This window comes from Pleurodeles waltl, chromosome 2_2, assembly GCF_031143425.1.
Source record: "Pleurodeles waltl isolate 20211129_DDA chromosome 2_2, aPleWal1.hap1.20221129, whole genome shotgun sequence".
NCBI classification, from domain to species: Eukaryota; Metazoa; Chordata; class Amphibia; order Caudata; family Salamandridae; genus Pleurodeles; species Pleurodeles waltl.
The window spans coordinates 348,460,103-348,532,191 of NC_090439.1; positions in this window are offsets into that span (position 1 = coordinate 348,460,103).

Sequence of the window (72,089 nt, forward strand, 5' to 3'; positions counted from 1 at the left end):
TTAGCATAAAAAAAGGATGCTAATTCAGTGCAAACCGAGTATAAATATGGGCCTTAGGCCCATATTTATACTTTTTGACGCTAAACTGCGCTAACGCAGTTTAGCGTCAAAAAATTTAGCGCCGTCTAACGCCATTCTGAAGCGCCATGCGGGCGCCGTATTTATGGAATGGCGTTAGCCGGCGCAAGCAGACCGGCGCTGCCTGGTTTGCGTGGAAAAAAGCCACGTACACCAGACAGCGCCGGCGTAGGGGGAAAATGGCGTATGGGCGTCTTAAAATGGGGCAAGTCAGGTTACGTCGAAAAAATCGTCGTAACCCGACTTGCGCCATTTTTTTTCGACGCCCATCCCCCATCAACATGACTCCTATCATTGTAAAGATAGGAGTCATGCCCCCTTGCCCAATGGCCATGCCCAGGGGACTTCTGTCCCCTGGGCATGGTCATTGGGCATAGTGGCATGTAGGGGGGCACAAATCAGGCCCCCCTATGCCACAAAAAAAAAAAAAAAAAAAACTTACCTGAACTTACCTTAATGTCCATGGGATGGGTCCCTCCGTCCTTGGGTGTCCTCCTGGGGTGGCCAAGGGTGGCAGGGGGGGTCCCTGGGGGCAGGGGAGGGCACTCTGGGCTCTTGTCCCACTTGAGCCCACTTGTCCCTTAACGCCATGCCTGACCCAGGCGTTAAAAAGCGGCGCAAATGCGCCGTTTTTGGCCACGCCCACTCCCGGGCGTCATTTTTGCCCGGGAGTATAAATACCACGTAAAGGCCTGGGAGTCATTTTTTAAGACGGGAACGCCTCCCTTGCATATCATTAACGCAAGGAAGGGGTTCACGCTAAAAAATGACGCACACTCCGGGCACTTTGGCGCCCGAAGCGTCTAACGCCATAGTATAAATATGGCGTTAGTTGGCGTTAGTTTAGCGTCGAATTTGCGTCGAAAAAAACGACGCAAATTCGGCGCTTAATGTCTGATTTCCCTCTGATGGGAGAGTCAGGCAGAAGCGGTTACGCTTTGGTGCGTTTGTGGCTTGTTTTATATCCATTTTCAGCCATGTTTTTTCTGGATGAAGATGATTAGTGGTAAGTACCAAGCTGTCACAAAAGTGGACCTAAATCACAGGAGCCAACCCTCAGAGGAAATATATCTGAGTTGGAGTCTGTATTTAGGGGCCACACTTATCTGTTCGAAGTTCAGGGAGACTTTGACAAGACGTCTGGAGCAGTCTCAAAAGTTTAGAGATTCCAAATAAGTTAGACGCTAAGAGGAATGCGAGTAAAGTTCTGTATGTAGCAGGCAGCTAGACAGAGCTAGGATGTTGCAATGAAGCCCAAAGTGACGACTAGCGATGTCTTTTTGTGCCACTAGTGTACCTGGAGCCTCCACAAGAACACATAAGCCAAGGAGTGGAAATGGTTTTGCAGCTCATTTAAGGAGTCAATCACAGCAATGCCACAAATATGGATCAGATGCCTATTTTTGGTGCAATTGTAATATTTAGCAGACAAGAGTCCACTTGGGAAAGCAAAGAAAAGCTTGGTCCCTGCTGTTTTTTAGCAAATCATTATTCCTTCTCTATTGGTTTTTTAAATGCCTCGTGGCAGGCCACCATCACAAGGTCAGACGGAGTGTGAAGATGCTCCATGGGTTTATAAGAAACTGCAAGGCTTCAAGAGTGCCTTTGTTTGCACTGCCAGCATAAAGACTCTAGTAGTTAGAGCATGGATGCACAATTGCCAAAGAACAGACCTTACTTGCCAGTGAGAGTGCAATCATATTCTTAGCTGATTGCCTGACATGACTTAAGTATATCATACATTTTTTTTCTTGTTTGGAGGGATTATTATTTTGGGGGCCCCCACTAACTTAGTGCGAGGATCCAGAGATGATGTAGACCGAGAGAGCACATGGTTGTGAATGTTTTGAAGGTGGTCCCATTGTCCTAGGACTACCACAGGCTGAGTTATGCCCAAATGTTTTGTAAAAGTAGTGCCCTGCAAAGCATTATAGGGCGAGTTTCCTGAGTGCAGTGAATATTGTAGTATCAGCTCTCCACTGTGCTGGAAGAGCTGCTTTGATGATTTCTCTGTTTTTAACATAACACAGTTACCAATTATATATTTTTTTAAAGCTATGGAGCACAAAGGGGAAAGCCTAAAGCAAAATTGAAATGACTCAGATCAGGTGACAGTGTGAACAATGTGACGTGCGCTCCAATACCGAAGATCGAGTTTGCGCTGTTCACTGCGAGCTCCAAGGCTGCTGTGGAGCATGAAGGAGAGACAAAAGAAAACAATGTGATGAACGCTACAATTCCGCAGATCGAGTTTGCGCTGTTCACGCTGTGAGCACCATTGGTGATGTGGAGCACGAAGGGGAGAGACAAAAGGAAAAAGTAGTTCTCCCACGCTGAAGTATATTGTCAATCATGCAATTATGCATGAAACTGGGTCAGTCTGCAAGACATAAAAAACCTGACTCACGGCGGGTCAAACGTAAAGCATTTACCAATGACATCAAATTTCTTTTGAAAGGCAGGCCGAGGAATGAATTAAACTGATGGGCGTAAGGGGGTTGTGGTCAAACCCCTCAAATATATTACAACAGGTCTATACTCGACCTAAAAATGACTGATACATAGTTAATGTTAAGAAAAATAAGCGTACATCAAAATTATAAAGGATGGCACACTAACGAAAATGAGACGCTTAAAGAAAGTAATTATGGGCCATATTTATAATTTTTGACGCAAAACTGCGCTAACGCAGTTTAGCGCCAAAAAAATTAGCGCCGGCTAACGCCATTCTGAAGCGCCATGCGGGCGCCGTATTTATTGAATGGCGTTAGCCGGCGTTAGCCGACCGGCGCTGCCTGGTGTGCGTGAAAAAAACCCACGTACACCAGGCAGCGCCGGCGTAGGGAAAAATGGCGTTTGGGCGTCCAAAAATGGGGCAAGTCAGGCTGAGGCAAAAAAAACGTCTTAACCTGATTTGCGCCATTTTATTTTGGCGCCCAGACGCCATTAACATGACTCCTGTCTTAGCAAAGACAGGAGTCATGCCCCCTTGCCCAATGGCCATGCCCAGGGGACTTCTGTCCCCTGGGCATGGTCATTGGGCATAGTGGCATGTAGGGGGGCACAAATCAGGCCCCCCTATGCCCCAAAAAATAAAAAATAAATACTTACCACAACTTACCTTTTCTTCCCTGGGGTGGGTCCCTCCATCCTTGGGTGTCCTCCTGGGGTGGGCAAGGGTGGCAGGGGGTGTCCCTCGGGCATGGGAGGGCACCTCTGGGCTCATTCTGAGCCCACAGGTCCCTTAACGCCTGCCCTGACCCAGGCGCTAAAATCCGGCGCAAATGCGGGTTTTTTAGTCCCGCCCACTCCAGGGCGTCATTTTTGCCCTGGAGTATAAATCCGACGCAATAGCATCGGAGTCATTTTTTAAGACGGGAACGCCTACCTTGCATATCATTAACGCAAGGAAGGTGTTCACGCAAAAAAATGACGCTAACTCCATGCACTTTGGCGCTAGACGCGTCTAACGCCAAAGTATAAATATGGAGTTGGTTTTGCTACGAATTTGTGTCGAAAAAAACGACGCAAATTCGGCGCAAACGGAGTATAAATATGCCCCCATATGTTTGTAATTACGACAGCTTTTGGCTGATTTGAGTAGTACTGGGCTGTGAAAACCAGCTTTGGTTTGGTAACCTTCTTGCTAATACAAACAGGAGTTTCTGGATGCAGGGTGCCAGTGCAGCAGACAGGCTAGCAATGTGAAATCATTTTTAGTAAATAGCAACATTGTTGTTTGCGGGACATGGAATCATTCTTATGCACTAAGGCCCAAATTTAAGAAGGACCTAGCTCCACCTAGCACCACATTAGCATAATTTTTTTACGCTAATATGGCGTTAGGTTGGCAAAAACGCAGCACCAAATTTACAAAGTGGTGCAATGCACGCATTGTGCCACTTTGTAAACCCTTGCGCCACATTATGCCTGCGCCATGCATAATGTATGCAAGGGGAGCGTTCCACCGTTAGGAGGCCCAGAAGAATGGTACAGTGGAATCTATGAGATTCTACTACACCAGTGGTTCCCTAACGTTTTTGGCCTGCATGCTCACTTGACTTATTGGTAATTGGCCGTGGCTCCCAGTTATGTCACTTTGGGCCATATTTATACTTTTTGACGCAAAACTGCGCTAACGCAGTTTTGCGTCAAAAAAATTAGCGCCAGCTAACGCCATTCTGAAGCGCCATGCAGGCGCCGTATTTAATCAATGACGTTAGCCAGCGGCGCTGCCTGGTGTGCGTAGAAAAAAACGACGTACACCAGGCAGCGCCGGCGTAGGGGGATATGGAGCTTTGGCGCCAAAAAATGGGGCAAGTCAGGCTGAGGCAAATTTTCGCCTCAACCCGATTTGCGCCATTTTTTCCGACTCCCAAACCCCATAGAAATGACTCCTGTCTTAGCAAAGACAGGAGTCATGCCCCCTTGCCCAATGGCCATGCCCAGGGGACTTCTGTCCCCTGGGCATGGTCATTGGGCATAGTGGCATGTAGGGGGGCACAAATCAGGCCCCCCTATGCCACAAAAAAATATATATATATATACTTACCGGAACTTACCTTAATGTCCCTGGGATGGGTCCCTCCAGCCTTGGGTGTCCTCCTGGGGTGGGCAAGGGTGACAGGGGGTGTCCCTGGGGCATGGGAGGGCACCTCTGGGCTCCTTCCGAGCCCACAGGTCCCTTAACGCCTGCCTTGTCCAGGCGCTAAAAAACGGCACAAAAGCGGCCGTACGTCATTTTTTTGACCCGCCCACTCCCGGGCGTGAAATTTGCCCGGGAGTGTAAATACGGCGCACATGCCTCGGAGTCAATTTTTTAGACGGGAACGCCTACCTTGCATATCATTATCGCAAAGTAGGTGTCCACGCAAAAAAATGACGCAAACTCCATGGACTTTGGCGCTAGACGCGTCTAACGCCAAAGTATAAATATGGAGTTAGTTTTGCGTCGGAATTGCGTAAAAAAAAACGACGCAATTCCGGCGCAAACAGAGTTTAAATATGCCCCTTTATCTTTTTTTTACAGGTGAGGGGATGTAAGCCAGGCCTCTGGAGCTCTTCCATTTTTCTCCCTGAAAACAAAAGGTATGATGCTGATAAAGGGCTTCTGCTACAGATGTGTCTTCCATAACTCCCCCACATGGCATTCCTACATGGGTTACTTGGGTCCACAATTGCACATTAGAAAAACCTGACAAGTTTGATTTATTTGCACTGTGATTCTTTAATTTTCAGACTACCGTACAGCTTCGTTCTAAACGTAACGTCTTTAGAATAGAGCAGTATGGTTGTATGAAAGAGAAAGAATCGCAATGCAAATAAATCAAACTTATTAGATTTTTGCAGTGTTACAATGTAAATTGTAAAATCCATAATGTTTGGTTTGTTTCCACTGCAAGTCTTTCTCTTTCATACTACCTTGCGGCTTCGTGTTCTGTACGGTAGTTTGAAAGATAAATACTCGGAGCAGAAGCAGTGCTTAATTTGAGACCGTGATTTCCGGTGAAGTGCTCCAGCACTTATTTTTGAGGGCCTGCACTTAGTGTCAGATTTATACTTTTTGAAGCAAAACTGCGTTAACGCAGTTTTGCCTCAAAAATGTTAGCATTGGCTAGCGTTTTTTCTTAACACCATCCGTGCGTCAAATTTATACTTTGACGCTGGGTGGCGCTAAGAATAGGTTAGAGTTATTTTTCCTGACTCTAACCATTGTACCTTGTTGTAAGGCAAAATGATGTTAAGACAGAAAAAATGACTCTAATCCGGTTTGCGAAAAACGTTGCAAAACCGATATGCGTAATTTTTCACCACAATAGCATCAAAAAGCGACACAAACGGAGCAAACAGTGCTAAGGAGCCCCAAAATGGATCCCAGAAGCCAGGAGAGAGCCCAGGGAGACCCCACACAACCAGGAACCCGCCAGGAGGACACAGACAAGACCCAGGGGAGAGACAAGAAGAAGACGAAGTGTCACTTCAGTGCAGAGGAGCATGAAATTCTGGTGAGAGAGGTGACGGAGCACCAGTATCAACTCTTCATCACCTCTAAATTGGCAATTGTGTGGCAGACGTCAGGAGAACTGTCACTGAGGGCAAGAAACGCTGGCATGACTGCAAGCACAGGTCAAAGGAGAAAATGGCAAGGAATAGGAAGGCAGAACTGCAGACCGGAGGTCTGAGTCCAGCACAGCAAGTGGAACTGGACCAGATGTAGGAGATGGTTGTAGCTGTCATCCTGGAGGAAATCGTCACTGGTATGGCAGGACAGGACAGCACAGACTACCAGGAAACAACAAATATACAGGGTAAGTTGCATGGGGGAACAAAATGTCAAAATGTCAAGTGCAAGAAGGGGGAGGCACATACCTACTACACAATGCATGTCAGCCCCGAAAATCAGGCAGTGGACAGGGCAAAGGGGCACGGCACAGGACTCCCTGCACTGCCTATGCCAGGTACATGGGCTGTGCAGGGTCATTCAGGGGCACAGCACAGCACAACACAACACCAACAACCTTTGCATGGGAGTACACCGTCAAGGCTGCTGGAAATGCTGAAGCAGACCAGGAGGGTAGGGTACAACATAAAACTGGTCTGGTGTCAAAGGACAGCTGGTATTGTCAGAATGTATACTAGAGGACAATGCCCAGTCTCAGGACATTGGCTCAAGCAGCATTTACCGTTGACAACAGTTGCCACTACTACCTGTGCTGTGTGTGCTGGTCAATGAGGAAATGGCAGTTAGGTGCCCATGGCACAAACACACTCAAAATGAGGGTTCAGTATGACTGTAGGAGGCTGGACTGGCTTGTAGTGAGTACCAAGGGGTACTTGCACCTTGCACCAGGCCCAGTTATCCCTTATTAGTGTATAGGGTGTCTAGCAGCTTAGGCTGGTAGATAATGGTAGCTTAGCAAAGCAGCTCAGGCTGAACTAGGAGACAAGTGAAGCTCCTACAGTACCATTAGTGTCATATGCACAATATCATAAGAAAACACAATACACAGATATACTAAAAATAAAGGTACTTTATTTTTATGACAATATGCCAAAAGTATCTCAGTGAGTACCCTCAGTATGAGGATAGCAAATACACACAAGATATATGTACACAATACCAAAATATGCAGTAATAGTATTAGAAAACAGTGCAAACAATGTATAGTTACAATAGGATGCAATGGGGACACATAGGGATAGGGGCAACACAAACCATATACTCCAAAAGTGGAATGGGAACCACGAATGGCCCCCACAACCTATGTGACCTTGTAGAGGGTCGCTGGGACTATTAGAAAATAGTAAGGGTTAGAAAAATAGCCCACCCCAAGACCCTGAAAAGTGAGTGCAAAGTGCACTAAAGTTCCCCAAAGGACATAGAAGTCGTGATAGGGGAATTCTGCAGGAAAGACACAAACCAGCAATGCAACAATGATGGATTTCCAGTCGAGGGTACCTGTGGAACAAGGGGACCAAGTCCAAAAGTCACAAGCAAGTCGGAGATGGGCAGATGCCCAAGAAATGCCAGCTGTGGATGCAAAGAAGCTGCTACTGGACAGTAGAAGCTGAAGGTTCTGCAGGAACGACAAGGGCTAGAAACTTCCCCTTTGGAGGATGGATCCCCCACGCCGTGGAGAGTCGTGCAGAAGTATTTTCCTGAAGAAAGACCGCTAACAAGCCTTGCTAGCTGCAAATTGTGCGGTTAGGGTTTTTGGATGCTGCTGTGGCCCAGGAGGGACCAGGATGTCGCCAATTGCGTCTGGAGACAGAGGGGGCATCGAGCAAGACAAGGAGCCCTCTCAGAAGCAGGCAGCACCTGCAGAAGTGCCAGAACAGGCACTACGAAGTGGAGTGAAACGGTGCTCACCCGAAGTTGCACAAAGGAGTCCCACGCCGCCAGAGGACAACTTAGGAGGTCGTGCAATGCAGGTTAGAGTGCCGTGGACCCAGGCTGGACTGTGCACAAAGGATTTCTGCCGGAAGTGCACGGAGGCCGGAGTAGCTGCAAAAGTCGCGGTTCCCAGCAATGCAGTCTGGCGTGGGGAGGCAAGGACTTACCTCCACCAAACATGGACTGAAGAGTCACTGGACTGTGGGAGTCACTTGGACAGAGTTGCTGGATTCAAGGGACCTCGCTCGTCATGCTGAGAGGAGACCCAGGGTACCGGTGATGCAGTTCTTTGGTGCCTGTGGTTGCAGGGGGACGATTCCGTCGACCCACGGGAGATTTCTTCTGAGCTTCTAGTGCAGAGAGGAGGCAGACTACCCCCACAGCATGCACCACCAGGAAAGCAGTCGAGAAGGCGGCTGGATCAGCGTTACAGAGTTGCAGTAGTCGTCTTTGCTACTTTGTTGCAGTTTTGCAGGCTTCCAGCGCGGTCAGCAGTCGATTCCTTGGCAGAAGGTGAAGAGAGAGATGCAGAGGAACTCGGATGAGCTCTTGCATTCGTTATCTAAGGAATCCCCAAAGACAGAGACCCTAAATACCCAGAAAAGAGGGTTTGGCTACTTAGGAGAGAGGATAGGCTAGCAACACCTGAAGGAGCCTATCAGATGGAGTCTCTGACGTCACCTGCTGGCACTGGCCACTCAGAGCAGTCCAGTGTGCCAGCAGCACCTCTGTTTCCAAGATGGCAGAGGTCTGGAGCACACTGGAGGAGCTCTGGGCACCTCCCAGGGGAGGTGCAGGTCAGGGGAGAGGTCACTCCCCTTTCCTTTGTCCAGTTTCGCGCCAGAGCAGGGCTGAGGGATCCATGAACCGGTGTAGACTGGCTTATGCAGAAATGGGCACCATGTGTGCCCATGAAAGCATATCCAGAGGCTGGGGGAGGCTACTCCTCCCCTGCCTTCACACCATTTTCCAAAGGGAGAGGGTGTAACACCCTCTCTCAGAGGAAGTCCTTTGTTCTGCCATCCTGGGCCTAGCCTGGCTGGACCCCAGGAGGGCAGAAACCTGTCTGAGGGGTTGGCAGCAGCAGCAGCTGCAGTGAAACCCCGGGAAAGGCAGTTTGGCAGTACCCAGGTCTGAGCTACAGACCTGTGGGATCATGGGATTGTGCCAACTATGCCAGGATGGCATAGAGGGGGCAATTCCATGATCATAGACATGTTACATGGCCATATTCGGAGTTACCATTGTGAAGCTACATATAGGTAGTGACCTATATGTAGTGCACGCTTGTAATGGTGTCCCCGCACTCACAAAGTCCGGGGAATTGGCCCTGAACAATGTGGGGGCACCTTGGCTAGTGCCAGGGTGCCCACACACTAAGTAACTTAGCACCCAACCTTTACCAGGTAAAGGTTAGACATATAGGTGACTTATAAGTTACTTAAGTGCAGTGTAAAATGGCTGTGAAATAACGTGGACGTTATTTCACTCAGGCTGCAGTGGCAGGCCTGTGTAAGAATTGTCAGAGCTCCCTATGGGTGGCAAAAGAAATCCTGCAGCCCATAGGGATCTCCTGGAACCCCAATACCCTGGGTACCTCAGTACCATATACTAGGGAATTATAAGGGTGTTCCAGAATGCCAATGTAAATTGGTAAAATTGGTCACTAGCCTGTTAGTGACAATTTGTACAGAGAGAGCATAACCACTGAGGTTCTGGTTAGCAGAGCCTCAGTGAGACAGTTAGGCATCACACAGGGAACACATACATATAGGTCACAAACTTATGAGCACTGGGGTCCTGGCTAGCAGGGTCCCAGTGACACATAACAAACATACTGGAAACATAGGGTTTTCACTATGAGCACTGGGCCCTGGCTGGCAGGATCCCAGTGAGACAGTGAAAACACCCTGACATACACTCACAAACAGGCCTAAAGTGGGGGTAACAAGGCTAGAAAGAGACTACTTTCTCACACAACCCCCCCCCCCAAACGAAGGACAATAAGGCTAACCTTGGCCAGTTGAGACTTTATTGTCTAAGTGGTGATAAGTAGAGAGTAGCTCTGCAATAGACTGGTTACTCCCCTTATCATCCACTATATGGTTACTTCCCTGTGGGGATGTAAACCACCCTGTTTGAAGTTTTTTAGCTAAGCAACAATGTGAAGATGTATTTTCAGAGTTTCTATCAGTAAGTTTTAGTTTAGAGCAGTGGGAATTGTCCACTGAACCTATTTGTAGTGATGGAAATGCCATACAGGGATGCTGTCTCAGAAAAGCCATAGCTGGGCAAAAACCTTGTCCATATGGCTGGAAGAGAGAACAGGGATGCTGTTGTTTCTCTTGAGTTGGAGCAGGGCAGGGATGCTGTCCTATGAGCTCCACACTAGGGCAGGGATGCTGTCCTAAGTGTTGTGAGGCAGTGCAGGGTTTCTGCACTAAAGTTTCTCTGGGAGGGTTGGAGGGATGCTCCATGTTAACTAAAATGGTGCTCTTTTTCTCACCAATGTTAGTTATCCCACAGAGAGGTACTTCTACCTCAGGGAGTACAGCTTTGCCAGCTGATGCTTCCCTTGGAACAGGTGCCACCCCAAGAGAGGTTTCTCCCACCACAGGAATGGTATCCTGAATGGCAGGGTGGTTAGGGGATACTGTGATACCCTTATTACCTGTTGATGGAGAGGGATCCTGAGTTTTCAGGCCTTCTCTCCTTTGCTTTTTCATTTCAGTAGAAATGAGAGGGAACAATTCCTCTGGGATGCCCAGCATGGCTGCATGGGCATAAAACTCTACATCAGCCCAACCTGAGGCATCTAGGTCATTACCTAAGAGACAGTCTACAGGTAAGCTAGGTGATACCACCACCTGCTTAGGGCCAGTAACTCCACCCCAACTAAACTGAATTATAGCTAAGGGAAGGAACTTAGTGGAGTTATGGACATCAATAATTTTATACTGTTGTCCAATGATGTGTTGTTCAGGAGCCACTAGGTTTTCAGTCACCAAGGTGATACTGGCACCTGTGTCCCTGTAGGCCAAGGCCTCAACACCATTTATTGAAACTGTCTGCCTGTACTTATCCATTGTAAGGGGACAAGCAGCCAGTGTGGCAAGGCCAATGCCACTAGGTGTGATAGAAACTGTCTTGGGACTGACTACCCCAGTTTCTATTATGGACCCATAAGTGAACCCAACTACACCCTTAACTTGACTGTTGCCAGCAGTCCCACCACTAGTACCACTACTGCTAGGGGCACTAGAGCTTGATGTATTAGTGGTGGTAGGCTCAGGGGGTTTACCTGGACAGGACTTATCCCCTGGCCTATGGCCTCTGTTTTTACACACAAAGCACCAAGGCTTTTTAATGTGTGCAGGTTGAGGAGAAGAGGAAGAATTTGTTTTATCCCCACCCTCTGAAGAGTGTTTAAGATTTGAAGTGGGATCTTTGGTTTTACCCTTATCTCCATGCTTATCTTGAGATTTTTCACCATCTTTCTTCTTGCCATCCTTGTCACCACCTGTATGAACTTTTCTGTTCACTCTTGTTCTGACCCATTTGTCTGCCTTCTTTCCCAATTCTTGGGGAGAGGTCAGATCTGAGTCCACTAGATACCGGTGCAACAAATCAGACACACAATTATTAAGTATATGCTCTCTCAGGATCAAGTTATACAGGCTTTCATAATCAGTAACTTTACTGCCATGTAACCACCCCTCCAAGGCCTTCACTGAATGGTCAATGAAATCAACCCAGTCTTGTGAAGACTCCTTTTTGGTCTCTCTGAACTTCATCCTGTACTGTTCAGTGGTTAAGCCATAACCATCCAGGAGTGCATTCTTAAGAACTTTGAAATTATTGCCATCACTTTCTTTCACAGTAAGGAGCCTATCCCTACCCTTTCCACTAAATGATAGCCATAGGATAGCAGCCCACTGCCTTTGAGGGACATCCTGTACAACACAGGCCCTCTCAAGTGCAGCAAACCACTTGTTAATGTCATCCCCCTACTTATAAGGGGGAACTATCTTGTGCAGATTCCTAGAATCATGCTCTTTTGCAGGATGACTATTGGGAATACTGCTGCTGCCACCATGGGTTTCTAAACCCAATTTCTGTCTTTCCCTTTCTACTTCTAAGGACTGCCTATCCAAATCCAGCTGTTGCTTCTTGAGCTTCAGTCTGGTTTGTTCCACTCTCAATCTATTGAGCTCCCTTTCTAACAATCTGTCATCAGGGTGGGTGGGTGGGACATTCCTTGAAACAGAAGTATGGTGAGAATGTACAGAAGGAGAACCATCCCTTACAGAGGGCATCCTAACAGCTTGGTTAACAGAAACATCACTTCTACTATGATGTGAAGCAACACTCTTGCCCTGATGTGAGACAACACTATCAGTATGGTGTGACTCTACCTCAGTACCAACTATGCTAGGCTGTCTTGTAATGGGCAGGCTAGGAAGTTTCCTTCCTGAATCTTTTTATAGGGGAGTCCCTGGATCTGATTGGGAACCATTAGCTACTTTTTCAATAGATGGGGCACCTCTGGCCTTATCCTGTTCTATAAGCATGTTAACCAACAGTTCTCTGGGGGGATTCTTACCTACACTTAAACCTCTTTCTATGCAGAGACTCCTTGCTCCTTTCCAGCTAAGGTGATCATAAGCAAGTTTGGACAGATCAACAGTTTGGCCTGTGCCAGACATTTTAGAAAGTGTTTTAGTGACAGAAAAAGGAACAGAAGTTTGTCAGAACTTTTAGAAAGACAGGAAAAAAAACTTTTAAAACTTTTTAAGAACTTTTTGAAAGTTTAGAAGTACTTTTCAGCACTTTAGAAAAGAAGTGAGAAAAGAAATGCAAAACTTTTTGGTTAGGTGTACATACACTGAACTTGTTTTGTATATTTTTCTCTTATGAAAAGTACAATGACAAAAGTGGTAAGTAGTTACAGAGCACTTATCCCACCACTGCACAACCAATGTAGGAGGCTGGACTGGCTTGTAGTGAGTACCAAGGGGTACTTGCACCTTGCACCAGGCCCAGTTATCCCTTATTAGTGTATAGGGTGTCTAGCAGCTTAGGCTGATAGATAATGGTAGCTTAGCAGAGCAGCTCAGGCTGAACTAGGAGACGAGTGAAGCTCCTACAGTACCATTAGTGTCATATGCACAATATCATAAGAAAACACAATACACAGATATACTAAAAATAAAGGTACTTTATTTTTATGACAATATGCCAAAAGTATCTCAGTGAGTACCCTCAGTATGAGGATAGCAAATATACACAAGATATATGTACACAATACCAAAATATGCAGTAATAGAATTAGAAAACAGTGCAAACAATGTATAGTTACAATAGGATGCAATGGGGACACATAGGGATAGGGGCAACACAAACCATATACTCCAAAAGTGGAATGCGAACCACGAATGGACCCCAAACCTATGTGACCTTGTAGAGGGTCACTGGGACTATTAGAAAATAGTAAGGGTTAGAAAAATAGCCCACCCCAAGACCCTGAAAAGTGAGTGCAAAGTGCACTAAAGTTCCCCAAAGGACATAGAAGTCGTGATAGGGGAATTCTGCAGGAAAGACACAAACCAGCAATGCAACAACGATGGATTTCCAGTCGAGGGTACCTGTGGAACAAGGGGACCAAGTCCAAAAGTCACAAGCAAGTCAGAGATGGGCAGATGCCCAAGAAATGCCAGCTGTAGATGCAAAGAAGCTGCTACTGGACAGTAGAAGCTGAAGTTTCTGCAGGAACGACAAGGGCTAGAAACTTCCCCTTTGGAGGATGGATCCCCCACACCGCGGAGAGTTGTGCAAAAGTGATTTCCTGAAGAAAGACCACCAACAAGCCTTGCTAGCTGCAAATCATGCAGTTAGGGTTTTTGGATGCTGCTGTGGCTCAAGAGGGACCAGGATGTCGCCAATTGCGTCAGGGGACAGAGGAGGCATCGAGCAAGACAAAGAGCCCTCTCAGAAGCAGGCAGCACCCGCAGAAGTGCCAGAACAGGCACTACAAAGTGGAGTGAAATGGTGCTCACCCGAAGTTGCACAAAGGAGTCCCACGCCGCCGGAGGACAACTTAGGAGGTCGTGCAATGCAGGTTAGAGTGCCGTGGACCCAGGCTGGACTGTGCACAAAGGATTTCTGCCGGAAGTGCACGGAGGCCGGAGTAGCTGCAAAAGTCGCGGTTCCCAGCAATGCAGTCTGGCGTGGGGAGGCAAGGACTTACCTCCACCAAACTTGGACTGAAGAGTCACTGGACTGTGGGAGTCACTTGGACAGAGTTGCTGGATTCAAGGGACCTCGCTCGTCATGCTGAGAGGAGACCCAGGGTACCGGTGATGCAGTTCTTTGGTGCCTGCGGTTGCAGGGGGACGATTCCGTCGACCCACTGGAGATTTCTTCGGAGCTTCTAGTGCAGAGAGGAGGCAGACTACCCCCACAGCATGCACCACCAGGAAAGCAGTCGAGAAGGCGGCTGGATCAGCGTTACAGAGTTGCAGTAGTCGTCTTTGCTACTTTGTTGCAGTTTTGCAGGCTTCCAGCGCGGTCAGCAGTCGATTCCTTGGCAGAAGGTGAAGAGAGAGATGCAGAGGAACTCGGATGAGCTCTTGCATTCGTTATCTAAGGAATCCCCAAAGACAGAGACCCTAAATAGCCAGAAAAGAGGGTTTGGCTACTTAGGAGAGAGGATAGGCTAGCAACACCTGAAGGAGCCTATCAGAAGGAGTCTCTGACATCACCTGCTGGCACTGGCCACTCAGAGCAGTCCAGTGTGCCAGCAGCACCTCTGTTTCCAAGATGGCAGAGGTCTGGAGCACACTGGAGGAGCTCTGGGCACCTCCCAGGGGAGGTGCAGGTCAGGGGAGTGGTCACTCCCCTTTCCTTTGTCCAGTTTCGCGCCAGAGCAGGGCTGAGGGGTCCCTGAACCTGTGTAGACTGGCTTATGCAGAAATGGGCACCATGTGTGCCCATGAAAGCATTTCCAGAGGCTGGGGGAGGCTACTCCTCCCCTGCCTTCACACCATTTTCCAAAGGGAGAGGGTGTAACACCCTCTCTCAGAGGAAGTCCTTTGTTCTGCCATCCTGGGCCAAGCCTGGCTGGACCCCAGGAGGGCAGAAACCTGTCTGAGGGGTTGGCAGCAGCAGCAGCTGCAGTGAAACCCCGGGAAAGGCAGTTTGGCAGTACCCAGGTCTGAGCTACAGACCTGTGGGATCATGGGATTGTGCCAACTATGCCAGGATGGCATAGAGGGGGCAATTCCATGATCATAGACATGTTACATGGCCATATTCGGAGTTACCATTGTGAAGCTACATATAGGTAGTGACCTATATGTAGTGCACGCGTGTAATGGTGTCCCCGCACTCACAAAGTCCGGGGAATTGGCCCTGAACAATGTGGGGGCACCTTGGCTAGTGCCAGGGTGCCCACACACTAAGTAACTTAGCACCCAACCTTTACCAGGTAAAGGTTAGACATATAGGTGACTTATAAGTTACTTAAGTGCAGTGTAAAATGGCTGTGAAATAACGTGGATGTTATTTCACTCAGGCTGCAGTGGCAGGCCTGTGTAAGAATTGTCAGAGCTCCCTATGGGTGGCAAAAGAAATGCTGCAGCCCATAGGGATCTCCTGGAACCCCAATACCCTGAGTACCTCAGTACCATATACTAGGGAATTATAAGGTTGTTCCAGTATGCCAATGTAAATTGGTAAAATTGGTCACTAGCCTGTTAGTGACAATTTGTACAGAGAGAGCATAACCACTGAGGTTCTGGTTAGCAGAGCCTCAGTGAGACAGTTAGGCATCACACAGGGAACACATACATATAGGTCACAAACTTATGTGCGCTGGGGTCCTGGCTAGCAGGGTCCCAGTGACACATAACAAACATACTGGAAACATAGGGTTTTCACTATGAGCACTGGGCCCTGGCTGGCAGGATCCCAGTGAGACAGTGAAAACACCCTGACATACACTCACAAACAAGCCTAAAGTGGGGGTAACAAGGCTAGAAAGAGGCTACTTTCTCACAATGACTACGTGATCAATCCCCATCAATCCCTATCCAAGCGCAACTCTTGTCAAATGCTCATGTACACTGACTCAATAACCATCAGGCACTGTCACAAACATAATGATGTACACAGCCGTAATCTCCTACCTATGCTGCCCATTCCTGGGTTTACCCTGTGCCTGTGTCACAATAGCTGCAATGCCACCATGCCACATCTCAGGTGTCATAGTTCTAAAACTTCATTGAGGGGTAGGACATATGTGTGTAGGTAGGCAAACACACCCGCATAGTCACAAGAGGAAATGGAACTCTGCCAGGCCCATCAGTGCAATGCAATATAGCATACATACGCAAACATCAACATGAGAAACTACCAATGGTGACACCTATATCATTTCATGGAAATGCAATACATGGTATGGTGCTAGGGCTCAGCACCGCATAGGTGTATGTGAAAAACTATAGACTGGGACAGGGCCATATTGTTATGTGGTGCATGCGGCATCAGCAGACCAACAATCATTTCAAGGCCTCAGGATGCTAATGGAAGCAGAGAGCAGGTTGATGAGGACTAGAAGGTGGCAAGCCACAATTTCGACAGAACCCCCACCTAGAAGATGTGACACAGACAATTCCCCAAACTGCCCACACTACATGTGACATGCAGGTGGGGCATAGGGCTTAGAGACTGCAAACATTAATGACAGAAACAATGCATGGGGACCAAGATAACAAAGTACCACCAAAAGGAAGTCAGTGACATCACATTACAACTGGAACAACATAGACACACTAATTGTACAATATTTCATTACAGAGGACAATGGCTCTCCTGTGGGTCTGTCTGTCTTGGACTACCCTGATGACCTGGATGACCAGCTGACAAACATCCACCAGGAAACCCTCCAAGATATCCTGGGAACCCTTTAGACACCACCTCCATTCACAAGGAGGAGCACACATGTAGCAGCCTTCCCAGAGGACCCACTTCCACGCCAATAGTATGACCTGCCAGCTCAAACACAGCTGAAGACTCTGATGACACAGGGTCCACCTTTGAGAGGACAGTAGTGGAAGTACAGCGGGAGCTGACCAACAAGGGATGCAAACTATGGCAGCCAGCCTTGAGGGGATGCACATGTGCATGATGACATCCGCAGAACAGTCAGCAGCCATAAAAGTCACCCAATCCCTACTGCAAGGAGTCCAAACGTGTGTGAGGGACCTCACCACTGCTGAGGGAGTTGCCACAACACCTGCCCTCCCAATCTTGCAGCTGCATGCATGACAACAAGCTGGACTCCATGCACAGGGAACTGGCCTCCCTCAGGGCAGACATGGCTGCCTACCACAGGGATGTTACTGCCATACTCAATAATCAGCAGTTCCTCTTTGCTGCAGTGATGCCATCTGTAGTTCCACTTCTCCAACCACTGAAGTGTGTGTTGCCCCCTCAAACCCACCACCACCACCATCAAGGGCAGAGGAGATGACACACACATCAGAGGATGAAGATGTGGAACAGATCATATGAAGATGTGGAACAGATCCTCTTCATCCGTAGGAGTACCCGGTAGCACCAGCCCATGCCACATGAGCACTGATTTTCCGCTTGACAACATGCCAGTGTTGCTACAGTTGGTAAAACTGTAAACTTTGCACTTGTATAGCGCAATACTCACCCTTTTCCCTGTGAGGCACCCACTCCTGGACAGCCCCAGGGTGAAGCCAGGGATCCAAGCGCTGTGAGGGCCGTTGTGGAGATTAAGCAAGCTATTGCCCAGAGTTACAGAGTGGGACCCATTAATTAGACTAGGCACCGAGGTCTGTCAGGGAGGCCAGATCCTCGGGGTCTGCGCACGTTCCCCACATGTCCACCACCAGACAGCTCCTAGACTCTGATAGAATAATCACAGAGACTGAGAGAGTCCAAGCGGAGGAAAAGGGGATTACGATGGGAACAGCTGGGAAGGAGACCTGTAGGAAACAAAAGGTTAAAAACACACAATATCAAGATTATATCACATTAATCTTTACTAGACTATGATTCTAAGCATTGTCATACTGTAACCATGGATAACTTAAGCATGGACTAAAATAACTAGGCCTCAAGACGTCTGGTCACCTGGGAAGGAATCAAAAATGATTAATACAACTTCTCAACGAATTTCTTAATGAAAAATTACACATTGACTGGGAACATAAGAACCCTCTAGAATTATGTTTTCAAAAATCAAACATGGGGCCAGATGTAGGTACAAAAAAATTAGCGACTCGCAATTTGCGAGTATGTGCGACTCGCGAATTGCGTGTCGCTAATAGGAATGCAGGTACAATGTCCGTGTACAGTTTGCGACTCGCACCCGGAGTCGCAACGCAGATAGCGAGTCCGCTGTTTGCGAGGTCGCTTTTTGCGACCGCGCAAAAAACGAACTCGCAATTTGCGAGTGGGTGTCGCAAATTGCGAGTACCATGTAAATTGATTGCAGGTGCTGCAGAACACTCCAGAAACCACTCCAGAACACTCTGTAAACACTTCCTGGCACATGATGATGACATCACAGCCAGGAAGTTTACAAATACACCTGGGAGGAGGGAGGACCACACCCATTTTAAACTGCTGAACTGCAAACGGGAGGAACAGCAGCTACAATGGCTGAAACACCTAGAAAACGAAAACTAAAATTCTCTGAGAAGGAGCTGGAGGTGCTGACAGAAGAATGCTGTCAGCACTATGATGAACTATTCGGAAAGGCAGCCCTCAATGTGCCAGAAGCCATCAAAAAACAACTCTGGCAGGAGATCCAAGAAAAAGTGAACTCCCTGGGGGTGAGCCACAGGAGTGTGGAAGAGATTAAAAAAAACGGTGGTATGACCTCCGCTCCCGGACCAAGGAGAGGGTGGCAGAAAGGCTCCAGGAGATGAGAGGCACAGGAGAGGGACCATCATCCGTACCACCACCCACACCCCTGGAAGAAAGGGTGGAGGAGACCCTGGAGCAGGAGACAGTGTCAGGATTTGGAGATCTGGACACCTCTGAGCCCACTACATCAACCGGTGAGTACCATGTGATATGCCTGTACCCCTATCAATGCCATACCCCCACCCACCATGTACACAGAGGCATGCTCAACCAAGATAACTCCATTTCAGGGTAGCAAACACCAGAATGATGCATTATGGGAAATGTAGTCAAGTAGGCAGTTCATAGGCAAAGGTTTATTAGGAAGTGTGCAACAGATAGTAGACACTGACAGTCTGTTCCCCATGTCCCACAGGTCTCCCACAAGACACCACCACAAGCTACAGCAGCCAGCCCCATGAGGACAGCACAGGAGCTGCCACCACTCCCACCTGCACGACCAACACCATCCCTGTGATGTCCACACCTGCTGCAACTGTGTTTCAGGAGGCTGCGCCAGCAACAGGCAGGAGTGTCACAGTAGAGCACACAGGGCATCCACCACTGTGCAGGTGATGCAGGTACAGGAGAGCAGGGCTGCAGGCTGCGTGCGGCCGTCCATCTACCACCAACAGCAAGGCACAGCTGCTCCGTGGTCAGCGCCTGCAAAACAATATATTAGGGCGGATTAGTGGTGTGCTGCACCGCTTTGTCAGAAACAACGAGGCCAGCATGCAGCAGCTAAATTCCCGAATAGACGTGATTGCCACAAACACTGGGGACCTAGCCCTGTCCATGAGGGATCTGGTGGCAGGACTACTGGCACAGGGCGAGGGTGGGCGGCGCAGGGACCGTCAGCTGCTACAGAGGCTTGACAGGATGGCCACATCAATTGGCAGACTGGCTGTTAACACCACTGGCCTGTCGAGAAGGAGAGTTGGCCTCCAAGTAGAAATGGGCCATTTTGCAGGGGATGTGGCTAGAGGCCTGGGCCGGATCACACACGTGATTGACTTAATGGAGGCACGGCATCTGTCCAGGGGCACAGGGGACACACCCCAGGACAGCGAGGAGGGCTCTACAGTGAGCAGTGTCTCTGCCAGTGACACTAGGGTGCTCCGGAGTGGGAGTACCAGGCAGAGCACTGCAGAACCACCAGGGACCAGCCAGGCTGGCAGAGGCCGCCGTAGGACATAGACAAAACCCTGTCCCTAATGTTGGGGCACATGACAGCAATGTGCCCCTTGCATGGTTTGCATTGAGATGACCATGAACAGTTAGTATTTGTAAATAGTTGTATTTCTGCACATATTAAATTGTTTTTTTGTTCCACTTGACAAATGGAGTTTTTGGTCAGTAGGTGAGTATGGTTGAAGTTGACACGTACCTTCCAAAGTATTGGTTTGCGATGTGTTCCCGTCTCAGTCTGCCTTGATTAGCTATACTCCGATCCCCATGATGGCGATGTGGTTGCTCTTGCTCTTCATCCTCAGGATCTGAGTCTGCAGGGGTGAGAGGTAGTCCACGTCGGGTGGCAATATTGTGCAGGATGGCGCATGCAACAACAATTTTGAATGCTGTAATGGGGGTATACTGGAGGGCACCTCCACTGCGGTTGAGGCATCTGAATCTTGCTTTCAGTAATCCGAAGGTGCGTTCAATCAGGTTCCTGGTCCTCTTATGTGCACTGTTGTATCACCTCTCTGAATCATTGCTGGGTGTTAAGAACGGAGTCATTACCCATGGCCGTAGAGCATATGCACTGTCACCTGTTGGGCACAAACATTACACTGTTAGAAAGTCCTGGTTGGTGTGCACAGTGACCTGTGTGTATGTCTGCAAGGTGTATGCAGCTCTACCTAGGAGGTATCCGTCTCCAAACTCCCCACGTTCCAGGCGTTGGTGTATCCCACTGTGCCTAACAATGTAGGAGTCATGGGTACTGCCTGGAAATTTCACGACAATGTCAGTGATGACATAATGGGCGTCACAAGCAACCTGAATATTGAGTGAGTTTCTGTTGCAGAACAGATGTTCCAGGTTTGCAGGGGGGCATATTTGAATATGTGTCCCATCTACACATCCTATGACATGGGGAAAGTTGGCAATCCGGTAAAAGTCCAGCTTGGTGCTGTTAATTTCTGCCTCATTCCTCGGTAGGTATATGAAGTGAGACATGTGTGTGAGTATGGCATCTAGGAAGGCCTTGAGGAACCTTGACACTGCACTTTGAGATACCCCACCTGCCACAGCAATGACCCCCTGATAGCTCCCTGAGGCCAAGAGGTGCAGTGAGCATAGCACTTGCACATGCGTAGGGATGGCGCAGCCGCGCAGAGTCTGGTGTTCTAGCTGTGGTTTTAGTAATTCAATTAATTCTAGTATGGCTGCGCTGCTAAGGCGGTATTTATTGTATATCTCTTCCTCAGTTTGCTGGAAAAGAGTCTGCCTTGTTCTATAAATCTTCTCCTGTCTGTGGCTCCTCCTCCTCCTCTGCTGGGTTGAGTGGACTCTCCTCCTCACTGCTATCAGGTATATCTCTGCCATCTTGAGTAACCCAGATGCCTTCTGGGTCTCCTTTTATACTTTGGTAATGATTACCACCTGCTCAGAGTTAGTGGTGAATGGGACATGCAAACTGGGCTTTTTGCGACTAGTCGCAATTTGCGAGTTGCAATTGCATATGGTTTGCGACTCGCAAATTGCGACTTCCTATTTGCGGGTCGCAAAATGGGGTTGCAAATTTTGCGAGTCGGTAACGGCTCGCATCGCTTTTTGCGAGTAGGAAATGGGATTTTTGCATCCCATTTCCGATTTTGCACAGTCGCAAATAGCGATTCGGGCCATTTGCGACTCGCAAAACTTTGCTACATCTGGCCCATGGTCTTTTTGCATGAGGACAAGAAAATAATCTGAACGTTTTCTGGAACACAATAGGAGTTGTATTAAGGGACTTATGCACATATAATGTAACATCTAGAATTTTAACTCTTGGTTTTAAATGCAGAAACATGAATAGCGCACATTGCTGATTTCAACAAGAATATGCAAATGCCATGAAATGATCGCGCACACTGCAAGCGATCTGAAACATCAAGTTTTTATTTGCGGGAATGAATCAAGCGTCTTGCCGATTCAAATGCCACCTTGTAAATGCCAAGAAATGGTTATGCACAATGAGTATCAGGAGTTAAACACAAGGAATGAATCGCGCGTCTTGCCGATTCAAATGCCACCATGCAAATGCCATGAAATGGTTGCGCACAATGAGTATCAAGAGTTAAACACAAGGAATGAATCGCGCGTCTTGCCGATTCGAATGCCACCATGTAAATGCCATGAAATGGTTGCGCACAATGAACATCAAGAGTTAAACACGAGAAATGAATCCCATGTCCTGTTGATTCGAATGCCACCATGTAACTGCCAAGAAATGGTAGCGCACATTCACACGCACAAGGTAAATTCTCTCAACATGAAAATTAGGCCCAAGAACTCGAATGCCTCTGAAAACGGGATTGGGGTCCCAGCCCGACCTCCGTCTTACCGCCCTGATCAAGGATCACCAATACAAGGAAGGGCAAGGCCTGGAAGATCAAAGTAGGCCTCCAGGAGCTCAGGAAGTTGCTGCTGCTCTGCACCGGGACCTCTGAATAGTGAGCACGTGGAGCTGGGCTGGCTCCCTTATATAGAGTCTAGCCCAGCCCACAAACCACACCCAGTCATGCTGCAGAGAAAGCTTCTAGAAGGCCCTGGAAATGGACCACACCCTGACACACTCTGAAAACCTGCAGCAATACATTGCAAATGAACAATATTTATAAGCACCTTGAATATATGTCTTCCGTATTAAACTCTGCAATGCAAAAGGTTAAACAACAGCATATCGCATGAATTATGTTATCTCATAAGTGCTAGGTTTCTGCATTCCAGTCCCCGTAGAGCGCGCACTGCCCTGATGTTGACATAGTCCAAGGGAATTGAGCCCAAGGCCCGCCGAGATGGGAATTGAACCCTGGTCAGATCTCTGTATGAGGGTCTACCGCTCTTACCACTGTGCCACATTTCTCCACCTCTGTTGGTGACATGCACTCTTCACTGACACACTGTTAATCTTACCACTATGGACAGCAATTGTCTCTCACTACTCAATTGGCAATTCACGTTCCTCTGCACTGAATAACACTTCAACTCAGCATGTCAAAATTTATGTCCCTCAACCTTGCACTTGTGTTGCATCACAAAAGAATGCTTTACATTAATCGGGTCACAGACCTGAACTATCTAAATACTGCACTACAGCACTTTAAAATAAACAGCACCTACACACCCACTTTGTCTCTGTGTAATGTGACACATCTACTTTGCTGGAGATTTTTGATGCATGTAACAAGTGTCAATACCACAGTGCAGAAATAATGTGGGCAGATATCTACGCACAAGGGCCCTGATTTTTACTTTTTCTGTGCTGCATTTGCGTATTTTGTTAAGAAAAAGCAGCGCAAACTTACAAAATATCATGGAATATTGCAAGTTTGTGCTGCTTTTGTATCACAAAGTTAGGCAAATGCAGTGCAATAATAGTATCATTCGGGGCCAAGGTATCTACACAATACCAATGCTGGCCACATCCCCTACAAGCAAGTCATTGGGTATGTGACATATGCTTTAAAACATACATGCCTCACCCACAACATACAGCAGGAATGGCTGTGTAAGAGTGTTTGGCCAATAACGTCAGCTGGGAGTACAAGTAAAACACATAGGTGTGAAATGTGTATACTTGTCCTCATCGGAAATCGACACTACTCAGTTTAGCAGTGTTGACATGAACTTCAGGCTGCAGGCAAATGTCCCACAGTGCCCAACATTCCAACACAGGACCCAAACAATGACAGCCTTAAAAACACACCTACCTGTCCAATACATGGGAACCATAGTCACGTTGAGTGGTGGGTACAATGGATGGCAGATGCATTGAGATTTAGATTTGTTATAGCTGCCAGTGTGACAGCTCAGTTGGAAGTGGAAATTAACACGTTAAGAGAGGGATGTGGATGTGGATGTGGATGCAGGACGGAATACACAGGCCAACAGACAATTGGCACTGTACATTCATGCAAAGACCCTGAGCCCAAGCATATGAGACATGCAGTAAGGGAGTACCTAAATCATTAATAACTATGTACAAAACACAACTTAAAACTATGTAACACACCTATACTAACCTAAATTATACTAAATATACATTACCCACAACTAGCCCTAACTACTCTATGCTAAGCTTACTTACCACATTTAACAAAACACTCTAAACAATCACCCCCCACCCCCTTTATATGACGAGACACATGTAGGACAACATATACTAACCTAAACATATACAGTACTAACTAATACTAAACACACATATATATATATATATATATTTTTTTTTTATATATATGTATATATAAAAAAAAAAATTAATACACAAAAGCCCCAACAGAAAACAGACAACCCACAAACATGTAATAATATGAACCCCCCCAACCTACTTATCCTATCTAAACTACTACCCTACTCTAACCTATCATTAAAACTCCTTAACCCACTAAAAACCAGGAAGAGGAATGAGGAGGAAGGGGACTGAATTAGGGGTGAGAGGAAGCAAGAGTTCAGAGGTTTGCCCTCCTCAGTGACTTAATAACTTTGAGCTTCCGGGTATTTTTGTCCATGTCCCTCTGTATAATGTCAAGCTTTCTCAACACCTTTCTCATGTCCCTCTGGAGCTCGGAAATTGAGGCCATGTCTGTGAGAAAGTAGCCTCTTTCTAGCCTTGTTACCCCCACTTTTGACCTGTTTGTGAGTGTATGTCAGGGTGTTTTCACTGTCTCACTGGGATCCTGCTAGTCAGGGCCCAGTGCTCATAGTGAAAACCCTATGTTTTCAGTATGTTTGTCATGTGTCACTGGGACCCTGCTAGTCAGGACCCCAGTGCTCATAAGTTTGTGACCTATATGTATGGGTTCCCTGTGTGATGCCTAACTGTCTCACTGAGGCTCTGCTAACCAGAACCTCAGTGGTTATGCTCTCTGTGTGCAAATTGTCACTAACAGGTTAGTGACCAATTTCACCAATTAATATTGGCATACTGGAACACCCTTATAATTCCCTAGTATATGGTACTGAGGTACCCAGGGTATAGGGGTTCCAGGAGATCCCTATGGGCTGCAGCATTTCTTTTGCCACCCATAGGGAGCTCTGACAATTCTTACACAGGCCTGCCATTGCAGCCTGAGTGAAATAATGTCCACGTTATTTCACAGCCATTTACCACTGCACTTAAGTAACTTATAAGTCACCTATATGTCTAACCTTTACCTGGTAAAGGTTGGGTGCTAAGTTACTTAGTGTGTGGGCACCCTGGCACTAGCCAAGGTGCCCCCACATTGTTCAGGGCAAATTACCCGGACTTTGTGAGTGCGGGGACACCATTACACGCGTGCACTATACATATGTCACTACATATGTATAGCGTCACAATGGTAACATTCTGGCATTGGGGAGACAATTCCATGATCCCCCGAGTCTCTAGCACAGACCCGGGTACTGCCAAACTACCTTTCCTGGGGTTTCACTGCAGCTGCTGCTGCTGTCAACCCCTCAGACAGGTTTCTGCCCTCCTGGGGTCCAGCCAGGCTTGGCCCAGGAAGGCAGAACAAAGGACTTCCTCAGAGAGAGGGTGTTACACCCTCTCCCTTTGGAAAAAGGTGTCAGGGCTGGGGAGGAGTAGCCTCCCCCAGCCTCTGGAAATGCTTTGATGGGCACAGATGGTGCCCATCTCTGCATAAGCCAGTCTACACTGGTTCAGGCATCCCCCAGCCCTGCTCTGGCGCGAAACTGGACAAAGGAAAGGGCAGTGACCACTCCCCTGACCTGCACCTCCCCTGGGAGGTGCCCAGAGCTCCTCCAGTGTGCCTCAGACCTCTGCCATCTTGGAAACAGAGGTGCTGCTGGCACACTGGACTGCTCTGAGTGGCCAGTGCCAGCAGGTGACGTCAGAGACTCCTTCTGATAGGCTCTTACCTGTGTTGCTAGCCTATCCTCCTTCCTAAGTAGCCAAACCTCCTTTTCTGGCTATTTAGGGTCTCTGCTTTGGGGAATTTTTTAGATAACGAATGCAAGAGCTCATCAGAGTTCCTCTGCATCTCTCTCTTCACCTTCTGCCAAGGAATCGACCGCTGACTGCTCTGGATGCCTGCAAAACCGCAACAAAGTAGCAAAGACGACTATTGCAACCTTGTATCGCTGATCCGGCCGCCTTCTCAACTGTTTTCCTGGTGGTGCATGCTGTGGGGGCAGTCTGCCTCCTCTCTGCACTAGAAGCTCCGAAGAAATCTCCCGTGGGTCGACGGAATCTTCCCCCTGCAACCGCAGGCACCAAAAGACTGCATCACTGGTCCTCTGGGTCCCCTCTCAGCACGATGAGCGTGGTCCCTGGAAGTCAGCAACTCTGTCCAAGTGACTCCCACAGTCCAGTGACTCTTCAGTCCAAGTTTGGTGGAGGTAAGTCCTTGCCTCCCCACGCTAGACTGCATTGCTGGGTACCGTGTGATTTGCAGCTGCTCCGGCTCCTGTGCACTTTTCCAGGATTTCCTTTGTGCACAGCCACGTCTGGGTCCCCAACACTCTAACCTGCAGTGCACGACCTCCTGAGTTGTCCTCCGGCGTCGTGGGACCTTCTTTTATGACTTCGGTTGAGCTCCAGTTCACTCTTCTTCGTAGTGCCTTTTCTGGCACTTCTGTGGGGGCTGCTTGCTTCTGAGTGGGCTCTTTGTCTTCCTGGACGCCCCCTCTGTCTCCTCACGCAATTGACGACATCCTGGTCCCTCCTGGGCCACAGCAGCATCCAAAAACCCTAACTGTGACCCTTGCAGCTAGCAAGGCTTGTTTGCGGTCTTTCTGCATGGGAACACCTCTGCAAGCTTCTTCACGACGTGGGACATCCATCCTCCAGAGGGGAAGTTCCTAGTCCTCTTCGTTCTTGCAGAATCCACAGCTTCTACCATCCGGTGGCAGCTTCTTTGCACCCACAGCTGGCATTTCCTGGGCATCTGCCCACTCCCGACTTGAGTGTAACTCTTGGGCTTGATTCCCTTGTTCCACAGGTACTCTCGTCTGGAAATCCATCATTGATGCATTGCTGGTGTTGGTCTTCCTTGCAGAATTCCCCTATCACAACTTCTGTGCTCTCTGGGGAACTTAGGTGCACTTTGCACCCACTTTTCAGGGTCTTGGGGTGGGCTATTTTTCTAACCCTCGCTGTTTTCTTACAGTCCCAGCGATCCTCTACAAGCTCACATAGGTTTGGGGTCCATTCGTGGTTCGCATTCCACTTCTAGAGTATATGGTTTGTGTTGCCCCTATACCTATGTGCTCTCATTGCAATCTATTGTGACTGTACATTGCTTGCATTGCTTTCTATTGCTATTACTGCATAATTTTTGTATTGTGTACATACATCTTGTCTATATTTGCTATCCTCATACTGAGGGTACTCACTGAGATACTTTTGGCATATTGTCATAAAAATAAAGTACCTTTATTTTTAGTATATCTGTGTATTGTGTTTTCTTATGATATTGTACATATGACACTAGTGGTATAGTGGGAGCTTTGCATGTCTCCTAGTTCAGCCTAAGCTGCTCTGCTAAGCTACCCTTTTCTATCAGCCAAAGCTGCTAGACACCTCTTTTATGCTAATAAGGGATACCTGGACCTGGTGCACACTACAAAGCAAGCCAGCCTCCTACATTGGTTGGGCAGCGGTGGGATAAGTACGTGCAACTACTTACCACTTTGTCATTTTGTACTTTTCATAAGAGAAAAATATACAAAACAAGTTCAGTGTATGTACACCTAACCAAAAAGTTTTGCTTTTCTTCTCTTACTCCTTTGCTAAGTGCTGAAAAGTACCTCTAAAACTTTCAAAAAGTTTCTTAAAAGTTGAAAAAGTTTTTTTTTCTTCTGTTCTTTAAAAAGTTCTGAAACTTTTTCTTTCTTTTTCTGCCCCTTAAACCTGTTCTATCATGTCTGGTACAGGTCAAACTCTGGATCTGACCAGCACTGCTTATGACCACCTTAGCTGGAAAGGAGCAAGGAGTCTCTGCATTGAAAGAGGTTTAGGGGTAGGGAAGAATCCCTCTAGAGAATTGTTACTTAATATGCTCACTGAAAATGATAAGACCTTAGCTGGCACATCTGGTGAGAGATTAGCTGATGGTTCACACTCTGATTCTGGGGTAGCCCCAGTAAAAGGGTTAGAAGGGAACCTTCCCAACCTGCCCCTTAGCAGGCCACCTAGCAGGGCTGGTACTGATGTGAGTTCTCATCACAGTAGAGAGGTTACTCCTTTAGGCCAGGTTGTTAGAGTGCCATCTGTTAGGGACAGGTCTCCCTCTGTTCATTCACACCATTCTTCTGTGTCAAGGCATGCCCAACCCACCCACCCTGAATACAGAGTGTTAGAAAGGGAACTCAATAGATTGAGAGTGGAAGAGTCCAGGCTGAAGCTCAAGAAGCAACAGCTGGAGCTAGACAGGGAAGCATTTGACTTAGAAAAAGAAAGACAGAGGTTGGGGTTTGGACCCCATGGTGGCAGCAGCAGTAGTACAGATAGTAATCCTGTAAAAGAGCATGATTCCAGGAATCTGCACAAGATAGTTCCCCCTTACAAGGAGGGGGATGACATTAACAAGTGGTTTGCTGCACTTGAGAGGGCCTGTGTTGTACAGGGGGTCCCTCAAAGGCAGTGGGCTGCTATCCTATGGCTATCTTTCAGTGGAAAGGGTAGGGATAGGCTCCTTACTGTGAAGGAAAGTGATGCCAATAATTTTACAGTTTTAAAGAATGCACTCCTAGATGGTTATGGCTTAACCACTGATCAGTACAGGATCAAGTTCAGAGAAACCAAAAAGGAGTCTTCACAAGACTGGGTAGACTTTGTTGACCATTCATTGAAGTCCTTGGAGGGGTGGTTACATGGCAGTAAAGTTTCTGACTATGAAAGCCTGTATAACTTAATCCTGAGAGAGCATATTCTTAATAACTGTGTGTCTGATTTGTTGCACCAATATCTAGTGGACTCAGATCTGACCTCTCCCCAAGAATTGGGAAAGAAGGCAGACAAATGGGTCAGAACAAGAGTGAACAGAAAAGTTCATACAGGTGGTGACAAGGATGGCAAGAAGAAAGATGGTGAGAAATCTCAGGATAAGCATGGGGATAAGGGTAAAACCAAAGATCCTTCTTCAAATCCTAAACACTCTTCGGGGGTGGGGATAAAATAAATTCTTCCTCTTCTTCTCAACCCACACACATTAAAAAGCCTTGGTGCTTTGTGTGTAAAAACAGAGGCCATAGGCCAGGGAATAAGTCCTGTCCAGGTAAACCCCCTGAGCCTACTACCACTAATACATCACGCTCTAGTGCCCCTAGCAGTAGTGGTACTAGTGGTGGGACTGCTGGCAACAGTCAAGTTAAGGGTGTAGTTGGGTTCACTTATGGGTCCATCATTGAAACTGGGGTAGTCAGTCCCAAGACAGTTTCTGTCACACCTAGTGGCATTGGCCTTGCCACACTGGCTGCTTCTCCCCTTACAATGGATAAGTACAGGCAGACAGTTTCAATAAATGGTGTTGAGGCCCAGGCCTACAGGGACACAGGTGCCAGTATCACTTTGGTGACTGAAAACCTTGTGGCTCCTGAACAACACATCATTGGACAACAGTATAAGATTATTGATGTCCATAACTCCACTAAGTTTCGTCCCTTAGCTATAGTTCAGCTTAGTTGGGGTGGAGTTACTGGCCCTAAGCAGGTGGTAGTGTCACCTAGCTTACCTGTAGACTGTATCTTAGGTAATGACCTAGAGGCCTCAGGTTGGGCTGAAGTAGAGTTTTATACCCATGCAGCCATGCTGGGTATCCCTGAGGAATTGTTCCCTCTCATTTCTACTGAAATGAAAAAGCAAAGGAGAGAAGGCCTGAAAACTCAGGATCCCTCTCCAATAACAGGTAAAAAGGGTATCACTGTATCCCCTAACCACCCTGCCATTCAGGATACCATTCCTGTGGTGGAAGAAACCTCTCCTAGGGTGGCACCTGTTCCAAGGGAATCTTCAGCTGGCAAAGCTGTACTCCCTGAGGTGGAAGTACCTCTCTGTGTGATAACTAACATTGGTGAGAAAAAGAGCACCATTTTAGTTAACATGGAACATCCCTCCAACCCTCCCAGAGAAACTTTAGTGCAGAAACCCTGCACTGCCTCACAACACTTAGGACAGAATCCCTGCCCTAGTGTGGAGCTCATAGGACAGCATCCCTGCCCTGCTCCAACTAAAGACAAACAGCATCCCTGTTCTCTCTTTCTGCCATATGCACAAAGTTTTTGCCCAGCTATGGCTTACTGAGACAGCATCCCTGTCTGGCATTCTCATCAGTGGATAATTCCCACTGCTCTAAACTAAAACTTACTGATAGAAACTCTGAAAATATATCTTCACATTGTTGCTTAGCTAAAAAACTTCAAACAGGGTGGTTTACATCCCCACAGGGAAGTAACCATATAGTGGATGATAAAGGGAGTAACCAGTCTATTGCAGAGCTACTCTCTACTTATCACCACTTAGACAATAAAGTCTCAACTGGCCAAGGTTAGCCTTATTGTCCTTCGTTTGGGGGGGGGTTGTGTGAGAAAGTAGCCTTTTTCTAGCCTTGTTACCCCCACTTTTGGCCTGTTTGTGAGTGTATGTCAGGGTGTTTTCACTGGGATCCTGCTAGCCAGGGCCCAGTGCTCATAGTGAAAACCCTATTGTAAGGAAATGCCTCCTTGGCATGGTTGCCCCCTGACTTTTTGCCTTTGCTGATGCTATGTTTACAATTGAAAGTGTGCTGAGGCCTGCTAACCAGGCCCCAGCACCAGTGTTCTTTCCCTAACCTGTACTTTTGTATCCACAATTGGCAGACCCTGGCATCCAGATAAGTCCCTTGTAACTGGTACTTCTAGTACCAAGGGCCCTGATGCCAAGGAAGGTCTCTAAGGGCTGCAGCATGTCTTATGCCACCCTGGAGACCTCTCACTCAGCACAGACACACTGCTTGCCAGCTTGTGTGTGCTAGTGAGGACAAAACGAGTAAGTCGACATGGCACTCCCCTCAGGGTGCCATGCCAGCCTCTCACTGCCTATGCAGTATAGTAAGCCACCCCTCTAGCAGGCCTTACAGCCCTAAGGCAGGGTGCACTATACCATAGGTGAGGGTACCAGTGCATGAGCATGGTACCCCTACAGTGTCTAAACAAAACCTTAGACATTGTAAGTGCAGGGTAGCCATAAGAGTATATGGTCTGGGAGTCTGTCAAACACGAACTCCACAGCACCATAATGGCTACACTGAAAACTGGGAAGTTTGGTATCAAACTTCTCAGCACAATAAATGCACACTGATGCCAGTGTACATTTTATTGTAAAATACACCCCAGAGGGCACCTTAGAGGTGCCCCCTGAAACTTAACCGACTATCTGTGTAGGCTGACTAGTTTTAGCAGCCTGCCACAAACCGAGACATGTTGCTGGCCCCATGGGGAGAGTGCCTTTGTCACTCTGAGGCCAGTAACAAAGCCTGCACTGGGTGGAGATGCTAACACCTCCCCCAGGCAGGAATTGTCACACCTGGCGGTGAGCCTCAAAGCCTCACCTCCTTTGTGCCAACCCAGCAGGACACTCCAGCTAGTGGAGTTGCCCGCCCCCTCCGGCCAGGCCCCACTTTTGGCGGCAAGGCCGGAGAAAATAATGAGAAAAACAAGGAGGAGTCACTGGCCAGTCAGGACAGCCCCTAAGGTGTCCTGAGCTGAGGTGACTCTGACTTTTAGAGATCCTCCATCTTGCAGATGGAGGATTCCCCCAATAGGGTTAGGATTGTGACCCCCTCCCCTTGGGAGGAGGCACAAAGAGGGTGTACCCACCCTCAGGGCTAGTAGCCATTGGCTACTAACCCCCCAGACCTAAACACGCCCTTAAATTTAGTATTTAAGGGCTACCCTGAACCCTAGAAAATTAGATTCCTGCAACTACAAGAAGAAGGACTGCCTAGCTGAAACCCCTGCAGAGGAAGACCAGAAGACGACAACTGCCTTGGCTCCAGAAACTCACCGGCCTGTCTCCTGCCTTCCAAAGATCCTGCTCCAGCGACGCCTTCCAAAGGGACCGGCGACCTCGACATCCTCTGAGGACTGCCCCTGCTTCGAAAAGACAAGAAACTCCCGAGGACAGCGGACCTGCTCCAAGAAAAGCTGCAACTTTGTTTCCAGCAGCTTTTAAAGAACCCTGCAAGCTCCCCGCAAGAAGCGTGAGACTTGCAACACTGCACCCGGCGACCCCGACTCGGCTGGTGGAGATCCGACACCTCAGGAGGGACCCCAGGACTACTCTGATACTGTGAGTACCAAAACCTGTCCCCCCTGAGCCCCCACAGCGCCGCCTGCAGAGGGAATCCCGAGGCTTCCCCTGACCGCGACTCTTTGAACCTAAAGTCCCGACGCCTGGGAGAGACCCTGCACCCGCAGCCCCCAGGACCTGAAGGACCGGACTTTCACTGGAGAAGTGACCCCCAGGAGTCCCTCTCCCTTGCCCAAGAGGAGGTTTCCCCGAGGAATCCCCCCCTTGCCTGCCTGCAGCGCTGAAGAGATCCCGAGATCTCTCATAGACTAACATTGCGAACCCGACGCTTGTTTCTACACTGCACCCGGCCGCCCCTGCGCCGCTGAGGGTGAAATTTCTGTGTGGACTTGTGTCCCCCCCGGTGCCCTACAAAACCCCTCTGGTCTGCCCTCCGAAGACGCGGGTACTTACCTGCAAGCAGACCGGAACCGGGGCACCCCCTTCTCTCCATTCTAGCCTATGTGTTTTGGGCACCACTTTGAACTCTGCACCTGACCGGCCCTGAGCTGCTGGTGTGGTGACTTTGGGGTTGCTCTGAACCCCCAACGGTGGGCTACCTTGGACCAAGAACTGAGCCCTGTAAGTGTCTTACTTACCTGGTTAACCTAACAAATACTTACCTCCCCTAGGAACTGTGAAAATTGCACTGTGTCCACTTTTAAAACAGCTATTTGTAAATAACTTGAAAAGTATACATGCAATTTTGATGATTTGAAGTTCCTAAAGTACTTACCTGCAATACCTTTCGAATGAGATATTACATGTAGAATTTGAACCTGTGGTTCTTAAAATAAACTAAGAAAAGATATTTTTCTATACAAAAACCTATTGGCTGGATTTGTCTCTGAGTGTGTGTACCTCATTTATTGTCTATGTGTATGTACAACAAATGCTTAACACTACTCCTTGGATAAGCCTACTGCTCGACCACACTACCACAAAATAGAGCATTAGTATTATCTCTTTTTGCCACTATCTTACCTCTAAGGGGAACCCTTGGACTCTGTGCATGCTATTCCTTACTTTGAAATAGCACATACAGAGCCAACTTCCTACATTGGTGGATCAGCGGTGGGGTACAAGACTTTGCATTTGCTGGACTACTCAGCCAATACCTGATCACACGACAAATTCCAAAATTGTCATTAGAAATTCATTTTTGCAATTTGAAAATTTTCTAAATTCTTAAAAGTCCTGCTAGGGCCTTGTGTGTTAAGTCCCTGTTTAGCATTGTCTTTTAGAGTTTAAAAGTTTGTTAAAAGTTTGAAATTAGATTCTAGAAACAGTTTTAGATTCTTTAAAAAATCTTCCAACTCTTAGCAAAATAATGTCTGATACAGAGATGAATGTGGTGGAACTCGACACCACACCTTACCTCCATCTTAAGATGAGGGAGCTAAGGTCTCTCTGTAATATCAAAAAAAACCATTGGCTCCAGACCTACCAAAATTCAGCTCCAGGAGCTGTTGGCAGAGTTTGAAAAAGCCAACCCCTCTGATGATGACCTCACAGAGGAAGAAATTAGTGACTTGGAGGCCAATGTCCCTCCTCCAGTCCTAAATAGGGAGAACAGGACCCCTCAAGTCCTGTCTCCAACTTTGTTAGTCAGAAATAGTGAGTCCCTCACAGGAGGGTCCCACATTTCTGAAATCACTGAGGATGCTCTCAGTGAAGATGACCTCCTGTTAGCCAGGATGGCCAAAAGATTGGCTTTAGAGAGACAGCTCCTAGCCATAGAAAGGGAAAGACAAGAGATGGGCCTAGGACCCATCAATGGTGGCAGCAATATAAATAGGGTCAGAGATTCTCCTGACATGTTAAAAATCCCCAAAGGGATTGTGACAAAATATGAAGATGGTGATGACATCACCAAATGGTTCACAGCTTTTGAGAGGGCTTGTGTAACCAGAAAAGTGAACAGATCTCACTGGGGTGCTCTCCTTTGGGAAATGTTCACTGGAAAGTGTAGGGATAGACTCCTCACACTCTCTGGAAAGGATGCAGAATCTTATGACCTCATGAAGGGCACCCTGATTGAGGGCTTTGGATTCTCCACTGAGGAGTACAGGATTAGGTTCAGGGGGGCTCAAAAATCCTCGAGCCAGACCTGGGTTGACTTTGTTGACTACTCAGTGAAAACACTAGATGGATGGATTCAAGGCAGTGGTGTAAGTAATTATGATGGGCTGTACAATTTATTTGTGAAAGAACACCTATTGAGTAATTGTTTCAATGATAAACTGCATCAGCATCTGGTAGACCTAGGACCAATTTCTCCCCAAGAATTGGGAAAGAAGGCGGACCATTGGGTCAAGACAAGGGTGTCCAAGACTTCAACAGGGGGTGACCAAAAGAAAGGGGTCACAAAGACTCCCCAGGGGAAGGGTGATGAGACAACCAAAACTAAAAATAGTAAAGAGTCTTCTACAGGCCCCCAAAAACCTGCACAGGAGGGTGGGCCCAGAGCCTCTTCACAAAACAATGGGTACAAGGGTAAAAACTTTGATCCCAAAAAGGCCTGGTGTCATAGCTGTAAACAGCATGGACACCAAACTGGAGACAAGGCCTGTCCCAAGAAAGGTTCCACTCCAAACTCCCATCCAGGTAACACTGGTATGGCTAGTCTCCAAGTGGGATCAACAGTGTGCCCAGAGCAAATCAGGGTCCACACTGAAGCTATTCTAGTTTCTGAGGGTGGGGTGGATTTAGCCACACTAGCTGTCTGGCCGCCTAACATGCAAAAATACAGACAGCAACTCTTAATTAATGGGACTAGAATAGAGGGCCTGAGGGATACAGGTGCCAGTGTCACCATGGTGACAGAGAAACTGGTTTCCCCTGGCCAATACCTGACTGGAAAAACTTACACAGTCACCAACGCTGACAATCAGAGAAAAGTACATCCCATGGCAATGGTTACTTTAGAATGGGGAGGGGTCAATGGCCTGAAACAGGTGGTGGTCTCCTCAAATATCCCAGTGGACTGTCTGCTTGGAAATGACCTGGAGTCCTCAGCATGGGCTGAGGTAGAGCTAAAAACCCATGCAGCAATGCTGGGTATCCCTGAACTGGTGTGTGTGAAAACAAGAGCACAATGCAAGGCACAGGGTGAACAAGTAGAGCTGGAGTCTGGAAGAATGGCCCAGCCTACCAAGAGAACAGGAAAGTCAGTTGGGAAACCAACTACAACACAGCAAAAGAAAGGGAACCTCTCTTCTCAGGAAGAAGTTCTGCCCTCTGAGGGAACTGAGCCTTTGGAGCTTGAACCTTATCAGGTTGAGCTCTTAGGCCCAGGGGGACCCTCAAGGGAGGAGCTGTGTAAGGGACAAGAAACCTGTCCCTCTCTTGAAGGCCTTAGGCAGCAAGCTGCTGAAGAGTCCAAAGGCAAAAAAAATGGAACGCATAGGGTCTATTGGGAAGATGGACTCCTGTACACTGAGGCCAGAGACCCCAAACCTGGTGCCACTAGGAGAGTGGTAGTGCCTCAGCTGTTCAGGAAGTTCATCCTAACATTGGCCCATGACATTCCCCTTGCTGGACATTTGGGACAAACCAAGACGTGGGAGAGGTTAGTCAACCACTTCTACTGGCCCAATATGTCCAACATGGTTAAGGAGTTTTGCCTCTCCTGCCCCACCTGTCAAGCCAGTGGTAAGACAGGTGGGCATCCCAAGGCCCCCCTCATTCCACTTCCAGTGGTGGGGGTTCCCTTTGAAAGAGTGGGTGTGGACATAGTTGGTCCACTAGAACCTCCCACAGCCTCAGGAAATATGTATATCCTGGTAGTAGTGGATCATGCTACCAGGTATCCTGAAGCTATTCCCCTTAGGTCGACTACTGCCCCTGCAGTAGCCAAGGCCCTCATTGGTATCTTTACCAGAGTGGGTTTCCCTAAGGAGGTGGTGTCTGACAGAGGTACCAACTTCATGTCAGCATACCTAAAGCACATGTGGAATGAGTGTGGGGTGACTTATAAATTCACTACACCATACCATCCACAAACTAATGGCTTAGTTGAGAGATTCAACAAGACATTAAAGGGCATGATCATGGGGCTCCCAGAAAAACTCAAAAGGAGATGGGATGTCCTCTTGCCATGCCTGCTTTTCGCTTACAGAGAGGTGCCACAGAAGGGAGTAGGATTCTCACCCTTTGAACTTCTGTTTGGTCATCCTGTAAGGGGACCACTTGCCCTTGTTAAAGAAGGCTGGGAGAGACCTCTCCATGAGCCTAAACAGGACATAGTGGACTATGTACTTGGCCTTCGCTCTAGAATGGCAGAGTACATGGAAAAGGCAACCAAAAACCTTGAGGCCAGCCAACAGCTCCAGAAGTTTTGGTATGACCAAAAGGCTGCACTGGTTGAGTTCCAACCAGGGCAGAAAGTCTGGGTTCTGGAGCCTGTGGCTCCCAGGGCACTCCAGGACAAATGGAATGGCCCTTACCCAGTACTAGAAAGGAAGAGTCAGGTCACCTACCTGGTGGACCTGGGCACAAGCAGGAGCCCCAAGAGGGTGATCCATGTGAACCGCCTTAAGCTCTTCCATGACCGGGCTGATGTCAATCTGTTGATGGTAACAGATGAGGATCAGGAGGCAGAGAGTGAACCTCTCCCTGATCTTCTGTCATCAGACCCAAAAGATGGCACAGTAGATGGAGTGATCTACTCAGACACCCTCTCTGGCCAACAGCAAGCTGATTGTAGGAGAGTCCTACAACAGTTTCCTGAACTCTTCTCCTTAACCCCTGGTCAGACACACCTGTGTACCCATGATGTGGACACAGGAGACAGCATGCCTGTCAAGAACAAAATCTTTAGACAATCTGACCATGTTAAAGAAAGCATCAAGGTGGAAGTCCACAAGATGCTGGAATTGGGAGTAATTGAGTGCTCTGACAGCCCCTGGGCTAGCCCAGTGGTCTTAGTCCCCAAACCTCACACCAAAGATGGAAAGAAAGAGATGAGGTTTTGTGTGGACTACAGAGGGCTCAATTCTGTCACCAAGACAGATGCTCATCCAATTCCAAGAGCTGATGAGCTCATAGACAAATTAGGTGCTGCCAAATTCTTAAGTACCTTTGACTTGACAGCAGGGTACTGGCAAATAAAAATGGCACCTGGAGCAAAAGAGAAAACAGCATTCTCCACACCTGATGGGCATTATCAGTTTACTGTTATGCCCTTTGGTTTAAAGAATGCCCCTGCCACCTTCCAAAGGTTGGTGAATCAAGTCCTTGCTGGCTTGGAGTCCTTTAGCACAGCTTATCTTGATGATATTGCTGTCTTTAGCTCCACCTGGCAGGATCACCTGGTCCACCTGAAGAAGGTTTTGAAGGCTCTGCAATCTGCAGGCCTCTCTATCAAGGCATCCAAATGCCAGATAGGGCAGGGAACTGTGGTTTACTTGGGCCACCTTGTAGGTGGAGGCCAAGTTCAGCCACTCCAACCCAAGATCCAGACTATTCTGGACTGGGTAGCTCCAAAAACCCAGACTCAAGTCAGGGCATTCCTTGGCTTGACTGGGTATTACAGGAGGTTTGTGAAGGGATATGGATCCATTGTGACAGCCCTCACTGAACTCACCTCCAAGAAAATGCCCAAGAAAGTGAACTGGACTGTGGAATGCCAACAGGCCTTTGACACCCTGAAACAAGCAATGTGCTCAGCACCAGTTCTAAAAGCTCCAGATTATTCTAAGCAGTTCATTGTGCAGACTGATGCCTCTGAACATGGGATAGGGGCAGTTTTGTCCCAAACAAATGATGATGGCCTTGACCAGCCTGTTGCTTTCATTAGCAGGAGGTTACTCCCCAGGGAGCAGCGTTGGAGTGCCATTGAGAGGGAGGCCTTTGCTGTGGTTTGGTCCCTGAAGAAGCTGAGACCATACCTCTTTGGGACTCACTTCCTAGTTCAAACTGACCACAGACCTCTCAAATGGCTGATGCAAATGAAAGGTGAAAATCCTAAACTGTTGAGGTGGTCCATCTCCCTACAGGGAATGGACTTTATAGTGGAACACAGACCTGGGACTGCCCATGCCAATGCAGATGGCCTTTCCAGGTTCTTCCACTTAGAAAATGAAGACTCTCTTGGGAAAGGTTAGTCTCATCCTCTTTCGTTTGGGGGGGGGGTTGTGTAAGGAAATGCCTCCTTGGCATGGTTGCCCCCTGACTTTTTGCCTTTGCTGATGCTATGTTTACAATTGAAAGTGTGCTGAGGCCTGCTAACCAGGCCCCAGCACCAGTGTTCTTTCCCTAACCTGTACTTTTGTATCCACAATTGGCAGACCCTGGCATCCAGATAAGTCCCTTGTAACTGGTACTTCTAGTACCAAGGGCCCTGATGCCAAGGAAGGTCTCTAAGGGCTGCAGCATGTCTTATGCCACCCTGGAGACCTCTCACTCAGCACAGACACACTGCTTGCCAGCTTGTGTGTGCTAGTGAGGACAAAACGAGTAAGTCGACATGGCACTCCCCTCAGGGTGCCATGCCAGCCTCTCACTGCCTATGCAGTATAGGTAAGCCACCCCTCTAGCAGGCCTTACAGCCCTAAGGCAGGGTGCACTATACCATAGGTGAGGGTACCAGTGCATGAGCATGGTACCCCTACAGTGTCTAAACAAAACCTTAGACATTGTAAGTGCAGGGTAGCCATAAGAGTATATGGTCTGGGAGTCTGTCAAACACGAACTCCACAGCACCATAATGGCTACACTGAAAACTGGGAAGTTTGGTATCAAACTTCTCAGCACAATAAATGCACACTGATGCCAGTGTACATTTTATTGTAAAATACACCCCAGAGGGCACCTTAGAGGTGCCCCCTGAAACTTAACCGACTATCTGTGTAGGCTGACTAGTTTTAGCAGCCTGCCACAAACCGAGACATGTTGCTGGCCCCATGGGGAGAGTGCCTTTGTCACTCTGAGGCCAGTAACAAAGCCTGCACTGGGTGGAGATGCTAACACCTCCCCCAGGCAGGAATTGTCACACCTGGCGGTGAGCCTCAAAGGCTCACCTCCTTTGTGCCAACCCAGCAGGACACTCCAGCTAGTGGAGTTGCCCGCCCCCTCCGGCCAGGCCCCACTTTTGGCAGCAAGGCCGGAGAAAATAATGAGAAAAACAAGGAGGAGTCACTGGCCAGTCAGGACAGCCCCTAAGGTGTCCTGAGCTGAGGTGACTCTGACTTTTAGAGATCCTCCATCTTGCAGATGGAGGATTCCCCCAATAGGGTTAGGATTGTGACCCCCTCCCCTTGGGAGGAGGCACAAAGAGGGTGTACCCACCCTCAGGGCTAGTAGCCATTGGCTACTAACCCCCCAGACCTAAACACGCCCTTAAATTTAGTATTTAAGGGCTACCCTGAACCCTAGAAAATTAGATTCCTGCAACTACAAGAAGAAGGACTGCCTAGCTGAAACCCCTGCAGAGGAAGACCAGAAGACAACAACTGCCTTGGCTCCAGAAACTCACCGGCCTGTCTCCTGCCTTCCAAAGATCCTACTCCAGCGACGCCTTCCAAAGGGACCGGCGACCTCGACATCCTCTGAGGACTGCCCCTGCTTCGAAAAGACAAGAAACTCCCGAGGACAGCGGACCTGCTCCAAGAAAAGCTGCAACTTTGTTTCCAGCAGCTTTTAAAGAACCCTGCAAGCTCCCCGCAAGAAGCGTGAGACTTGCAACACTGCACCCGGCGACCCCGACTCGGCTGGTGGAGATCCGACACCTCAGGAGGGACCCCAGGACTACTCTGATACTGTGAGTACCAAAACCTGTCCCCCCTGAGCCCCCACAGCGCCGCCTGCAGAGGGAATCCCGAGGCTTCCCCTGACCGCGACTCTTTGAACCTAAAGTCCCGACGCCTGGGAGAGACCCTGCACCCGCAGCCCCCAGGACCTGAAGGACCGGACTTTCACTGGAGAAGTGACCCCCAGGAGTCCCTCTCCCTTGCCCAAGAGGAGGTTTCCCCGAGGAATCCCCCCCTTGCCTGCCTGCAGCGCTGAAGAGATCCCGAGATCTCTCATAGACTAACATTGCGAACCCGACGCTTGTTTCTACACTGCACCCGGCCGCCCCCGCGCCGCTGAGGGTGAAATTTCTGTGTGGACTTGTGTCCCCCCCGGTGCCCTACAAAACCCCCCTGGTCTGCCCTCCGAAGACGCGGGTACTTACCTGCAAGCAGACCGGAACCGGGGCACCCCCTTCTCTCCATTCTAGCCTATGTGTTTTGGGCACCACTTTGAACTCTGCACCTGACCGGCCCTGAGCTGCTGGTGTGGTGACTTTGGGGTTGCTCTGAACCCCCAACGGTGGGCTACCTTGGACCAAGAACTGAGCCCTGTAAGTGTCTTACTTACCTGGTTAACCTAACAAATACTTACCTCCCCTAGGAACTGTGAAAATTGCACTGTGTCCACTTTTAAAACAGCTATTTGTAAATAACTTGAAAAGTATACATGCAATTTTGATGATTTGAAGTTCCTAAAGTACTTACCTGCAATACCTTTCGAATGAGATATTACATGTAGAATTTGAACCTGTGGTTCTTAAAATAAACTAAGAAAAGATATTTTTCTATACAAAAACCTATTGGCTGGATTTGTCTCTGAGTGTGTGTACCTCATTTATTGTCTATGTGTATGTACAACAAATGCTTAACACTACTCCTTGGATAAGCCTACTGCTCGACCACACTACCACAAAATAGAGCATTAGTATTATCTCTTTTTGCCACTATCTTACCTCTAAGGGGAACCCTTGGACTCTGTGCATGCTATTCCTTACTTTGAAATAGCACATACAGAGCCAACTTCCTACACCTATGTTTTCAGTATGTTTGTTATGTGTCACTGGGACCCTGCTAGTCAGGACCCCAGTGCTCATAAGTTTGTGACCTATATGTATGTGTTCCCTGTGTGATGCCTAACTGTCTCACTGAGGCTCTGCTAACCAGAACCTCAGTGGTTATTCTCTCTCTGTACAAATTGTCACTAACAGGTTATCGACCAATTTCACCAATTCATATTGGCATACTGGAACACCCTTATAATTCCCTAGTATATGGTACTGAGGTACACAGGGTATTGGGGTTCCAGGAGATCCCTATGGGCTGCAGCATTTCTTTTGCCACCCGTAGGGAGCTCTGACAATTCTTCCACAGGCCTGCCATTGCAGCCTGAGTGAAATAACATCCACGTTATTTCACAGCCATTTACCACTGCACTTAAGTAACTTATAAGTCACCTATATGTCTAACCTCTACCTGGTAAAGGTTGGGTGCTAAGTTACTTAGTGTGTGGGCACTCTGGCACTAGCCAAGGTGCCCCCACATTGTTCAGGGCAAATTCCCCGGACTTTGTGAGTGCGGGGACACCATTTCACGCGTGCACTATACATATGTCACTACATATGTATAGCGTCACAACGGTAACTCCGAACATGGCCATGTAACATGTCTAAGATCATGGAATTGTCACCCCAATGCCATTCTGGCATTGGGGAGACAATTCCATGATCCCCCGAGTCTCTAGCACAGACCCGGGTACTGCCAAACTACCTTTCCCGGGGTTTCACTGCAGCTGCTGCTGCTGTCAACCCCTCAGACAGGTTTCTGCCCTCCTGGGGTCCAGCCAGGCTTGGCCCAGGAAGGCAGAACAAAGGACTTCCTCAGAGAGAGGGTGTTACACCATCTCCCTTTGGAAAAAGGTGTCAGGGCTGGGGAGGAGTAGCCTCCCCCAGTCTCTGGAAATGCTTTGATGGGCACAGATGGTGCCCATCTCTGCATAAGCCAGTCTACACCAGTTCAGGGATTCCCCAGCCCTGCTATGGCGCAAAACTGGACAAAGGAAAGGGGAGTGACCACTCCCCTGACCTGCACCTCCCCTGGGAGGTGCCCAGAGCACCTCCAGTGTGCTCCAGACCTCTGCCATCTTGGAAACAGAGGTGGTGCTGGCACACTGGACTGCTCTGAGTGGCCAGTGCCAGCAGGTGACGTCAGAGACTCCTTCTGATAGGCTCTTACCTGTGTTGCTAGCCTATCCTCCTTCCTAAGTAGCCAAACCTCCTTTTCTGGCTATTTAGGGTCTCTGCTTTGGGAAATTTTTTAGATAACGAATGCAAGAGCTCATCAGAGTTACTCTGCATCTCTCTCTTCACCTTCTGCCAAGGAATCGACCGCTGACTGCTCTGGACGCCTGCAAAACCGCAACAAAGTAGCAAAGACGACTATTTCAACCTTGTATCGCTGATCCGGCCGCCTTCTCGACTGTTTTCCTGGTGGTGCATGCTGTGGGGGTAGTCTGCCTCCTCTCTGCACTAGAAGCTCCGAAGAAATCTCCAGTGGGTCGACGGAATCTTCCCCCTGCAACCGCAGGCACCAAAAGACTGCATCACCGGTCCTCTGGGTCCCCTCTCAGCACGACGAGCATGGTCCCTGGAACTCAGCAACTCTGTCCAAGTGACTCCCACAGTCCAGTGACTCTTCAGTCCAAGTTTGGTGGAGGTAAGTCCTTGCCTCCCCACGCTAGACTGCATTGCTAGGTACCGCGTGATTTGCAGCTGCTCCGGCTCCTGTGCAGTCTTCCAGGATTTCCTTTGTGTACAGCCACGCCTGGGTCCCCGACACTCTAACCTGCAGTGCATGAACTCCTGAGTTGTCCTCTGGCGTCGTGGGACCTTCTTTTGTGACTTCAGGTGAGCTCCGGTTCACTCTCCTTCGTAGTGCCTGTTCCTGCACTTCTGCGGGTGATGCTTGCTTCTGAGTGGACTCTTTGTCTTGCTGGATGCCCCCTCGGTCTCCTCACGCAATTGGCGACATCCTGGTCCCTCCTGGGCCACAGCAGCATCCAAAAACCCTAACCACAACCCTTGCAGCTAGCAAGGCTTGTTTACGGTCTTTCTGCACGGGAACACTTCTGCAAGCTTCTTAACGAAGTGGGACATCCATCCTCCAGAGGGGAAGTTCCTAGTCCTCTTTGTTCTTGCAGAATCCACAGCTTCTACCATCCAGTGGCAGCTTCTTTGCACCCACAGCTGGCATTTCCTGGCCATCTGCCCACTCCCGACTTGAGTGTGACTCTTGGACTTGGTCCCCTTGTTCCACATGTACTCTCGTCTGGAAATCCATCGTTGTTGCATTGCTGGTGTTGGTCTTCCTTGCAGAATTCCCCTATCACAACTTCTGTGCTCTCTGGGGAACTTAGGTGCACTTTGCACCCACTTTTCAGGGTCTTGGGGTGGGCTATTTTTCTAACCCTCACTGTTTTCTTACAGTCCCAGCAACCCTCTACAAGCTCACATAGGTTTGGGGTCCATTCGTGGTTCGCATTCCACTTCTAGAGTATATGGTTTGTGTTGCCCCTATACCTATGTGCCCTCATTGCAATCTATTGTGACTGTACATTGCTTGCATTGCTTTCTATTGCTATTACTGCATAATTTTGGTATTGTGTACATATATCTTGTGTATATTTGCTATCCTCATACTGAGGGTACTCACTGAGATACTTTTGGCATATTGTCATAAAAATAAAGTACCTTTATTTTTAGTATATCTGTGTATTGTGTTTTCTTATGATATTGTACATATGACTCTAGTGGTATAGTGGGAGCTTTGCATGTCTCCTAGTTCAGCCTAAGCTGCTCTGCTAAGCTACCCTTTTCTATCAGCCAAAGCTGCTACACACCTCTTCTATACTAATAAGGGATACCTGGACCTGGTGCAGAGTGTAAGTACCCCTTGGTACTCACTACAAACCAGGCCAGCCTCCCACAATGTCCAATGCAGCAGATGTGGTGGTTTGTGTTGCAGAGGTTGTTGCTCCAGCAGGTGTGGTGGTCGGTGGCGCTGACGTTGAAGGTGCAGCAGGTGTGGCGTTTGGTGGTGCTGAGGTTGACGGTGCCGCAGGTGGGGCTGATGTGATGGTGGCTGCTGTGGTACTGGCTACAGCTGTGGTGGTGGTTCCAACCTTTGTGGCCAATGCCGGTCCCCCTTGGCTGAAAGCCTGCCATTCTCCTGTGGCTCTCTCTCTCTGATAGCATCTTGCCATCCTTTGGTACCCAGACTCGACATACAATATGTGTCTATGTCTCACTGCCTGCTTCTGGAAAGCCCTGATCTCTGCTACATCCATTTTGGCAGCCCTAAAAATTAGACATGCAACCATCAGTTTCATCATTGTGTGATGCATGTACAGATGATAATCTAACACTCTGCCTCAATTTACACATGCAGTCCAAATCATGGTCCAGATGATATAATGGCCCTGAGAAATGAAATGGCAACGCTGACTACACATCAAGTAGTTAGCAGCACAGCAAAGCACAACAAGAGGTGGACCAAATAAAGTGATCTGTCCATTGATGTAGTGCAGTGTGTCACAATGCAAAGGCAGCAACTACTTTACATGGGCCAGGCCGACTAATCTTTATCATTTGAGTGAACCTCAATGCACCCAAGACCAGTGATTCGTAGATGTAATTGGCAGGATGGTATGCAGTTGCTAATCATAAGAGGTCAGTATTGTTTGGGCACATGCATGCTTAAATGAGATGTCTGTCATCTACACTGTGACCATCACATCTACCTACATGTATGTTCTTCCCCTATCCCTGTGCCTCAGGGGGGATGGCCATGCAATACATCATCACAACTGTTGAGGACAACCGGGAAGCCATGTCCACTTGTACATGGATTTAGTGAGTGGAACACATGTGAGGAGGGCTGCCACCTAGGAATGAGGTATCCGTATGTCATTCACATCTACACTCATGTGTCCAGTTGTGGACAACCATCAACACCTGATCTACCAACACGATTCCCAAAATACCCACATTGATGACAGCACACATCTGGCCTTGACCTGCATGCATACCTATTATATACCACATATGTGTCACGTAAATGGAGTACAACTTATGGGGCAACATGCTGTGGGACAGTTACCCATACAGTTCTACATGTACTTTACAATAAAGGGATGCACAATTTTGTGAGGAAAACTGATGCATCACTGTCTTCTGAAAATGAGGGTATGACTCAGTGACAATATTCTGACACTGGAGCACTTTCCAAGTCACATGTGGGACTGCATGCTGCTTCCTATTGAGCAGCGCAAGACTCCCAAGATATGACTCTCTGCCTGTGAATGTCTAACCCTTGCATGGAACACTATGTCAAAATCCATTCAAGTAATATATCAGATCACATGCCAACTCATCATTTCTTACAATGAGTGCAACACACCAGAGTCACTCAGACAACAGATGCAATCACTACACATGACAGACATTATCACACTTACTGGATATGTCTGGGTCCTGAAATCGAGTCACTTCCCCAATGGCAGGTGCACCTCTAAGACAGGGAAAAGAAATACATGCTCAATGTCAGATCACTGTACAAACGTGTGTACAACTTATCACAGTGTGTAACATTTTATATGAGTGAGTTGCTGATCCTGCATGTAGACACTTGAACAAACATACCACTGCAAACTCACATTAATATTGACACTCCAATGAGTGACAGACACACATCTGCATACATGTACTGGGCCTATAAATCATGTGGTGCTAAACCTGACAACAAACATTTGTTGCTAATCCATTTCAGATGGTATTCCATGTCATGATTTGTATTGGGTGACAATTTCAATGGCACTTCCCTGGTGCACTGCAATACAAGTGACTCAGGTATTGTGGCTTGTGGATCAAGGTACATTGAGTTACTGCGTGATGGACATGTGGCTCAATTTTCAGTCTGCAATTATCATGCATTCAGTGGTCCATAACAGATGTGGCACAGTTGTATTTAGGTAACAAATTCCCCATTGGCAGTGTCCCCTGAGCAGTATATGTGTGTGTAATGATGACAATGTAGCGCTAAACATGGATTGCCCACTTTGCTGTCCCGATACAGTGAAATGTGGTATGCTGACAGTGTCTTATCTGACCATCATTGACAGAATGCATAGGCACAGGTGTTGTCATTGCACCTGAAATTCGTTACTAAGGGCCACATACACCAAGATCAGGGTTTGTGAGTCACACATTGCGAGACTTACCAACTCGCAATTTGCAAGAAGGATGATCTGTGGTACAACACTGTCAATGACACTGTTTTCTAATCACAATTGTGGTAGCAAAATGACCTACCTCATGAAATTCTAATGATGTAGGTCTCATTTTGCAAACCCCTTGGGAATGGCGGCACTCACAGGGATGCTAACCTGCTGGGCTCTGCAGACCATCATGTCTGTAACTGCTTTCAAATAGAGATGTATATTTTCTTTAAAAATGCAGACATATTTCATCAAGAGTAAACAGAAAGCATTTCAAAAAGCAATATTATGACATTAATATTTTTTGAAGCAGTCAGTGGGACCACTTCCTGCTCTGAAACTATTTTTGGGAATGCATTCACAAAGGGGAAGGGATCTCATGGGAACCCCTCCCCTTTTGCAAATGGGTTAGCACCAACTTGAAACGGCTGGTAACTCCAATTGTTTAGTGCCAGCATTTGCGGTCATCAAACAATCAATCCGCGGACTGCGACTCGCTAAAAGGAATGGAACGTCCCTTCCTAAATATCACTAGCAAACTCTGTTTTTTGTGATTGGGCAATGTGATAGCAGAATGGCTAAATTGGGAGTATGTATTGGAATAAACATTTTTTCCTGGCGTAAACACACAAAATCTGAAAACTAGGCCATATGTGCAAATTAAAAATAGCTCGGTACATGTGGCCCTAAGTAATATTCGGACATGACTCAACAAAGCTCAGGGTTGCATTGTTAACATGTATAGACATGTGGAATACATCTCAGTACTAGGACACTAACAGTTTGTTCTACTTGCATTCAACATGGCCACAAACATTGCATGCAGCACGTCAAGACATCTGCTATTGTCACTCAAGAGCATTCTACTGTGCACATTTGTCAATGTGATACTCACCAACAGGGCCACCGATCACCACACCCAGGTGGTTCAGCAGATCCTGTTCTCTGGCCACCAGGTCAGCCCAGCGAAGCTTCAGCTGGTGCTCATTCCTTGTTGTGTGGAATACCTGTTTGAGGTGGTAGAGCACCTTGCCCCACCACAGCCGCCTTGCCTCTGCGTGATACCCTTGTATCACACACCCACCCATCTCCAGCATCAATGGCCGAAAGTGGCACACCAGCCACACAAAGCCCCAAAGCTCCTCCTCCCCCAGTTAGCCTCACCCTTCCCAACATGTCCTTGCACAACAATGCAAAACAGAAAAAGTGAAAAAGGAAGGAAAATAAATGTGAAATAAGGAAACTTACAGCCCAAACTAACCCAACTAACGTAACCTCCAAACAGACACCCGACAGTACAAAAACAATTCAAAAGACACTAAACTACACAAAAGCACATAAACAGGTGCAATATACAAATAGAATACACAAAAGACACAAGAGAGATACCACAAGATACAAGAAACGCAATCCAGACACCAGCAACACAGAGACACAGCCACACAGTCAAGGAAAAGCATAGACTGTAAAGTTAAAGTACACCCACTGTACCATGCCTGTAAACAGGATTTCCTATTACATCACTTCCTGTCCTCTTTGCAACCCGTTTTTCGTCTTGAGTGTATTTTTTTGATGCATACGATGTTTGCGTGAATATTTTTGACACATAACCTACATGAGCAGAAAAATACCACGCATTACTGGTAAACTTCTATTTCAATGGATATCCGCATGCGTGTGGTGCGCTGGTGGAATTAACTCTAAGGGCCATATATGCTTAGAGTTTGCGTGAAATATTTGACTCAAACTGTGTTTGCGTGAATTTCAATTATTTAACATGCATAAACCCTGTATGAAGATGGAGATAAGATGGTATGGCCTGCAGTGTGTGGTATAGTGGTTGGCCACATGTGGTAGAGCATGCAACTGTGTGTTTTGTGTTTGAATGATCTGTAACAACAATGTGTGCTTCTGAAGGAACGGCATACAATACATTGGATGTAAAGTTCATGTATGAATGTGTTGCAAATAAGTATCTACATCAGATGGCAATCAGTGATGTACAACAGTCATGATATGTGTTTGTAATATGTGTTGACTAATTTGATGTCTGTAGTTGTTTGGGGACATTACATTTCACATGACAAACAAAACTGAGGGATGATTGAAGATGGCTTATGAGTGCTAGATCGGCTCTGTTACCCCTCATATGTCATTGATTCTTGGCTACAACTTCATGGTGACTTGTGTGTGAACTACCCATATGTCGGCAATGTGTACATGTTTGGTATGTACAGTGTTTGAGACACTGTGCCTTAATTCCACCCATCAAAATGTTATGTACACGTCAGTTTGACTCATAAGAATTACCTATGTTACTCATGTTGCTGTGGTGGACCTGCTGCCCTGGCTGCATGTGTTCACATATTTTCAGATGTGCATTCCACAGAAGTGTCCAGTTCAAGTGTGTGGGCATGTGCACCCTGTGTCAGGATTGGGCTCCATGGTGTTACGGTTTTGTGTGGGTCTAGTCAGAAGTCTGTTAGGGGCAACCCTTGAGTTCACAGAGTATCTTGCAAGGAAGTAGTGTACCAAAGCAGAAGAGCAGCTAAAGGCATACAAGGGGAAAGACCAGCTATGGTAAGGCAGAAAAAACAGAAAAGTGAAGGCAGAGCAACCTTAGTGTGAACAAATATGGAACGGGTCAGTAACGGACAAACACTCAGGGCTTATCACTAAGATTGTACACTGGGTAGGGCTCAGAACTTCCCACAGCAACAGGGAACGTCAGTGACTCTGTGCAGATTGATCATACAGCTATCCACCATGCAAGCCCCATAGAAAGGAGGCAGCAGAAGTGAATCTGTGTCTGGACCTTTAGGGCACAAACAAGGATTGTCCTTAAAAACACAAAACTAGCTCTTGTTGGTCCAGCAGGAAACACAGTGGCAATTCCTTGAATACAGCCATAGCACACTGTCACTGTTTAGGCACTAATGACTACATGCAACACTAGACAAAGGATGGGGGCTGGATTTGCCTCCTGGAAACCAGGTGCCTGACCAAATACAAATGAAAACACTTCTAGATAGGTGAGGACTGACAGGACACTTACCAGACACGAAAACCCAAGAGAAAAAAGAAAGCGAGGGAAAAACTAGGAGGCTGATCCAAGCACAGGAAACAGGCTCAGGTTGACGCAAAGGCTGGAACAGGTCTGGGTAACAGAAAGCAGGCTCTGGCAGAAACAAACATGAACAAGGCTGAGAAACAGGGAACAGACTCTGACTGGAACAAGCAGGAAAAGGACTGGCTAAACAGAGAGCAGGTTCAGGCATAATCAGGACTGTAACACAATCCAACAAGGGGTCTGGAACACAAATGAATCGTACTCCAATGCACGACGAGGAGCTTCAGGGAATTGCAGCTTCTAAACAGTTCCAGGCAGCCGCAAGGCCAGGGCAGAGTCACATAGCTGGGCAGCACAAGAGAGGTCACAGGTGTGTGCAGCTTCAGTCTCTCACAAGTCCTGGAGGAGAAAATCCAGTATAAAGGGACAACCAGACTTCTTTCCATTGGAAGCAATTGACAGAAGATTACAGGTCTTACCGACTACCAGGCAGTGCATTATGGGACTTGAAGTCCATGCAGGCTAAAGTAGTTCTTCCATAGCATGCCATATGGAAAAGGCAAACAAACAGGAGTCAAAAAGGGACTCTGGGTGAGTGTTAATGATGATTCCTAGGGTACAGATAGTCCATTTACAGTGCCCCCTAGAGATGGGAGGGCAGAACTTAACACATGGCAGTGGCAGGGATTTGCAGGGATGGAGTGCGCAGGGATTGTGTTGTGAACACTGCTTGTCATACCTGGGACACTCAGGCTATCCTTCTTCAGAAATTAAGCCCCTCTTGCACACAAGCTCCTTGCAGAGATTGCAAATGTGTGTCATATGCTGTGGTCCATTGATTTTGTCCTTCACATGTGAGTATTTTTACATGTGTGTGATGTTTGCTATACAATTGAGAGAGCGTAGTTTGAATATGTTAATTATTAGAAGTATAATGCTTATATAAATGTCTAACAAATGCTGCATAGAAAACGACAATGAATGGTAATTTGTTTACTGTGCATTTGAATTATGTCAATGAAACGTAGAAATACCATTGCGTGCACAAACTAATGTTGATTATGAAAATGATTGCTTGCATGATAATTAATCGAGCTTATATTGGCGTTTACAATATCACATTAAACCATAGGCCTTAAGTTAGCGTGAGCTGTGGATTTAGCTGCCTAAGCTCTCATATTAAAGCATTTTTCTCTGTTTTACAGTGTGCTGACTCACAGAGGGCCATGACCCTGCATTTGTTCTTTTTCTTCATTTCATGTAACCATAATGATTTTGTTCCCATCCGCATGCTAGCCGCTCTTGTATGGATTATTATACAATTTGCAACAAAGTAGATTGAAAGAAATATTCAAGGACATTTAACCAACGGATTGGAGAACTTATGACCGAGGAACGTGCCAAAAGGATGAACTAATACAGGATGTGCCACCTCCGAAGACGTCAATTATGAAGACCAATCAAAGTGTTGTAAATTATCGTGGGGTGACAATTGGGATTACCTAATGTATAATTTAATAGGTCAAAGATAGCGGGGTATAGTAAATGACCAATAGAATTTTGGGGGAAGGGGATACAAAAAGGGATAAAAACTCATGTCAAAGAAGGGTCGAGAGAACTAGGTAGGGAATGCTGACTATTTTATCCAGAAACTCTGTCACTCTGTTTGGTGATTGGGGACTTAATAAAATTATCCTTGCCCATAGACTACCCTTACACTTCTCCTCCTTATGAGGGAAGTGCTCCCTGTCTCTCAGACGAAGCTAGACTGAAGGAGATTCGACTGATGACCTGAAGACGAAGTCTGATCCTGTGTGCTGAATAAATCCTTGGAGGGTAATTATGACAATGCTATTGTAATTTGTCTGCTTGCTTTTCTTTCTAGGTACCAACTGCTGTATTTTTGGATAGAGGGCATAGCTAGATGTTTTCTAAATTGGTGTTCTAAATTGTTTTGCATGAAGCCCGACATGCTAATGCTAATTAGTGGTTAGGGTAGGTAATCACTTTGACTGACGTTACACTATGCTGAACTGAGAACTACGAAAAATTATTGTATTCTGATCTATGCTTACTCCGTGTTACATTCTTATGTTTATGATTCTCTCATTAATGAAATCTTACTACGGTTGCCATGTTGTAACAATGCTCTTATGGTTCTTGGTTTTGAGATTAACTCTCCTGCTAGTAGACTGTAATCAATAGGGAATAAAATTCATAAAAATTCTATCAAAGGGTGTGGTTATTCATGACTGAAAGGTCATGGTTGCGCTGACAGTTTAATCAATGTCTTTATCCAAAGTAAAGTGTATTGTGGTGATAAATATTGGTGACATTATTGACATATTACTCGATATATTGATCAGTTATCTTGTCCTACGGTGTCTCACCACTGGATCAAAAGATTCATTGGCCTAAAACGAGTCCTAATGTGTATAAATTGACATAAAGGGACGCGTTAAGAGTTCTGGTAGCAGAGCGACGGTTTGGCCCTTGGGGGCCCTAGGACGGAGATTCATTGTTTAAATTGTTTTTCTGTGATAATGCAAATTGGAGGTATGATGGGTTTCTAAGTTCACCATGACTCTCCCGGGATCTCGGAGCCTGCCTAAGTGAGTTGGGAATGTTCTCGGTGCCATAATGTATGTGGTTTAGGGTTTTTGCGCTTGCTTAGCTTATGCCTTTTTGCAGAAGATTGTGAGGATTTGTGTGCATCAGGCCGAATTAAGTGTTGTTTAGTAGGAGTGGGCGTACTCCGCAGTATGAGAGTAGGGAAGTCGGCGTACTTCATGTGAGTGTGGCGCTTAATGCTCAAAATTATCCACGTGGTTGGTTGTTTGTGTACGGACCTGTCGAGGTCTAAGACTCCGGAGTATGTTAACAAGTGTAGGAGACACTTGGATTTATGTTGTAATCTGTGCGTTTTAATAGGTCAATCGGGCGTGCTTGACAAGTCGAGTTTGAGTCAAAATGTATGTGTGAAACCTTCGATGGAGATTTGATAAATTCTAAAGTGCACTAGAAGGAGTCATTGACAAGTCGAGAGTAGAATTTGCGGGTCGAATTCTGCTTGCCTATGCGGTGATTGCTAAGGAGAGAGTAGCGGCTGAGGCTTCAAGTGAAATCTCTGTAAAATTCTGAAGCAAATGAGTTACCCTTCCTGTAGTAAACCAGCAGATTTGTGTTGTCATTTAAGGTGCTCGCAATAATTGCAATAGTTTGTATGAGTTTGTATGAGTTCAATGAGGAGCGGATGAGCCGCAAGACTTTGTCAGTTGCAGTGTGTGTGAATGTGACGTCAGTGGTGCCGCACTGAGATAGGTCGGTTGTCGAGAGGGGTCGCGCACGGATTGGCTGCCGTCCGTGAGAGGCAATAGGTTGAGAAAGGCGGGTGAAGAGTGTCCGGGGAACTAAGTCAATTCTGATTAACTACAAAACAAAAGAAAATTGCAAAAATGAATTTTAGCACTTTGAAGGGAGATACATATATCATAGTGACTGATGGGGAGCCTACACAACCTGAAGGTACCCCAGCCTATATAGTCATGGAAGAAAAGGGTGTCGCTCCTTGTTTGTGGATGAAACAGTGGCGCAAACTAACAGAGAAGGAGGGATGTTTAGCTTTTCCAGAATATGGAACATTCAATACGAGAATCCTTGCACGATTGAGGTGGATGTTAAGTGAACAGAAACCACCTCCGAGGCCAGCACAATATGAGGCGTTAGTGGTTTGGGATTTGATGGCTCTTAAACAAAAGCAGGAGAAATTTCAGAAAAGGTTGCGAAAGGCAGAAAAATCTTATGCAGAAGCTAGATGGGATGATGAGAGTAAAATGTGGAGAAGGGGAATAGTTGACGGAATAAAACTGTTTCCAGCAATAGCACAAGGGGAAGAAACACAGGGAAAGAAAGACTCATGTAAAACAGATAAAGACTCAGGCAAATCTACAGAAAATAAAAGATCTTGGGAAGAGGAAGATGATTCGGACGATGAGGAATTTATGGACAGACTGTTACATGATCGCCCGCCACCTTATGCGGTGAGCGACAGTGCTCCAAGTACTAGCATGCACCCTGGGAACCAGACGCAGGAAAAGGGAGTTACTGATGCGGTACAGACTAATGATACGGTTTCGATACAGAATGGTGTCAGTGTACCCACTGCACCAGACATACCGATACAGTTGCAACCTCCACCGCAGATACAGAGAATCTACCCAGACGTCCCAGTGCTTGAGACTACTACAAATCTGATGGTACCGCCAGACCCGATATACACAAAGCCAAAGTTAATACAGATTGAATCAACTCCGAAATTAGTATCCCAGCCACAGCCACAACTAATGCTAGGGTACAACCCAGTAACTGGTCCACCATTAGTATCTGTCCCAGGTACATTAGAGCAGACTTATGGAGACACTGCTCCACGCAGTTTAGGTACCGGTCAAACACCTGCCGCTATATCATTACCAATTACTGTTGGTCCACCAGTGTCATTGTATGCACAGGGTAAACCCGGCGTATGTGATCAGGGAGTGATGACTCAAGATGCGATAAGAGGAGGGTCTATGGGAACCCCCCAGATTATGGCCCCAGGAGAACAAGCAGTTGAACAGCCAAGGTCTTTAATGGACCTTAGTCCAGTGGGAGCACCCATTGAAGCAATGCGTCAAGCAGGATTAGGAGTTCTAACACCACAGACAATGAGTATAAATACCTCGCATTCTCCAATGATGCATGCAGGGAACATCTCATTGCAGGGTTTCACAGTCCAGCAGTTAAATGATTGGTTAGAAAAGACTTATACTTCACAGAAGACTGCAGTGGTTACAGTCGAACCAGAAAAAGGAAAACAAGACGAATATCTGAACTTTGTAAGACTAGGGGCAGAAGCTGCTGAGTTAGTGGAAGGTAGAATGGGAGTGAACAGACTGGAGTCATACACGGAAGCAGAATTAAGATACCTATGCCCTAAGATTACCAAAGAAGTAGGCAAGGTGCATCAGAGATTATCAAACCTGGCAGATAAATACAACATTGACATCGGGAACACTAAACATTTGAAAAGAAGCTACAGATTAGATTTTGACTCAAAAGATTTTGAACACATGAGGTCTGCAGGAATGAAGGCGCATTTGAGAGAATTATTACAAAGCGCGCAAATTTGGGGGGCTTTGGAGAAATGGGAAGGCAGATGGGCAAAGAAAAGAGATAAAGGAAAAAGTGACAGTCCGGGGTCTAATAAAGCCAAGGAGTCACCCGATCTGGAGTCAGTAAAAATATTGCCTATGAGAGAGACAGCTGGTGGTGTCCTAGTTCATGTGCCATGGACAAGAGGAGACATTCTATCTTTTACTAACGATTATCCTAGATTGAGAGAGAAACCGATCGAGTGGTATCAGCAAACAGATAGGTTTGTGAAACTTGCTAAATGTCTTTGGGAAGACCTAAATACGTTGTTTGAGATCATTGTCCCGCCCGATTTGTGGCTTGAGTGTAAGAGAGGAGTCGATTGGCTGACAAAGGAACCAGCAAGGGATAAGGTGACCGGGGCACCCTCAGAAGAGGTGATGAAGTATTATCATAAGGTGATTGAGTTTTTGAAACAAAAGGTGTCGCCGAAAGTGACTGATTGACAGAAAATCGACCGAACCTCTCAAGAGGTTAAGGAATAAATACATGCTTACTATGAAAGATTGTCAAAGGCAGTGGTACTGAAACTATTGAACCGAAAGATATGAATCATCTTGTGTTTAGATTTGTTGAAGGGTTACGACCGGAAGTTAGTCAGATGATTAAGAATCATTTGATTTGTTGGCAAGCAAAACCGATTGATGAGGTGTTGCAGTATGCAAAGTACTGTAGTGACGAGATAGAGTTGAAACAGAAAAAGTTGAAAGAAAAGGTGATGGTGATGCAGATAAGGGCTGCACAGGCAGGAATACAGGGAAATGGAGTGCAACAAATGATACATCAGCAACCGCAAATGAACGGTGTGTTTCAGACCCAATCGAGGGGTCGAGGTCGAGGGTTTGTGAACCGTGGTTCAGACATGAATACTGTTGTTATTCAAAATGACACGCAGGGGGTAAAGAAGATGTAACCATGTCACGCGTGCGGGGGCGCGGGGCATTGCAAACGGGAATGCCCGAATATGGTGCAGGATGGTGCTGTTCAGCAAGGTGTTAACGTTGGTGCGTTACAAAATTTATGAGGTCCGAAAGTGAGACATCAAAACCCGAATTTTCAGAACAATACAGTACAAATGCAAGGGGCACAGCCTATGGAACAAATGCAAATGCCACGTTTTCAGTCCGTGCAATTGCAATCAACACAGCAGCAGATTCCTATGGTGCCTAGACAGCAAATGCAATTACCAATGGCTCCGATGGGACAGCAACAGGTGGTGGTTCCTCAGCAGGTCACAGGTCAAGTAAGGAGTCAAAATAATACAGTACAACAGTTCCCATTACGAGGTGAAAACAACATGAAAAATGGGGAATGGTCAGATGATAGCTCAGACAGTGAAGAGTGCAGACTTGCAGCATCCTTAGAGGTGGATCAGAGGGGTCCATATGTAGAAGGGAAAGTGATGGGTTACAAGGTTTTATTATTGGTGGATACAGGAGCTACACGTTCTACGGTCAGAAGTGTTGAGGTCCCAAAGTTGCCACTTTCAGGACGTACTATAAGAGTGGTCGGAGTGGCAAACCAGTATTTGACAAATCCAGTTACAGATCCGGTGCAGGTTGAGATTGGTAATTTTCAGGGACTGCATAGGTTTGTAGTCTGTGACTCAAGTCCGGTATCCCTACTGGGAAGAGACTTATTGTGTAAGACAAAATGTTCAATTACCTGTTCCAATGACGGAATTGAAGTACAAACAAATAGTGACGATGAGGGAGATGAAGGGCAGTTCTCAGAAGATGATACAGGAACAGCTAATGAAGATTATCCTTTAATTACCCTGTTCCCAATGCTTACCTTGATTGACCTACGTGCTGAACTACAGGGGACAGTAACAGAGAAGGTGTGGGATTTGACTGGAAAAGAAGTAGGATTAATAAAAGGGGTGGAACCAGTCAAGGTCCAAATAAAACCAGATGCAGTATTCCCACAAGTACCCCAATACCATATGACCCAAGATGTTCTCATTGAAGTGTCACAAATAATTGCAGACTTTCTCAGGCAGGGAGTTCTGAAAGAGGTCTTGAGCAGTCCATGTAACTCTCCCATAATGGGTTTGAAGAAGCCCTGTGGGAAGGTCCGAATTGTGCAAGATTTGAGAAAAATAAAGGAAATTGTGATAAAATGCTGCCCTGTAGTACCCAACCCAGCAGTAATCATGTTTCAGGTTCCTTGCAATGCTGATGTTGTGGATCTGTCACAAGCCTTCTTTTCAATACCTCTTCATGAGGACAGCCAATTTTTGTTCAGTTTCAAATTCCTGGATAAGGTGTACAGCTGGTGCAGAATTCCCCAAGGATTCTCTGAGTCACCGTCCATCTTCAATCAGATATTGAAAAAGGATTTGGAACCTTTAGTACTGCCTTTTAATTCTACTTTGGTGCAGTACATTGATGATTTGTTAATTGCGTCCAAAACTAGAGACAGCTGTAAATATGATACCATTGCATTACTGAATCATCTGGGAAAGAACGGACGTAAGGTGTCACCCAGAAAGTTACAATACTGTCAGAAGGAGGTGAAATACTTAGGGCACTTAATTGAAAAGGGTTCCAGGAGAATATCAAAGGAGAGAATAACAGCCGTTTTGCAAATGAATCCCCCACGACAAAAAGAGATGTCAGGATGTTTTTGGGAATGATGGGTTACTGTCGTCAGTGGATACCCAACTTTTCGATCATTTCAAAGCCATTAATAAAACTGACAGGCAAAGAGATCAAAGATGAGCCATATACCATAGTGTTGTTTAAAGAAGAGCTCAAATCATTCTTGGAGTTGAGAGAATGCATGTGCAGGGCACCAGCATTAGGAATGCCAGACTATGAGAAACCTTTTCTACTGTTCTGTCATGAACGTGATGCTTGATCTTTGTATGTTTTAACACAGGTCAATGGAGATGCAAATCGCCCTGTAGCATATTTTTCAGCTACCTTTGACCCTGTCGCAGCAGCCTTACCGGGTTGTTTGCGCGCAGTTGCAGCAGTTGGTCAGAGCCTCACACAATGTGAAGGCATTGTCATGGGATATCCTCTAACAGTAATGGTTCCACATTCAGTTGAAATACTGTTGACTCGAACTAAAACACAGCACATGACTAATGCACGTCTCACTAGGTATGAGACGATCATATTTGGGTCACCAAATGTTTCTTTGAAGCGCTGCAGTATATTGAACCCGGCAACTTTACTTCCTGTTGAACACACTGAGATTAAAAATGAGGAAGAATTTGAACATGATTGTCTGGAGGTAACCGAATTCTATACCAAACCTCGCCCAGATATTTAGGACACCCAGTTAAAAGAAAATGACTGTATCATGTTTGTTGATGGGTCCTGTCTAAGAGATTCTGCAGGAACGCTGAGAGCTGGTTATGCAGTATGTACTATAACCAGCATTGGTGAAGCTTCCTGGCTCGAAAGAGTGTTTTCTGCACAAGTGGCAGAATTAATTGCCCTTACTAAGGCATTCCACGCAGCTGTAAATCTGAAAGTCACTATCTATAGTGACAGCAGATACGGATTTGGAATTGTGCAGGATTTTGGCCAACTTTGGTCCCAGAGAGGTTTCATGACCTCATCTGGTTCCCCTGTGAAAAATGGTGAATACATAAAAGATTTGTTACATGCAATTCAGTTACCTCTTGAAATTGCCGTGGTGAAATGCAGTGCTCATACTAGATCACAAGACTTTGGGCCATATTTATACTTTTTGATGCAAAACTGCGCCGGCGTAGTTTTGCGTCACATTTTTTACCGCCGGCTAACGCCATTTCATTGCACTGTGCGGGCATCATATTTATACTTTGACGCACGGCGGCGCAATCAACAGGTGGGCGTGAAGTCGTAAAGGAAAATGACGTTAACGCAGCGGAAATGACTGTGGGTCGATTTACGATACCGCAACCCGGATATGCGCCGTTTTTTGACGCAATAGCGTTAAAAAAAAACGCGAACACTGCCAGTTCACCAGAGGAGAGCCAAAATGGATCCCAGATGCCACTACAGACCCCAGGAAGATGACAGCAGACCAGGAACCAGCCAGGAAGATCCATACAAGAACCAGGACACTTATAGAAAGAAAAGAAAGTGTCGCTTCAGTGCGGAGGAGCAGGAAATCCTGGTTAAAAAGGTGACGGAACACCAGCACCAACTGTTTATCACCTCAAAGTTGCCAATCAGGAGAGAGGCCATATGACAACAAATTGTTGACAAGATTAACAGTGTGGCTGAAGTACGCAGAACAGTCACCGAGTTTAAGAAACGCTGGCATGACTGCAAACGCAGGACCAAGGAAAAGCTGGCCAGGAACAGGAAGGCAGCACTGCCGACTGGAGGGGGGAGTCCAGCACACCAGGAGGCCCTGGACCACATGGAGGAGATCGTCGCAGCCGTCATCCCTGAGGAGATTGTCACAGGGATTCAAGGACAGGACAGCGCAGACTACCACGAGACAACGCACATGCAGGGTAAGTCGCATGGGGATTTATAATGCAATAATGTCAACTGTAAGCAGGGGGGTGGAATACCTACTACACATTGCATGTAAGTCATCATATACATGGAGTGGCATGGGTAAAGGGGCACGGCAGGGGGGCATGGCCTGCACAAAGATAAGCTGGGGCACAACATTACACTACACCAACAACAGTCCCATGGGGGCATGCTGTCATGCCAACGATGGAGCAACGGAAAGCCTCGGCAGGAGGGAAGGCCACTACGTCAAACTTACATCCTGGCACCCGTCAGCCAACATATCTCCTACATTAACTAGGGCCCTATTAGCAATCCTCTAGCCAAACCAACAACTGCAATGTAACTGCAACAACAGTTGCCACTACCACCTCTGATCTGTGTGCAGCTCAAGTAGCCAATGGCAGTAACCTCCCCATGGAACATACATACCTAAATTAGGGGGTGAGGATGACATCTGCAACAATCTCCTGAAACAAGACAAAGGCCCCAGTACACTCATGTGTCAATGCCCATAGGTGTCACAAACATCAGCCAATGTAAACAACAATAGGAGTGACACAGCACTAAGGACACACCAATGCTGCATATGTCAGGGTCCATCCTGTGCCTGGCTAACAGGGCAACATCACAAATGTCATACTGCTCAGACAACAGCATTGAGGAGGGGACACATGGAACTGGTCACTGAAATACACCTGCACAGTCAGAGAACAAAATAAGACACTGATAAGACTATAAGGGCAATCCAATGTAACACACATTACCCAACATCAGCAGGACACATCAACAATGTCAACATCCATATCATATCATAACATTGCCATGCATAGGAAATGCTACATGTCAAGTGCAATTAAGTCGATGTGAAAGATCAGGGATTGGGGCAGGTCCTGATAGTTAAGTGTGCTGCCAGGGCTATCAGAACACCTACAGCCAGTGAAAAGTCTCACCAGGAGAATGGATATACACGGAGGGTTGAGTAGGACAAAAAGGTGGCTATTCTGTATTTGGCATAAACCAACACCTAGAGGCAATGAGGCTGACAAGTCTGATAACTCAATAACATACATGTGACACACAGGTGGGCCATAGGCCTGAAACAATGCCCATCTGAAGGACTGCAGATATTAATACAAAACAAGATCACAAAGTGAATTCATCGAAAGGCAGGCACATCATGTCAAAATTGTCACAACACAGACACACTAATTGTACCCTGTTTCATTGCAGAGGAAGATGGATCTCCTGCCGATATGCCTGTCCCAGATTTCCCTGATGACATGGATGACGAGCCCATAAACATGCCCCAGGAGACCATCCAAAAGGTCCTTAAAACCCTCCAGACCCCACCTTCAGTCACAAGGAGGAGCACAGAACAAGCAGCCATCGCAGAGGATCCACCCACCACCCCAATTGTAAGACCTGCCAGCTCCAATACAGCTGAGGACTCAGACGACACTGGAACCAGCTTTGAGAGAACTGTAGTTGGAGTACAGCGGGAGCTGGCCAAGGAGGTGCGGGTGGGGATGCAAACTATGGCAGCCAGCCTTGAGGGTGTGCGCTTGTGCATGATGTCATCTGCAGATCAGGCAGCAGCTATGCAAGCCCTAACATCCATACTGCAAGGACTACAAGAAACTGTCAAGGAATTCACTACTGCAGTAAGGGAGTTGCCACAACACCTCGCACCCCAAACCTTCCACTGCATGCACGAATGCAATCATGACTCCCTCAGGGCCGACCTGGCTGCCTACCATCGTGATGTGGCTGCTATTCTCAGGAACCAGCAGATCCTCCTTGCTGCAGTACTGCCCTTAAGACCTTCACAGGGAGCAGCGACCAGGATGTCTGACTCCACGTCTTCTAACACTGAGGTGTGTGTTGCCCCTTCACAACCAACAACAACAAGGATGAAGCAGGCAACACACACATCAGAAGAAGAAGACATGGAACAGATCACATTCACACGGAAGAGTACCCGGAAGCACTAGTTCCTGCACCATGGCCTACTTTGACCAAGGTCCAACGTTTTGTCAAATGCCAGTCTTACAACAACTATACTCAATGACTGTTCCGCTAACCACTGTATAACTTGTCAGCATGCCCAGTTAATGTCTCTCTCCTACTAATCGGCAAATCCTGCCCCTCTGCACTGCCTGTAACATCACCCTAGCATGTCAGTAGCATTACCTACACCCCTTCTGTAGGATCACCATGTAAGATTTCACTAGAACGGACTCAGAAAACATGGACAATGTACATATTGCACTACAGCACCTATCAATAAATAGCACTTGCACAACAAATATGTCTCTGTGTAATTTGACACATCAACTGTGCAGTAGATAACACAAATGTGCCTGTGTGCCAATCATGTAGCTTGTCAATACAACTGTCCTGACATCATGTAGTCAGAACCATCTGCACAGTGGCCAGGATTGCATCATAGCCTGCCCATCCTGAGGAGAATAACTGATGAAGTGAGAAACCACACACCATCATGCTGTGTTGGACAGAATAATGCTTCCTCAAGAGATATCAAGGTCAACTAATAGTGGCTGATAAATGTTGTCACCATGCAATACTAACACATTGAACTGTGCTGTCTAATCTAAGCAAACACTACAAAACACAGCATGAATCAATCTTTCTGAGTTAACATCCAAATAGGTAATCATGCTGAATATTGACACAAATGATCTATGTCAGTTATGAAGACAGAAGACAAGAGTGTTAACAAGACCTCATCTTCGAATGTGTCCCTGAACATCACACTGCAGTCAGACCTAAAACTGTCCCCACAATACCAAGTCTGGAAGCACACTTTGTGACGTAGAAAACATACTCATCGACAAAAATTCTTTGTGATCCATGTCAACTCCGATTGGTGGTTCTAACAAATGGTGGATTCTTACCAAGGTAGCACTGGGGTAGCTGCCATTTTACACCTCAGTTTGTATTTGTTTGTAGCATAGGACACAAATGTCATAGAACAACAATCATCTACACTGATGCCAAGGCCATGATCAAGTAGCAGTTAACACATAATATAAAGGGTTATCTATATATTTATTCAAAATTAATCACACCAGAGGCAACTAAGGGAAAAGTCATACCTACCCTAATCTAACCTGACTACTCATTACCCACAACTGTCCCTAACTAACCTAAGCTAATCTTACTCTTCACATATAATGAATCGTTCTAAACATCAACCCCCCACCCACCATTATGAGACAGGACACATGGAGGACAACACATACTAACCTACACACATACTATACTATCCTAAACAATCATATATTTTTGTGTTATTTTAAAAAAAAAAAAAATTTTTTTTTTTTGAAACACACAGGAACCCCAACATTGCCGCCCACCCACCAACCCACGCACTTAATAAGGAAAAGTAGAAAGAATCAGGACCCCCCACCCAGCTCCCTAACACTAACTAAACTAACAACCTATACTAACCTAACACTAATCCCCCAAGCCCACTAATCATGAGAACAAGGAAAGAGGAGGGAGGGGAGGGAATTATGGCCATAGAAAAAAGATATTCCTAGAGGTTGGCCATCCGGAGGGTCCGCCTGATCGATTTGACCCGCTTCTTGATGTAGCTGACATCATGGCTAAGATAGTTCACCTTCTTTAGAACTTGGTCCATCTTATGTTCCAAAGCCAGGAATGCGGCAGGGTCGATTGTTGGTGCTGGTGCCGTTTGTGTCCCGGCCGAGGTGCTCTGTGGCCGTGTAGAGCCTAGCCCACTGGACTGTCCTGCAGCTGTCACACTGCTGGGACCTGGGTGTGCTGCAGATGTAGGGACAACTGTCCCCGATGTGGGTGGGGACACCTGGGGAGAACCGGTGGTTGTGGTGGTGGTGGCTGTAGTGGGCAACTTTGGGCCACCCTGTGGTGAAGCCCACCATGCTCCGGAGGGCCGATCAGACTGGTATGTACGGGCCATCCTTCGGAACCCCGACTGCACCTGCAGGATGTGTCTGTATCTCATGGCCCGCCTCTCAAATTCATGCTTCTGGGCAGGTGTCATGTTTGCAGCTGTGAAGACAAAGGGCAACTATTTACCATAGGAACTGCATTGTGTGAAATAGCACAAGTGGTCAATCTGACAATACATCTACTGTACTTGTAACAGCTCATATCACCATACAGATCATTGAAAGTCTCATAGGAAGTAAATGGAAACCCTGCCTACAAAGTTCATCTCACACATAGCACATACAAAATCTACATGATGGGTAACAACTGGCAATAACTTGTCATCAAAGTACTGACAGTTGTCAGCTAACAATCATGCTGCACCTCCTCCGCCTATTGCCTGGACTACATATGTCAGTGTATGTGATGATAATCACAAACCTCAAGGTCTGCGATTTGTAATGGGATTTGCTAGTACAGTACTCATGTGCTATACCTGAGTGTGTACACTAGGTTCACATTTTTTTTCAAATAGTCACAAGTATGTGTAACATACTGGTTGCTTCAGTGCTAGGTACCCTATTCACAAACCCATGCCTGTGTTTGAGGGGGGGGGGGAGAACAACAAACAATTCCAAACTACATGCACACCCAGGAGTGTATAGAAAGCTCAACATGTGTTTGGCTCTACACACAGACCACCAGTAAGGGCTATCAACAAATTGGAGTCAGCTAAACCTTGTCCTATCCAAGGCCCACACATGTCAGAATGTACTGACCTAGGTCAACATCACATACTTCCAGTGAGGCATAATTTTCAACAGACACAGAGGAGCAAGAACACCCATGATCATGAATAGCATGCACACCTAGGCCTTTGCACTCTAGTTCCACACACTTGTAGTACAACTTGTGGAAGTACATGCTCCCAGAAGGTTCAACCTACAGTGTACTCAGTACATCGGTTAATAGGGAAGCAGCAGTCTTCAGAAAAGCCATTTGCAGAAGCTATCTGGGAGAATGTCAGTCTGACATTCACTCAGTCCGAGACGAGTCCCAGTGCAACTCTTCTTGTAACTAGTGCATTCCACATGACTCACCCCAGTTTCTCATAGAGGGCCCTACAGGAATGGCCTACAAACCCAAGATCAGACAAATGGATAAGCATTGGTCAACTCAAAATATTCTAAGAACTGAAATCCCACTAATGGAACAAGACTAATGATTGGGCAGCGCATCACACCTTGCAATGTGTTCAACACACAGGAGTCCATCACACATCACCAGCAAACACAAAACATAACACATGTCAACACTCACTGTAGGTGTCGGGGTCCTCAAAACGAGCCACCTCTCCCACTGTGTACGGTGCAGGTCCACCTGTAAAGCATGGAAGGAAGAATATGCTCAGAATCAGACAAACAATTTCAATTAAAAATACAATGTGTAAGCTGACATGAGTAATGAAACACTTTCAGACATTCTCATACTGCATGGAATATTTCATGGCCAACATTTACATAGGATGGGTCTCCTGCTACAGTTACACACACTTCTACACACATGCAGTGGCCCTGACTGTCATGTGGTGGTAAACATGCACCTCCATTAGTGAGCAGCAAGAATATTGGTGTGTATTCGTCTCATCATGTGCATCCAAGAGAGACATCCAAAGGCTGGTTACTTGAGGACTGCATGACCTGTCAAACAGCCTATGTGGTCATGACACATTTGTGACAGATATGTACATGGTACAGAGGGGCAGGGACTTTGGCAATACCTCATGTTGTAAAAGTTTCATAAATTGATGTGTCCCAACAATGGTGATTGGCACCAAACATAGATGTTTGTACCCTAGTCCATAACTTTGGACTGCCATCCCTAATCGGATTTTGGCACAAGAAACAAAAAATACCTGTCTAAGATGTTAGCTGAGGGCACCTGACTCCTTTCCAAATATGGTTCATGTTCAGATCTGGCATGTATCAATAAAATATGAAGGAGCACAGTAATCCCTAACAGGCATAGCACTTCCGTGAACACTTTCCTTACACACTCACCAGACCCACATGAGACGTATGTCTGGGCCACATTGCTATCATCAATTGACGTGAAGGCAGCACTAATTTTCTGCATCATGTAGGGTTTCCAATGTCAGTCTAGGTATAGCGTCAACATATGTAGGTATGATATTAGTACATCCATACTTCACTGGCAATTGTGACCTGTAGAGTCCTGATTGCCTCATTAATGTTTTGCTTGTCTGACACAAAGGCGGCACTAAATTACATTCAGCAACAAGCAACCTGTAAGTGTGCAAAACATGAGCTGCCCGACTGCTAGCATTTGTCATCCTTCACATAGTGCATCAATTACCCTGTATGTTTCCTCAGCATTACACACAGTCAGCTACTTATCTGGCAGATTGTGTACCAATCATCTCATGTCACTACACAGCTTTTAATTGTGCACATTCACATGATCTGTACTCACCAACATGGCCACCAATCATGATTCCCAGGTGGTCCAGCAGATCTTGCTCCCTGGAGATCAGGTCAGCCCAGCGGTGCTTCAGCTGGTGCTCATTGCGTTGGCTCCCATACAGACGCAACAAGTGATGGCGCACCTTCCCCCACCGGACTTTTCAGGCCTCAGTGTGATACCCCTGTATCACCCTACCCCCAGCCTCCAGCATCAGTTGGAGGAAATGGCACAACAGCCATATGAACCCCCCCAATTCCTCCTCACCCATCCTGGAAAGACGTGGCCTACCCGACATTTATGCACAGAAAAGGGGAAAATGTAGTGGTAAAAAAAGAAGAAAGGGGAAAATGGGGAAAGTTGGAGTAAGGAAATACAAAGTAAACTTAACAAATAGAAGAACCCAACTATCCCCTATATAACAGTACCCACAACAGACTCCCACAGACAATAAATACAACACTGGACTGGACAAATGTAAACAACACACACTCAGACAGTATTCTACAACAATATTTAAATGACAAAACAACAAGTAAGATGGCACTCTGGACACAAAAGCACAAAATCACAGGACAACACTCTGCACACAGCCACACAGTCTAGAATAATCACAGACTGCAAAGTGAAAGTACACCCACTGTACAGAATCTGTAAACAGGATATCCTATTACATCACATCCTGCATAACATGGCCACCGTTTTTTTCCATTATGCGTCATATTTTCACACATACAGCTTGTGCGTCATATTTTTTGACGCACAGGAGTGCAAATAACGCTGAATCCAAATATTTTTAATAATTGGTCAATAATATTTGGTTGCGGCATAATTTACACTTCCAGAGGTAAAAATTAAGCCGCATCCAAATATTATTTACCAATTATTAAAAATATTTTGATTCAGCATTATTTGCACTCCTGTGCGTCAAAAAATATGACGCACAAGCTGTATGCGTGAAAATATGACGCATAATGACAAATATGTATTTTATATGTCCTAATGAGTCATGAAAATTTCCTTTACCAAACTGTGCTAAATGATAAATACTGGGGTTAGCGAAAGCAAATGTGCCTTACAGGATGTATGGAAGGTATTCACAGTGCAATAGTAATGATTGGCCAAAATGGAGATTACTCATAATTGCGCACACATGTAGATAATTGCTGATTGCGACTTTCCAAATATGAAAGAGCTAACAGGAATTCTTGATTAGCTAATTTGTGAGCACATGTATCAAGCTTTTCCAAATTGCAAAATGGCCATTTAGGTAATGCAATTGACGGCTGAACAATTTTTTGGGGTAACCATGTGCTAATTACGAGATAATGTAGCAAAAATATGTTTCACTATAGACATGTAGCGCACACATGCCCCTTAAGCATGTGTGTGCTTCACGTGTCCGTAAAAAGTGTTTAATTGGGGTGCAGCAGAGGGGGACTTAGGCCCCCAGCACCCTTGGATTTGCTGTTCCTGACTTGCGAATTAATCAACGGTTTTCCCAATTTCTGTAATGCTAAACCATTGGCAGCAGCCCCATAGATGCAAATTGAGTATGAGTCTCTTTTTGCAAATCTGTAATACCATTTCCCAATTTAAAGTTTGCCCTATTACTTCTTTAGAGAATTCAGACATACCATTTAGCATAGATTTAATAGCAAATTCTCAAAGTTCCTTATGTCATAATTGCAAATAGGTTTTTGATGTATGTGGCCCTTTATGCATTACCTGGTTTAGTGGCATGTTTCAATCTTCATGCTAGGTTACAATTGGGACACTACTGTGATAGGCTGCTTGCAACCACTTTGGTGATTGGATGGTACATGTACATGTGTGTGGTCCAATGTTGATCCTGTATCAACTGTTAAGGTGTATGTTGTCACTGTTACGTCCAGGTCTCATCATGAGTTAGTGGCAGCTAATCGTGTATCTAATATGTATCCTTTGGAGATAAATGTGAGTAAAGTCATTGAGGACATGGTAACCTACACGTGTTTGGTCCCACCCTGTCACTGAAGACGTGTAATGAGACTTTTAACTGGGCAACCTTGGTGTGCTGAGTGAGAGAATGTCTCAGGTGTCAGGATCCGGCATGTGTCATTGCAACATTTGTACTCAAGTTGGCCTCTGTGGATGGAAATGCATCTGGGAACATCATAGCCTCTGTGCAGAATAATATGGCTGGTATACACCAGACACAAGCCATCTCTATTATTTGGACAATGTTACTCAGCGTGTGAACTGTCAGGGTCCTCAAATGTGCCGACTTTTCAGGGACATTATCTGAGGTTGCTGGTTCTGCTGGAGGCCATGTACACCATCAAAGGCTATGGCCCAGGTACACTGTCACACTTTGTAGTTTAGGCATTAATGAGGCCCAGACAACGGATGGGCCATGATTTAGCTATTCAAGGGCACTGTAACAAATATGATACAAATAAAAGTCAGATGATGCAATACAATGTATTTGAGTATACATTGATGAGGCAAATGACAAATTAGCCTCTGAGGAAAGAGAGGTTTTGAACAGCAAGTGTGGTCCATATGTGGCCACCGGGTATCTTTAGGGTGACCCACGGACAGGTGCCAGTCAGGCTGACAGGATGCTGGGTCAATCAGGATCCAGCTCTTTCACAATTGACATGATCAGTGGTCTGACTAAGACTGGTCAGAGAGAGCAGTAGACAGTTGACATGTCAAACTGTGTATGTCCTGTGTTGTTTTGAAGGTGACACTTGAACCCAGATACAGTGTTACTCAGCAACATTAGTAGCAATGCTTAATGGTGTAATTGCCAAAATGACTACATCTATGCTGTAGGAGGCATCAGCAGGGACGGTGCATGTAAATGTGGGTGGTGTGCATGGAGGTGATCACTGGTGTGGCCTCCATCAGTGTCTGACAAGTCCTGTCGGATGAGATTTGCTTTCAAATGGCCTACAGTACCTTTCACACGGGAAGCAATCTACAGGTGATACCAGGCCTTAAAAACTCCAAGCCAGTGTATTATTTGAGCTGACTTCCATGCAGTCAGATAGTACTATGACAATGGTATACCATAGGAAAGGGTGTGGCACACTGGATGACTCTTGTTAGTGTGTGTGTGTGTACATGAGGGAATATCAGGATACACATATTTGTATTCCAGGGACCTCTTCAGACAGGTGGGGTGTGATCAGGCGCTTGGGTGTGTCAGGGTTTTAGAAAAGGGCTGACATGCAGATGGGATGTGATGTGCTGGATGCTTGTCATATGTGTGGCACTTGTGGTGTGTATGTTCTGCTTATGTGTAACTCTAGTAACAGATAGTCTTTGCAAAGATTGTATGTAGTTGGAATTACTGCTGCCAAGGGTCTGGTCATACATTCCTGTTCCTGATGCAAAAGCATGTCAACTGCCTGATGTATGAGGCCTGTTTTCCCCTAGTTGAGTGATGGTGTTTTAGTTGTGTGCCATATGCTGCGATGAACCATGTTTCCAACATGTATGTGTGTAATAGGTATGGTCCTCAGCTATTGCCCTTCAAAGGTGAACTGTACAGGATGTCAGTCATTTACATTGTGTGTGTATGTGACCGTTTTATGATAGGCATCACATTTGTAGTGGTATTTTCTGTGTCCTGATTGTTATATCATAATTTCTCCATGAGGCGACACTCTTCTTCTGATATTTAGAGCTAAAGGTGTGCAGAAATGATTAGCCAGACCATGATGTGGTGTTTCTTATCAGTGTTTATTTACAATAGTTCATTAAGTGGTGATGGTGATAATATTTTTTAAAAATTGTTCACAATGTGTTGGCGCCTACGCACTCCAGCAGCCGTGTTTGGTTGTTCCCCCTCATGTTGCAGGGCAGCATCCTCCTCTTCCTCATCTTCAGGCATGTATGGGTCTGGTTCCAGGAGGGGAATGTTCCTTTTGATGCAAATGTTGTGCAGGATGGAACATGTTAGTATGATCTTACAGACCATCTCGGGGGAATATAGGAGGCTACCACCAGTGATGTCGAGGCAGCGGAACCTTGACTTGAGGATGCCGAAGGTCCGCTCGACAATGCTGCGTGTCCTCTTATGGGCCTCGTTGTGTGCACGCTCTGCAGCTGTACTCGGGTTGCCAAATGGTGTCATTATCCATGACTGTATGCCATACCCCTGATCAGCTGAAAGAGAAAAAGAATGGAATCATGTTGATGTAGCTGGCACTATTGAAAAGACCTTTCATGGCAGTAGTTGTCTTGTGTTGTCTGTGACTCTTTTGTGTACTGATGTGACATCCTATACTTGTAGGCTATACCATCTGCATTGTGTTGTTTCCTTGGCTGAGCAAGTGTTTGTCTGCTAACCGTTTGTCATCAGTATGTTTTGGGATTTTCAGTATAGTGTGCCCTCCCTAGCATTGTGACTTGTGATACAGGTGTCCGTGTGTCTTCACTTGGGGTGAGATGATAGTTCCATGCAGAGTTAAAATTGAAAGTGTTGTTAACACGTTCATATCAATGTACCCTGGACATCCCATACCTTTAGACTTAGGCAATGGATTAATGTAAAGGTCATTGGGACACTTACAATTTGCAAGGTGACATTTCGGCAACCACACTCATTAATGTCTTAACATTAGGCTGTACAGTAAATTCTGATGTGTGACAGGTTCAATGGTGACTTAAGAAACATGGCTAGTGATGTCAGGACCTCAGTGTGTTCCTGTTGACATGTTGCTGTTGTGGTGTATGTGTTGTGTGTCCTAGAGGGTTGCTGTGCAGTGTATATATAAGTAGGTTTTTGTACTTACCAACAAGTAGTCCATTGCCATACCGTCCATCCTGGAAGTGTTGGTTGATGGTGCAGTGACGGAAGATGAATGAGTCATGTACACTCCCAGGATATTTAGCCACGATGTTGGTGAACATTCCTTGGTGATCGACTATGGCCTGCACGTTGATTGAATGTGTGTGCTTCCTGTTGCGGTAGAGGTGTTCAGTTGCAGCAGGTGGCACAAGGCGTACATGTGTGCAGTCGATTGCACCAAGGATGTGTGGGAAGCCACTGATTGCGTAGAACCCCTGTTTAGTTTCCTGCTGCTTCTGCAGTGTGTTAGGGAAGCAGATGTGGCGGGTGTCAGGCGAATGATGGCATCCAGTACTTTGGGCAGAAATGCGGAGAATGATGGTTGTGATATTCCGCCTACCAGGGCACTAGTTGTTTGAAATGAGCCACTTGCCAGCATGTGAAGTACGGCAAGCAGCTTTGTTTCTGTTGGTATGGTGTGGGGTGTCACCAAAGTGGGGGACAACTGCTGTTCGATATTTCGTAGCAGCTGCTGAATGGCCTGCCAGTTCAACCGGTACCTCTGTAGGATGTCGTGTTCCCTGAGGCCCTGAAGGGTTGTTCTGGGGTGGAATATCCTCTCCTGCCTTCTGCGCTGCCTTTGGGGTCCCTGCTGGTGTTGTTGTAGCTGCTGTTGTTGCTGCTGGGCTCTGCGTCTGCGTGGACGCTGGATTAGAATGACCTCCATGGCTCCCTGTTGCTGCTCGGCTGCTCTGCTGTTTGTTCTGTGTGTTCTGATTAAATACAGGTGTGTTTGCCCCATTTTAACGCCTGCCCTGACCCAGGCGTTATTTTTTGACGCAAATCGGGCTGTGTGTCATTTTCTGGCTCCACCTCCCGGCCCGAAAGCATAAATATGACGCACGGCCGTTAAGCCATTTTTTGGACGGGAACGCCTACCTTGCATATCATTAACGCAGGGCGGGTTGCCACATCCAAAAAATGACGCACACAGCGGAATTTTGTCGTCCACGGGCCCGGGCGTCAAAGTTTAAATACGGGGCAACGTTTGCACTGATTGTGCGTCAAAAATTGTTACGCACAATCGGCGCAAACTGAGAATAAATATGCCCCTCTGTGTCCATGGGAAATGGCTATGCAGATCAAGTCGCAAGATTTTGCGCATTGAACTGTATATCGTTCAAGGAGCAATGGGAATTGTTACCACAGACTGAAAATGACACATGTTTGAATCTTGCATTATGAGTAGATGATACCTTAGATGAGTTAAAGACATTACAGAGCCGTGCAAGCAAAGAAGAGAAACATTCTTGGCAAAGAATGCAATGTACCCAGAGAGCTGATGACATATGGGTTTCAGAAGAAGGAAAATTAGTTCTACCAAATAGTCTTTTATCACAATTTGCCCGACTGTACCATGGACAAGCTCACCTTGGGAGGGACGCAATGATCAGGTCATTTAAAATTGATTGGTTCAATCCTAAATTCAGACATGCTGCCGAAGTCATATGTCACAGGTGCATCATCTATCAACAGATGAATGCAGGAAAAGGGACAGTGGTAACTTTGAGCCACATTGGGAGAGCTGGAGGTCCATTTAGCAATATGCAAATGGATTTCATTGAGATGCCTGTTTGCGGAGGATTGAAATATGTGTTGGTGATTGTGTGTGTTTTCAGTCACTGGATTGAGGCATACCCTACACG